This window comes from Sparus aurata, chromosome 23 (assembly GCF_900880675.1).
Source record: "Sparus aurata chromosome 23, fSpaAur1.1, whole genome shotgun sequence".
Classification (NCBI taxonomy): Eukaryota; Metazoa; Chordata; class Actinopteri; order Spariformes; family Sparidae; genus Sparus; species Sparus aurata.
The window spans coordinates 650,459-722,547 of NC_044209.1; the positions used below are offsets into that span (position 1 = coordinate 650,459).

General features: G+C 43.3%; 1 protein-coding gene across 3 annotated transcripts; it reads left to right on the top strand.

Moving 5' to 3' along the window:
* The first annotated feature begins 2,316 nt into the window (after window positions 1-2,316).
* Window positions 2,317-40,283, top strand: LOC115575585 (MAGUK p55 subfamily member 2-like). Of its 3 annotated transcripts, XM_030407780.1 has the most exons (15): window positions 2,375-2,446; window positions 2,579-2,611; window positions 14,628-14,676; window positions 15,459-15,559; window positions 24,658-24,813; window positions 25,049-25,219; window positions 25,462-25,569; window positions 32,782-32,901; window positions 33,103-33,234; window positions 33,387-33,489; window positions 36,879-36,947; window positions 37,111-37,272; window positions 37,485-37,687; window positions 38,654-38,782; window positions 38,869-40,283. In XM_030407780.1, exons 3-15 carry the CDS (start codon window positions 14,646-14,648, stop codon window positions 39,043-39,045), a joined length of 1,662 nt encoding a protein of 553 aa, XP_030263640.1. In that variant the 5' UTR covers window positions 2,375-2,446; window positions 2,579-2,611; window positions 14,628-14,645; the 3' UTR covers window positions 39,046-40,283. The 3 variants fall into 3 exon arrangements, with proteins under 3 accessions (XP_030263639.1, XP_030263641.1, XP_030263640.1); XM_030407779.1 differs by lacking the exon at window positions 2,579-2,611 and having other exon boundaries at window positions 2,317-2,446; XM_030407781.1 differs by lacking the exons at window positions 2,579-2,611; window positions 14,628-14,676; window positions 15,459-15,559 and having other exon boundaries at window positions 2,362-2,446.
* Window positions 40,284-72,089: the final 31,806 nt, after the last annotated feature.

Genomic DNA, 72,089 nt, shown 5'->3' on the forward strand with positions numbered 1-72,089 from the left:
TCCACTCTTCAACATTTGACTACACCGCCCACATTGAGGTCTGCGGGTCTGCAGTCAGGAGCCTCTTTTTGTTTTCACACTGCCGTTTGCATGTGGGGATCCTGCGCCAATTCTCCGCACGCTCGTCTGTGTGAAAGGTTCAGATGCAGAGAGGGGGGAAATTTCGCTCCGGCGCTGATCCACCTCTGGAGGTAGTATCAGGGCCTGTAACTAAAAACAGAGAAATGTCCCACAAAGCAACGTTACAGGACCGAACAAAAGTAACGTAGTAACTGTAACTGTCTTTGGCAACTTATATGAGTAAAACAAATACCACAGCTGTACGTGGAGAAGCGTCCGTCCTCCTGTCTGTCCTACTGACTCTTCCTCACATTTCTGCTCAAAAAACAGCGTCTGTCACCGGCAAAAAACTTTAACTCACCGAGTGTTTGTGATGAAAATAAATCACCGCGACCGTCAGCTCTCCTGACCGAGACTTCAGGGAACTTTCCCACAGAAAACAGCCTCCGTCCCCGCGAGTGAGTGAGTCAGACAGCATCCTGTTTACTGATGGTGATTATGTATAATTAAGTAATTTAGCGCGAAAAAACGTAACTTCGTCACTTTCCAGGATGTTTGGTGGGTCAGGATCTCAATCACTACACATTATAACAGCATCCATATGATTATAAACTGTCTGCGGGTTTAGATTAACAGGGGGAACACCTGGGAAACACCGACGTCATCAACATGACGTGTACCTTCATGCCTCTTTAGGAGCCGCAGCGCTGGCTTTCTGTGTGAATTACACATGTGAAGGCAGAGATGCTTCGCTCTGTGTGAATCACCATCGGCGAAGAATTGGCTAACCACCGCTCCGGAGATAATGCGGAGACGCTGTGTATAAAGGGCTACATGGGGGCCGCAGCCCGACCGTCGTCCAGCGACACACACAGAGAGAGAATCCGTTTAGTTGTAGTGTTGAGAATCAACTAACTCATTCAAAGCAGAGCTCCGTCAAAGAGCCTGCAATCATTGCGGGAGGTTAACTGATGTGTCGGCTGCAGCAGGCGACTCATTGAACCGGGGTAAAGTTAGTTTCAGGTTGGATATTCGGTGGATATCCACTCGGGTCCAGCCGTGACTTTACTGAGGTTCACCCAGTGTTAGCAGCAGGAGGACGGTCAGCTCACCTCCAGAGCCTCACGCTGAATCGCTGGAGACTGATTTAGGGACCTCATTAAATTACTTAGCATAAATATATTCATACAAAATAGTTGCCGTTTTTTTCAATATCTTCCATGTCATGTGACCCAGTGTCTCCAAACCAGCAGCAGATTATTTTAGTAAACTGGAGAAATGAGACACAGCCCTTTGTATTGTACTTTAGTGCTTCCTCTATTTTATATGAATATTAATATGCAGAAATTATGATTTTTTTTCTCAATATCTTCCATGTCATATGGCCCACTGACCTCTGAAACAGATTCTGTTTCCATAAAAAATATAAAATAATAAAGAAAATAATGATAAAAAAAGTTCTCTAATGCTTAAGAGGTTAACATATTTTCAACTTCTACACTATTTTGTCTCATGTCTTAGATTCTGATTCTGAAATTCTGAAAATGATTAATTTTTTTCAAAAATCTCACCAGTAGTCACCATTTAAAGGGTTATTTTTCAAATTTTTCTTCCTGGGGGGCATGCCCCCAGACCCCGCTAGTGTTGCTAGGTTACAGACTCAGAGCACAGCTGCTATAAAAAAAAATCTAGGGGAAACACTGTTCGAAGAATTGTTGTTAAAATGATTAAGTTATTTTTCAATAGACATTTTTTTGGTTGTTGTGAGAAAAAAGGGTGGGTGGTGGCAGTGGGGCTCATTGGGTGCTCAGCACCCCTAATGCTCTGACACTAGAATCGCCCCTGCTGCTCAATAGGATCTCAACTTGACACCTCACTGTTCTAACATTTCTTGGGGTTGCAGTAATCCCAATGCTTTCACTCCTTTCACTTCAATTTAGTTTCTGTGTTATAGTTGCCACAATTTCAGCTCCTGTTACTTAAATTGCCCGTTTCAAGAAAATGCAGAGGAAATACAACAATCCATTGCACTGGTCCTTTAATATGATACTGCGTACTGCATCGATAGGTGTCAAGGTCTCAGAAACTGGAAATATGCTGAATCTGCCTTCAAAGCTAACTTTACACGTTTGTACAACAACACCTGTTCAGCTCCTACTCCCTACTGACCGACTTCATAAGGCATATCGTATAGTAATGACAACAATTACAATTTGAAATTCGTTTTCATCGAAACGTAATACATATGTGGGGCTTTACTTTGAAAATATCCCGGAATTTATGTGCAGTTTCCTGTTGACTTGACGCTGTCGCAGACGCGTCAAAGAAGCCAGACGACAACAAGGAGCGCACGAGACATAGACACACAGACATCGTTGTGTTAAAGGTAGGCGAATGGCTTTTTATTTATCTTACAAGTGACACACTGGCTTTATTCGCATCTCTTACAGTTGAGCACAGGGACGTTCAATTATATCGGTTGAGCATCGTGTGCTTCTCCCTCCTCTTTCACATTCAGCTGAGGTTCGTTCGCCGACGGAATCGATCAAAGGTTGGGTACAGCGGCGCTGTGCTACTGAAGCTAGCCATAGTGTCTCTCTGTGTTAGCATGTCGGTTCTCCATCAGCCTTTGTGGGCCATATGCTTTGTTATATGTGACCCCCCGAGGCTAATGAAGACCCCTCTGCGTGTGTGTGTGTGTGTGCGCGCGCGCGCGTGTCAGATGAGGGGCACACCTGATTAACGTCAGTGGTACATATGAGAACATTAAAAAAGGGTTAATAAAGAGAAGAGACTGAACACACTCACAACACTGCTGGTGGAGTTTAGCTGACGTCAAACAAACCGACACCACGGACCTTCTACTCTCAGAAACGCGTGCGCGCGCGCACTAAGACACACACGCGCGCATGGATACGTTAACATCACTGGGCAATGGTATGAAAAGCTATATTTCATGGTATCCACTTTTTTTCTTTACATTTTGGTACAACTGAGCAGATGGATGGATGATGGGAGACAGAAGGAGGGGTATAGATGTAGAAGGGGGGTGGTAAATAAGGCAGTAATGGAAGGGAGGAGAGGAGGGAGGGAACAGCAAGGGGCATCTGAGCAAGGGAAAACAATAGGGTAGAGAGGGTGATAATGGGAGAGTGGGGGGAGCTGAGAGGAGGAGGAGGGAGGTGAGGTGGAGGAGGGAGGCAGTGGGTAGCAGATGGAGTTCACAGCAGTGTGAGATCAGTAATTGTTGGCTGTTCTTTGTATTTATTCTTTCTTTTGGTCCATTTCTGTCCAAAATATTCTGCACATCGTTTTCACAAGCAGTGAGTTGCTCATTTGTTTACTTACTTCGTCCTCGTCAGCTGTTAGTTGTTTGCTGCAACATTTCCAAAATGATCAGAAAATAGTAATAATAATAATAATATACAATAATAATATACATGCACACAAAACAAGTAATTTAATAGAATAAAACACTGCACAGTAGGCGACTACTCTGGAACATTAACAGCAGTACTGCAGCACGTACATCACAGCAAAGTCTGCAGTTAAGATATCAGAATCAGAATTAGAAATACTTTATTGATCCCCAAGGGGGAATTAACAGTTGCTCGCATTAAAAGTCCAGTTCCACTAATAGGCAATGAGGAACAGTTCACTTTCCTATTATATTTTTGTCATAGTTAAAAAACAAAACAAAACTGTCAAAAAACAAATTATTGTCTTTAACATATCATCCTGAAGTAAATACTGATGTGTAGTGGCTGAAACAAAATTGACGGCATCCATCCACTTATAGATTGGTCCCCTATTAACCATGCTTTTACTGTGCTATTCAGCCAAAGGAAGCACAGCGCAACCAAATCATGGAGAGGCATTTTTTCCCAGGACTTACTGGAATCACTGTGCAAAATTCAAAAGATAAAGAGCTCTGCTGATAGACAAGGGAAAAAAGACGAGGAAGGAGAGTGATTTTGAGGTATCCAGAGTAAACAGACATTCAGTTGTTGCAAAGTGTGCCAGTGTTCTGTGAGGGTATGTTTCTCCTCCAATACATGTTTTTCCCTATCGTTCTTTTTACTTGATCAGTAATATCCCTTTCACAGTGGACAAGAAATCAGCTAAATTGGGATTTGTTCTTAAATTCACTGCATTCACTTCACTCCACACTGCAGAGTCGCAGGTCAGCTCAAGCTTCAGTCGGCTGCAATAAAAACACAACAATTGCGGTGAAATGCACCTCTTCAGGGCGATGCTATGACTTTTGTTGGAGTTAAGGTTGTTGGCTTGTTAATTCTTGTCCATCTAGCTTTGTTCAAGTAGTACTTGAACACTGTTTTTTTTAAATAATATTTTTATTGATTCACAGTTGCAGTAGACAATACATTCCGAGAGTAGGGCTGGGCGATATGGACTAATAGTCATATCCCGATATATTTAGGCTGAATATCGATATGCGATATATATCCCGATATTTTTATGCAAAGTGAGAGCAAATGTTCAGTCAAAATCAAAGCCAAATATGACATGTGGGTGGGAATTTCGTCATTTTAGGGGCAAGTCCATTTGGCCTTCACTTTTTTTTTTTTGTCGGGGGCACAAAGGCCACTGAGTAAAATTTGTTGATTTACCTTTCAGACTGATACCATAACATCCTAATTTATAATAAGACATGGATTATGTATTAAAACATTTTTTAAATACCAATATCAAGTTAATGTTACATTACAAAACAGTTTTTTTAAGTAGGGTTAGAGTGAGGTGAGTTTTGTGACACTACACTGAATATTAGTGTTACTGAATATTTCTCCCAAATAGAAATTCCCCCAAATTATGGCAAAGCACATTTTTTCCAAAAAATTGTAGAATAACCAGCAGGAGACCATTGATGTGTGGAAGGATTTTGGTGGCACTACACTCTGAATAATAGTGAAGTTATTGAATATTTTTTGTAGTTTCTCTTTTCAGTGTTGCACTTTGTAGACGGTCCCTGCGCCCTCGTCTCACAGCTGGCTGACCATACAGACCAGAGTTAATGTCCAGACGCTCGTTTTGATTAACATACGGTTGTAGCCTGTTGTCTGCCGTACTACGGTAGGAAAGAGCCGTCAGTTGTGTTTTAACAAGGTTTCACTTATGAGTTATTGATCCGGGAAGTTCGAATCTGTGAATATATTTCCAACTTTACCGGACTAAATCCTACCACATACGTCAGTTACGTATCATGTCAAAACCGGCTGCGCTCGCTCGCTGTGCTGTAAGTTTTGTTCTTCTGTTTTGAGACGCTGCTGCTGTTTGAGAGGCTTTCACGTGAGATCATCGTGATGATGAGACTCCACCTGCGCGAACTGCGAACTCACTGAAGTTACTGTGAGTGACTACTGTGCACTCAGGTGGCTGTAATTCAGGGCAAGCCCGCTACGCTGACCGGTGGCCGTGCGATGATATTTTTTCACGGGGTATCAAGGCCAAAGTGTGGGGCAACGGCGGCCACCAAAGTGTTTGTTGAAGAGTGCCGGAGTGTCTGTTCCAGCCCCTCCTCTCTCTGTGCATGAAGGAGGAGGGGCGGGGGGAGCAGTGCAGAGAGCTCCGGGTCAGCAGCTTGCCCGGAGCAAGGATCACAGCGCAAATTTGAACTATATCGATGTATGTGATATGGTCTAATTCCATATCACATTTAAAAAATAAATCGATATAAGTTTTATATCGATATATCGCCCAGCCCTATCCGAGAGAGTCACATTTTCATTTTTCTGTATAACCCAACACCCACTCCACCCACCCTAGAGACACTTACATCATTACATCCTCAGGATAATGTATCCAGATCAGTTTAAGTGACGACGCGTACTTGCAGGAAGAAAAAAAATAAGTCAAAATAATAAGTAGAATAAAGTAAGAATGAAATTTAAATTAATGAAAATGAATAAATAATATCAAAAAAATAAATAAATAAATAAATAATAAAATAAAAAAAAAATAAAAAAAACAGGTGAAAAAATGAATAAAAAAGAAGACGAATAATGAATAATGAAATTTAAAATATATGTGTGTATGTATGTATGTATATATATATATATATATATATATATATATATATATATATATATATATATATATATATATATATATATATATATATATATATATATATATATATTAAACATATACACCCACATACATGCCCACACGCATGTTCACACACGCACATACATATGCACACATACACACACACACACACACATAAGAGGTGTACCATAGGTTGTTTGCTGCCTGCATCTCTACATATCCGACCAATCAGCCCCTTATTTTGGGCCTGTCTGATTCAAGGGGGTCATATCCAAGAGGACGGGGTCGGCAGATTCGGGCAAAGTGTGGGTGAAGGATCAGGGGGATGTTTCAGTAGCAGGAAGTTTATCAACATAGTCCAGCAATGGCTTCCAGTGCATGTAAAACTTCTCAGGACAGCCTCTAAGGCTAAATTTGACCTTCTCCAATTTCAACAGAAATAGTAAATCATGTAGCCAGGATTTAAAGGAAGGTGGCTGGGAGGATTTCCATAAAAGGAGAATTTTCCGGCGCGCCATCAAGGATGCAAAGGCAATAACATTTCTCTGTAAAGATGAGGTTGCTAGTTCATCAGGAGGCACCCCAAAAATGGCTATCTGTGGCGAGGGGTTAATAGGTATACCCAAAGTGTCAGAGATAGACTTAGAAAATAAATTCCAATAGTTAGACAATTTAGAGCATGTCCAGAACATGTGTGTCAGGTTGCAGGGCGTCTGAGAGCATCTGTCACAAGCTTCAGTAGTCCTGTCTGGATAGAGTTTAAAGAGTTTGTCTCTGCTATAGTGTAGTCTAAAGAGTACTTTAAATTGGATAAGAGACAGTCTGGCACAGCTAGAGGAAGAGTTGACGGCTTCCATCGCTTTTTTCCATAGAGCATCAGAAATGCTTATCTGGAGTTCGGCTTCCCAGTCGGCCCTGCTCTTATTTACAGCTGAATCATTTGTTGGTGATAAAAGATCATAAAGGAATGAGACATGACCCTTGGGCAAAGATTTAGCCTGGAGTACCAAATCTATATCATTGAGGGGTGGGACTTGGGGAAACTGAGGAGAGTGGGTTAGTGCAAAGTCATGAAGTTGGAAGAAGCGAAAAAAGTCTGTATTGCCTAGCCCAAAGGCTGAGCGTAATTGGTTGAAGCTGGCGAACAGACCGTCTATGTACAGATCACCCAGGCATCTCAGGCCCTTCCCTTCCAGAACTGCAAAGCGCGAGTCGATCCTAGGTGGCACAAATAAGTGGTTATTACAAAGAGGTGTAGTTTGCGGAGGGGAGAACCATCCAAACCGCTTCCTAATTTGGGTCCAAATTTTTAATGTATTAGTTACAATGGGGTTGGATGTGAAATTTACTAGAGAGAGAGGGAGGGTGCTACATACTAGCGCCTGGAGAGACGTGGTACATGAATTCGCCTCCAACTGGCACCAGGTATGTCGAGGAGAGGTGAACCAGAGTAAATTCTTTTGTGCGTTGGCCGCCCAATAGTACCCCGGAAGGTCAGGCAATCCCAGCCCACCCAATGATCTGTTCCTCTGGAGCAAGAATTTATTTGCTCTGGCCCTTTTACATGCCCAAATGAACGTGGATATAATGCCGTTAATAATCTTAAAAAATGAACGAGGGAGGTAGATTGGTAGGCATTGAAAGAGGTAAAGGTACCTTGGTAAGATATTCATTTTTACTGTTTGCACTCTACCCGCAAGAGACAGTGGTAACCGGTTCCATTTTTGAAGGTCCTGTTTGACTGCTGCCGTCAGTACCGAAAAGTTCTGTTCTTTCAGTGTGCGCATAGTTCGTGTGACCATTATACCCAGGTATTTTATGCCCACTACAGTGGTCTAGTATGGTATGAGGTGAGTTGGAATTTCTGTAGCCAATTGATTTATTGGGAAACATTCACTTTTGGAGACGTTCAATTCATATCCGGAGAATACGCTGAATGAATCCAGGGTTGAGAGAATAGGTGGGAGGCTTGACAGAGGATCGCTTATATACATTAGTAGGTCATCGACATATAACGAGACCTATGCTCCTCTCCATGTCTCCTTATTCCTTTGAATCCTCTTTCTGATTTCAATGCAATGGACAACGGCTCAATAGCGAGCGTGAACAGCAGAGGAGAGAGGGGGCACCCTTGGCGTGTGCCACGGAAGAGAGGGAAAGGATCGGAGCGCTGTGTATTCATATTCATGTATTCATGTTCATATAACGATCCGTATGATCGGAGAAGCAGTCGTTCAGCTTCTGTTGTGAGGAGTAAGTCAAGTTCCGTCTTAAGTCTGAGTCTCTCTTTATACAAGTCCGGAGTATTTGTAACAGCTAGCGATCTGTCCAGGTCTGCAATTAGCTTTTCTAATTCTTCCTTACACAGTCTGCATTGTTTATTAACATAGGATGTATATGAAATTATCTTGCCTCTGAGAAATGCCTTCAGGGTATCCCATAGCAATGATGGGGAGGTCTCTTTATTTTTGTTGGTGTCACAGAAGACTTTGACAGAGTCAACAACATATTTACAGAATTTTTCTTCTCTAAGTAAAAGAGGGTCGAGACGCCAAAACCTGAAATGTTTGGGCTTTAGGTCAAAACAAAGATCTAGAACTACGACTGAGTCATCTGAAACTGATATGGGTAAATATTGCACAGAAATAAGTGAGGAGATGAGATTTTTATCCACTAGGAAGTAATCAATACGAGAGAAAGAGCGATGGGCATGCGAGAAAAAAGAATATTGGCGGGAAGCTGGGTATGTAAATCTCCAGGGGTCGATATAGCCAAACTGGTCCATGAGGGTGGACAAGGTCTGTGATATCTTTGAGGACGGGATATTTCGTGGGCTCGATCTGTCAAGAACCGGGTCGATGACACAATTCAAATCCCCACCAAGAATCAGTGAATGGGAGTCCAGGTTTGGAATTAGAGATATTACTGAATTGAAAAAGCTGTGATCATCCCAATTAGGGGCGTAGATTGATGCCACATTACTGGGGGTGAACTGAACGTTTTTCCTGATTAATATGGCTGTGCCTCTTGTTTTACAATTGAATTGAGAGTGAAAAATTTGTCCTATCCATGGACAGCTCAACTTTGCATGTTCAGATCTTAGCAGGTGCGTCTCCTGAAGAAATATCACATCAGCATTCAGGTTTTTGATATAAGTCATAATCTTGGTTCGTTTTAATGTGGCATTCAAGCCCCCCGTGTTTAAAGAGGTGAACCTTACCATCTGCCCACCGGTGGACCCTCCATTTAGTAAGCCAGACATGTTGTAGCAGATGGTGAAAAAAGAATCAGGTCGAATCTGAGACGCAAGCAGCAGAAGATGGGTGAAATCATAAAAAAAGATATCAAAATCTTAAACCAAAAAACAGTGCAACGTGTCAGTACAAAGCAAAAAGGACAGGTCTCTTTACCACCCCATTCCCTAAACCCCCCACCCCATCTGTGAGGAGACCTGGTCTCCTGCTCACATCCCTTCCGATATCCCCCTAAGCTCTTAGCAATGCAACGAACTTGCTCAAACTTCCCTTCCTGAAGCATCTTACCTCAAAGTGTCATCTCTGAACCCATAACTCAACAACTCAACCCGGCCCAGCCTAGCCGGCTAAGCTAGCTAGGCCTCGGGCTCTGTTTGTAGCTTGAAGCGAACGCCGCGGCCTCTTCTGGGGAGGAGAACCTCTTCTTCGTACCGCGTACCGCCAGCGTCCTGTGCGCTCGGTCGAGCTCAGGAGGGGATTCCAAAATATCTTCCCCGAGTAGTTCAACTAGGAGCTTCGAGAAAAACATAGTGAGTAAAATATATTTTAAAGGACCCACCATTAGATGGTGTCATGCCTGGTTGGTACTAGGGGTGGGTAAAAATATCGATTCATCAATGCATTGCTATATATTTTTTCCCAATTCAATATCGATTCATAAAATCCTCTGAATCAAGTCAGACAAGCGACCACCTGCTGTCCCTCGCCGGACCTCTCGGTCCCCGCCTCCAGCAGCTGGAAGCGTTTTGCCCGCGACCTCGCTCGAGGGTCGGAGGGTGATGCGCCGCGGAAACACCGTCGGAGCTGCGGAGGCGGGTAGCCGATGTCTGACGCACCGCTCTTTCGGAGACTGTAAACTCCCAGCGCAGCCGGTCTGGCTGCTGCATTGTGCGCCCGCGGGATGCACTCTCTTCCGGGGAGAGAGGGGGGGTCAGTGTCAACGTTTTACCCCCTCGTGTCTCGCCGGAGGGCGGAGGGACGGCGGTCATGTCTATGTTTATGTCAGACAAAAATGTACCATGCAGTCCCAGAAACAATGGCACTTTCTCAGCTTAACTATGTTTGCACTATTTTATAACTAAACATATCGAGTACCTTTGTTTACATTTCAATTCGAACTAGAACTTCCTAGAGGAAAGATTTATGATTTAAGATGACTTTTTTTAATTAAATAAATTATCAACAGGTACTCTAATGAATTATTTGTTTATTACTACTTATTACTGAATCGATATCGAAGCATTTAAGTCAATATTGAATCGAATCGATACTGATTTGAATTGCGACCTAACGCAGGGCAAGGCTGTTTGCTGCAGGGGTGCTGAAAGCTGGGATACTGGAAGCACAGCCACTGGTAAAAACGGAAATTCAGCTGATCACCAGAGACAGACAAAAAGATTATGGACAACCGACAAGCCATATTCGTCTTCTTCTTGTTGTGTTCGGTTTCTCCTTCTACTGTCTGTTTGTTTACAGTGTGCAAATTTTATGCGCATGCTCCGTCTCTTCTTCTCCATTTTTGGTGAATTTAAGCACCACCTGGAATATGAACCTGGAATATGAACTACAGCGTGTTTAGTCGTTTACAATGGATCCGTTTTGGTACATGTGGACCTGGCCTGAGATTGGGGTTTAGGGTGATTATTTTCTGGTTTATTTCCACCTATATGACTGAGAATGTCATCTTGAGCTCTAGGGCACACTGACTTTTCACTATTTTCTTTCATTTTAATGACCAAAGAACTGATTGATGAATACAATAACTGACAGATGGGCAGTCAAAAGAAGTTGAAAAAGTTGCCACCCTACCCAGGAGTTTAGGTTCTGTACCCTGTTCTTAGGCCCTACCCTGAATTGTGCAACGCATTTTTTTCATAAGTGTATGCCTGGAACTCAAATATTCTCTAAATAACCTAGTTAGTAGGGGTGAGAAAAAATTCACATGCATCGCAATTCTCTCTAGAATGATTATGTCTCGATTCAGATAAGTTAATAATCGGAATTTAAAAACTGAAGTTAGTTCGCCTGCTGCAACATTCAGTTTGCCTGCTGCAGAGCGCTACAAAAAGCGCCTGCTGATTCTCTGCTGTACACGCATGCGCACCAAACACACATGTGCAAGTGTTTGAGCGGCGACAATAGTCCATGGGCCAGACCAGATTTTGGTACCACTCAAGGTGGCAAATCCTAGTAACATTTTTTTAAATGGTACATGTCCATAGATGATATTTTGGTATGATAACCCATCCTAAGTGGTAGCTTTGTGACAGTTATCAGCACATGAAGTTAAACACCCCGTACAATAAATAGGCCTCCAGGTGCGTGCATATCCTACTTTATGCTCATTTTTCAGAGCTTTACTCATCGTTTATGAGGGCATGTTTGGTAGCATTATAAAGGGTAGATTCATAGCTTTCATTTAAAACAGGTTTTGGGCCTGTCTAAAAAATACAAAGGTCACATGGGCTCTTCCAACTGTCAACAACAACTATTTTTCCACAATTTTCGCCTAAACTGTACTCTTTTTTTATAGCATTGTGACATGTAGGAACAACACTGACACAAATAACGAACACTGAAATACTCACAGGACTGTAACAATTCAGGAAATGTATAATCCTCCCATATTATACTACTATGAGGGGTGATTGTGGGCCTTAAAGTGGAACATGGGCCCAGGCGTGAATTGTCAATAATTGCTAATTGTTTGGTATTTTCAAAGAGTCTTTATTTAGCAGGCAGATCAGATCAGTAGATTTTTATCCTAATATTTAATATTTAAAGACTGCTCATCAGTTAAGCTAGGTGGGTGTCCAGTTGGGTTGTTTTTCAGCCTTTCAGGCATTCTTTTTTTTCTTTTTTCGGGGTAATCCTTGGCTAAAGGGATAAAGTTCCCTGGTGGAGGAAGGCAGTTCAGGGCCTTGGCTGCTGCTAGTTAGCCTCTCAAATTGCCTCGAGCCTGGCATGCTCCAGAAGATAAACAGGTATGGTTTATGATAGGAAGGATCTGATGAGTTTGTTTTTGTAAGGCTGGGAATTTTAACAATTGTGTGTGGCATCGGGCGTCAGTATTATCAAGTTTGCTGTTGATAGAGGTGGTGATTGTGATTTGTTTTCCTTACCAGTCAGGTGTCGGAAGTTGGAGCTTAAAGGTGGGAGGCAAAGGCTGCCATTAAGATGAGCCAGCCGGAACTTCAGAAGGCCACAGTCTGTTCTCTTGTCGATGTCCTGTCTTTTTCCTGATTCCTAAGTATTTCTTTGGTCCCTTTGTTCGTGAGTGTGAAGTTGACATTTACATTTACCTTTAGGGAATTTAGCAGATGCTTTTGTCCAAAGCGACTTACAATGAACATTATCCAGTAGGACATTTTTGACTGGTGTCATCAAATTACTCTAAATTAAAACACATAAAATACATTTTTTGAAAATGGTTCTATGAAGTCGAGGGAGAATTGACAAGACCTACACAGTTTATGAGGTGTGTGAAACTGAACTTAAATACTTTGGCAACACAACTAATTTGAGAAACCACCTTGCGCGATACCACCCAGAGTTGGGAAAGAAGCAGCGACCTGTTGCAGATGCCAGCCAGAAAACGATCAAGCAGGCAGTGGCACACCTTCAACCTAACTCTGAGACAGTGAAGCGGATTACCAAATCCATTGCAGGTTTTATTGCATTGGATTTAAGACGGTATTCAGTTGTGGAGAACGTGGGTTTTTTGGACAATGGTGTTCACTCTAGAGCCAAGATACAAAATACCATCTCGGCGTTACTTCACTGACACAGCCATACTGATGCGCTGCAGTGAAACTTAAACAGAATTTTTGGACACTTTGATGAAAGCGTGTAGGTAAGTAGCCATGTTTTAGTTTGAGAGCTGACATGTACATAATGTGTTGAAATGCGAGCTGCATTGATTATTACATTGAAAGCATTTTTTATTTTAAGTTATACTATTTGTGACAAAGAAAAGCCTTTTCTTTAATAAGATATTAGAAAAGGTAATTAATCTGTTGATTTTTTTAATGATCATCACCAAAGGTTGGAAGTGATTAGCAAACTCAGATTTAATCAATATCATTATTTTTTTAAATCATGCATGGAAATGTACACAAAAAAAATTGTTGTGTCGAGATGCGTCGAGACACATCGATAATCAGTTTAGAATCGAATCGTTGACCTCAGAATCGGAATCAAATTGTGAGGTGCCAAGAGATTCCCACCCCTACTAGTTAGCTTGGTTTTTAGATTTTTTTTGTCCTCTTTTGCTCTTCTCAAGCTTAGCTTTTAACATCATCCTCTCTTCCGCTCTTTTGCAGCTTGTGGTGATGTGTAATGCCTACTCTAGCATAAGCATCAGTGTGTGTGTGTGTGTGTGTGTGTGTGTGTGTGGGTGGGTGGGTGCGTGTGTGTGCGTGCATGTGATCCAGATGTAATTCTAAATATTGTATAGTCGTTTGCAGTGAGAAACATCTTTTCAGCGACTCTGCAAAAGATACACTTTTAGAGATAATGGATGGATTGTAGTTGGGCATATGGCAATGTCCACAGTGAACCACCACAATAAATTATATAAAAAAATGATAATTGACAATGTAAAACTTTTGGCTTCCATCACCAGTAAAAACTGCAGGCCAATCCACTCTCACATCCCTTCTAGGCAAGCGTCTTACATCATTTCTGTGCCAGGTTTAAAAGTGTCTTTGTCTCTGCAAGGATGTCCGCTTATGTCTTTAACTCTGTGTACAGCCTCTGAAGCTTTAAACTTAGCTAGCTAGCTATACTGCAGATGCTAGCTAAGAATAAAATATGTCTTAAAAGAAACACACTAACAGCGTCCTGCTGAAAAATAACACTGTGGCCACCAATATATCCAAGCATCTTGGATTGGCCCAGCTGTGAAGAAAAGAAAATGATGAATGAAACATTGAGACTTATTGTGCATCGCAGTGACAAGCGATGACTTCTTTCTTTTTATTATCTCTCTCAGATGTCAAAACAGTCAACAACTTTGGCCTTACAGCATCCTATGGTTCATCAGCCCAATCTTAATCTAGAACTGCATGTTAATGGAGGAGTGTTGATTCAACATGTTCAATATAGTTTGAAAACTGTGTATATCAAAATGTCACCTACAGTATTTAGCAGCTAAAACTAAAAACCTCACTTTCCACTCTCCTGTTTTTTGGATTCGCTCTAAAAGATGGACTATCTTCTTAACCCCCCCCTTCTCTCTCTCAGATTGACTGAAGCTCTACCATGCCTGTGGCCTCCACCAGGACAGAGCCTGGTGAGACCAGACACCATCCACCCCGCTTCTATCGCCATATAATTATTTACTATGCTTTTTGTTCCTCTTCATGATCGGCCTTCACACCATTTGTTTGGTTATGAGTTTTGGTGAGCTTTAAGTGAGATGATGTTACATTGAGTGACTAGGGACTAGGGCTAGGGATGTAACGATATACCAAATTCCATTTCTTTTCAGATATTGTGATAAATATATATTGTGGTAAACATACCATGGGCTATATAGTGTGACAATCACGTACCAAGTTTTTGGTATCATTGCATCTCTTACTTTTGACAAACTTCGACAGAATGAGTTGATCTAGTTAAAGTCCCTTTGTGTAGGCTTTTAAAAAAATCTCAGTGGCAGGGTAAAAAAAGACATAGTAGCAAATCGTACATGACATTGCACTCCACTTTTACCCATCTAATTTCACAGACACTCACGATTTTACACTGGGACCGTTTTGAAGATTGAAGTTTTCTATAAATAAAAAGGTCTGTGGAAGATGCTATATTTGCATACAATTTTAAACACAGAAACCTTAGCTTAAACTCATGACAGTATTTTTTTTACATGTAATACAGCCTTCATCAACATGAGAATTTCCCCCATTCTGAACAGAGGTCATCAAATAGTATAAACAAAGCCAAAAAGTTAAATGTATTAATTTGAAGCTGTCCTGTAGTTACAGCCATAAAGGTTGAATTCCTTGTTTCTCCTTCTTATCATCCCATTGTCCCTCTTCTGTGTGTGTGTCTGTATTGGTTTGTGTGTTATAGCACCCCAGGTGTTGGACGCGATGAGTGACAGCACCACCAGCTCCACCACGGCCAATGACCTGGACCTTATCTACCTAAAAGGCATCATGGAGAGCCCTGTGGTGTGTTACACACACACAAACACACACACACACACACACACTTGTGCCATAATATTTCCATCTCATTTAATTTTCATTTATTTTATTTTTTTAAGGGACAGTGCACATTAATCGACATTTCTGTAAATGTGCTAGTTTTAGCCAGCTGGCTAATTTTCAACTGTAGTCCTTTGGCAAAATGTTAAGCTAGGCGCAGGGTGGCAAAAAAAAGAAAATAAAAAAAAGACATATAAAAGAGTACACACAGCAACAGATAATAACATAACATGATGCCAAGAGACTGGCTCCATTAAAACATTAAAACATATAATGATTCATCCATTCATACAAACCACCATGGGTTACAGGACAGCTACAATAATACATAGCAACAAACATGCATTCAGATTAAATACTAGCAAAGATGTTCACAATTTTGATTGCTTAAAAGCCAGTCTTTAAGACGGTGGGTGAATGTATGATGGGAGGTGCAATTTCTAATCTCCACTGGCAATTGGTTCCATAATTTAGATGCTCTTACAGAGAAAAATAATTGACCAAAGGAGCTGGACCTAATAGGGACTACACATTCCCCTCTTAAAGCAGACCTTGTGGTTTTGTTGTTGCGTTGTTTCTGCTGTATAAAAGTGCAGAGTGTTGGGGGAGCCTTGCCATTGATAATCTTAAAAATTAGGCATGTGTAAGTGTTGGTAAAGCTTGGGTTTTCTGTCCAAAACGTTAAGCTGTTGTTTGTGAAGTGATAAGATAGGTCTTAGTGTTGTGCTATTCACCTGGGTCCAGCTCGTCATACAATATGTTAAGTTGGGAATGATCATAGCATTCATGTAGAGCTTTGCTACAGGGGTTGTCAAGCAGTTCCTTATATCTAAAGTTGGCTAGATTGTATTTGGTTATTTGCATTACCTTTCTCACTTGGTTTTTGAAGGATAGAGTAGAGTCAAGGATAATACCTAAATATTTAAAATGTGTAACTGTTTGAATGACCTCCCCAGACACATAGACCTTGGGTTCACAGTGAGCTACAGTGTTAGTCTTGCTAAAAAACATACAGACGGTCTTCTTTACATTGAGATACAACTGTGAGTAAGCAAGCCATTTATGTACACGTACCATTGTATCACTGAGTTTGGCAGCAGCTTGTGCTTTGATTTGTGCATGGACATAAATTACTGTATCATCAGCATACATTTGAACCTCACATCCAGTGCAGACTCATGGCAGGTCATGTAATAAAGGCTGAAAAGAATAGGGCCCAGGACAGATCCCTGGGGCACACCCAGTTCGTTCCTCAGGGGTGGAGATGTCTCACCACTAACCCTTACACACTGCACTCTATTTGACAGATATGATCTCATCCAGTCAATTACGCTGGTTGAGAAATTAAAATAAGGCATTTTGTGAATGAGTATAAAATGAATGACAGTGTTGAAAGCTTTTTTAAAATCTAAGAAAATTGCTCCAACTACGCCTCCTTTGTCCATTTTTGATTTGATGTTTTCCACAAAAAAGCAATTTGCTGTCTCAGTGGAGTGATGACTGGTAAAATATTAATTTATGATATTTATATCAGTTGTGTCCCCTGATTTATAGACTGGCACAACAATGGCTGACTTCCAGTCCTTTGGGAATTTTCCCTCCTTAAAGGATGTGTTAATATTTTATAGTAACTGGCCCTGTGAAAGAGGCAGCAAGTTTCTTTAAAAACATAGAATCCAGTCCTTGATCTCCATCTGCTTTGTTACTTTATTATGTCCTTTCCCTGTTAGTTGATGTAGACAGTCCCAGATTTGTTTATGATTTACCTTAGCGTCATGTATGAGATCAACAAAGAAGTTAGATTTAGCTGCTCTGATTTCCTTTATTACTTTGTTTCTTATGGACACAAATATATGCCTGTCAGTCGGTGACTTGGACTTCAGAGAGTGCTTCAGGGCATTATCTCTCTCCTTCATTAACTTCCTTATATCACTGGAAATCCAGGGGAGGGTGTATCTTTTATTCCCTTTAAATTTAAATTTAAAATTTAAATAAATATCTTGAGGAATCGTTTTGTAATGTTTTGGATTATGGACATGAGGACATTTGTGTCAGTATCCACATCTGCACCAGCTAGGATTTGGTTCCAGTTAATATTTTTAATTTCCCTGTCAAAATCATCAATATCACGCCTGGGTATTCTTAATTGGCTAGATTTGGTGTTGGGTTTCAAGTGGAAGCGAGATTTAGTGAGCTTTCTGGCTATAAGGGTAAGGTTATGGTCAGACAGACCAGTGACCATATTGAAGAATTTTGTCACCCTTTCAGGTTTGTTGGTGAATATCAAGTCAATTCGAGGTTATTTTTGTGGGCCCTTTAATTTGTTGTGTGAGATCAAATTTATTTGAGATCTATTGCATTGCCTTACTGGTACCTTTGTCCTCCAAATTAACATTGAAGTCCCCCATTATTAGTATTTCCTGCCCTGAGCTGCATTCCTTTAGCACAGTTTCAAGTTTTTCAAAAAGATAGTTTTTGCAGATGGAGGTCTATACACTCCAATGAGAGTGAAGGACATCTGTGGTGATAGACTAATGTTAAGACAAATATGCTCTAGCTCAGGGGTGTCAAACTCATCCTGGTCTGGGGGCCGCATACAACTTAATCGGATCTCAAGGGGGCCAGACCAGTACACTCATTCCAAAATTACATAGAACTAACAACAAGTCCACTTTTTTCTTTGTATGCAAGAAAAAAGTGCAAAGAAGAAGAAGTAAATTATAAAAATCTTTATATGCAATGAATTGTCCTTTTACTAAATATATTATGAACAACCTAAGAGTTTTTAAGAAAAGTATGTGCAATTTCAACAACACTTTCACCCAGTTTAACATTTATTTAAGTGCATTATGCATAGAAACTGATCACAGTGATTGTACAATGTTGCAAAACATTTATTGACAGTTTTGTGGAAGTTTAAACACTGTCCTGCATGTTAAAATACATCAAACACGTCAAAATTTATAAATGATTTAAAATCCATTTTCCACATCTGGGAAGCAATTCTGAACACATGAACTGACTCCACACACTTGAAATCTTAAGTGGCAGCTGTTTTAAACAGACATTTGATAAAGTAAATTTGTCCCCTTCCTTGTTAATGCATAACATGTATGCATGTAAAAAAACATACAACATACATTACATATATGGCATGCATAAGAAATAATTTTTTACTCAACAAAGCTCTTCTGTTGTAAATCTGTTACTGACTAGCACTGACTTTCACAGCAATTACAACAGCAAATATTCACAGCTGTTTATTTTTATAGTGCAATGTTGACAGGAGCATTCCATAAGATTTAGTCTTGCTCAGTATTTGCCCCTGAAACTTGGCATCTTTTAGCCTGCACAAGTGCATTAATATCAGGCATCATGTCCTGAGTAGCAGCCACTTTCAGAATCTCATTTAAGTGCTTATGTGTGAGCTTTGAGCGCAGCTTCGTTTTATTAATGTTCATTACTGAGAAAACCTGCTCACAAAGGTAGGTAGTCCCAAACATGGACATTTTTGCAGCCAGTGCTGTCAATTTAGGATAGCCTGGTTGGAGATACTTGTAAAATGTGTCCAAGCCCACAGAAGCAAATTTGTCCTTCAATTCTACATCACACTGCAAATCAATGATTTCAAGTTGCATGTCAACGGGCACATCAGAAGCTCTGACTGTGAATGGTGAGCGAAAAACTGCGAATTCTGTCTCGAGTTCGCGAAAGACCTGAAATCATTTCTCAAACTCCCTCAGCAACCCTGAAATCTTGTCTTTGTACTGTTTCACGTCAGGATTAACGCTTGCTGCGCACACATCTCTGAGACAGGGAAAATGAGCAGGGTCACCGCTTGCCATCTGCGTCTCCCATAACGCGAGCTTTAACTTGAATGCACGTATGCTGTCATAATACTGTGTTACAATTTTTTTGCGTCCTTGCAACATTTTGTTCAGATTATTCAAGTGCTCTGTAATATCAACCATAAATGCAAGGTCCTGCAGCCAAAGTGGGCACTGTAATTCCTTAACAGGTTTTCCTTTTTTCTCCATGAATTGTCCGATTTCCACACGGAGATCAAAGAAGCGCTTCAGCACAGCACATCTGCTTAACCCTTTAGGCGCCGGGTTTTATTTTAAAAAATACTAGATTTTGACATCTAAATTTCAGAAGGCTCTGGCTTGAATGTAGTTTGAGATAGAGACAAAGTGTAAATGAGACAAATATTGAGAATGACCTAAAGTTTATGAAGGGAGTAATTTTTCCCATCTAATTTGCATATTATGACGTCATATGGTGGCGGCCATATTGGATTATGTAATTTCCATGAAATAACTGGTATTTTGAAAGAGAGTTGAACTTATTTCATCAGATTCATCCCCTCCATCCATTTGTTATGTTGTCCACACATCAAATGAACAGGGAAAAAGTAAATTGTAAGCCAACAGTCGTAAACTAGAACTATTAGTACACCACAAAACTCATGTAAACAGTATGCGGTTTTTTTTACCCACCATCCCCCCCATTGGAGGACACTTTTTTTCTTCCCTTTTTCTTGTTTTCTCTTCTCTTCTTTATTATTATTATTATTATTATTATTATATGATAATAATAACAGTAGGCGTCTTTTAGCTGCAGAGGCCTTATCTGTGCCTATCTATCCAGATAAAAGTTTGTGATATTTGTAGAGTGTGGAGCCTCTCATTGCAAGGCATAGAGACAATAAGAACTAATTATATATATATATATATATATATATATATATATATATATATATATATATATATATTTACATTTACATCATACCATTCATGAAACCGTGAACTTGGAATTAGTTCATGTCAGCCTAAATACTGATGAGGATTGTCTCCATTGTTATAAGATACCAGAAATCATCAGTCAGAAAGAGGGACAAAAAAACTATAGACCTTGAATCATTGCTTAGCTTTCTGTCACCACGATATCCAATTTGCTCATCAAAGGGCTTTATCCATATACTTCATCTCTCAAGTAAGCCCAGCCACCATTACCATTATCATCATCATCATTTCCAGCCCTGTTCTGCCTTCCCCTGTTGCCCCTACGACACCCATCAGCCTTTCTACGAACACTTCGCCCACGACTCCCCCTGCTATCTCCTCTAGTGTTGTGAGAAGATCTGGACTCGTGTGTGCTTTGTGAACACTGCTGCGTCGCATAGCTGCACCGCTGCCGCGGATGGAGGCTACGTGACCGTCGCGGTGGAAAGAGTGAACACTAACGCTGACACCCAGCGCTATTCTCACCACCACCGCTACTTCTACCACATCCATTCGCTTCCCTACTGATACTACGAGTTCGTGTATCATTTCCATTCCCACCTATTGGGCAAAGGATCGTGTGTTAGTGCTTGTGCGTTTTCCTCGCTCTGCGCGGCACCACCATTGCTATGCAAAGACGCACCGCGACTAGCAAGCTCACTAATCAACCGACTGTCATCTCCCAAAGCTAGATTTTCCACTTCAGAATCAGAATCACCGAATAGGAGCTCAATCACTTCAACTTTTTGCATGCCATTGTCGTTTATTTCGTCTCAATAACTTCTGAATCCAGCAGTACCCCTTCAGCAAAATGGCTTCCTGGCGCACTGTCTCCGCTCTCTCACCCCACAGTTTGCATGGGACTTCCTCGAACATTTTGCATTGAAGCAAGACGTTTTTATGAGCTAAGGTCTAAGTATAGGATGTCTGCCAACTAGTGGTGGGGAGTATGAACGACATGTAACACTCTATTGGGAGAAAACAGCTGTTTAGTTCAGTACCGCGGTGTGTCGCAAATTTGCGACTCTGGCGCCTAAAGGGTTAACCATCTTACTTCAGTGTGGTATGGCAGACCATGGGTAATGTTAAGGCCCCCACACACCGCCCAGACGTCCAACTGCCTTATCCGACCACTCTCCGACCACTCCGTTGCCTCTTGTCTGACCTGTTCGGCAGAAAAGTTGCATTGAACACACCGCTTCGACGTGCTGCCTACTCCACAGTAGCGTGTACGTTCTGCGCTTGCGCGAGATGCAATAAGCGGGTGGCGCTTGTGTTGTGAGTTGTAAACGAGAACTTTATGCACGCAACTCTCTTTACTTTCGATCAAAACGAAACTTAACTATTTCCGATAAAAACAGCTGCATACTAAACATGCAGCGAGGCATTACCAGACGAACAAGAATTAATTCGTCCTGAACGGACAGAACAACTAGTCTGTGCCAGTACTGCAAAACATGAAAACGGGGAATGACGGAACGGAGTGCATAGAAAAACAAAGCGGCTATTCAGCTGGCACACAACCAATCAGAGAATCCAATGGCTCAGACGTCCGACAGCCCTCCTCCTCAGACTTCGCATGCTCAGTCGGATCCGACAACGTCCGCGCGGCTCCGAAAGCTTCCGACGCAGCTGAACACACCAAACATATTTGCTCCCGACCTCGTCCGAGCCTCTCCAAACGCTTCAGACGTCCAACGGTTGGGCCGGTGTGTTCCTGCCTTTACAGTCACTGAGAAGGCTGTCAAACTGACGATGATTGAGACCTCTGGCTTGGATGAAATTAACAGTTCGGACAACCACCTCCATGACGTGATCCATTTTTTACGCCTTGCAACATAATGCCTCCTGATGCAAAATGCAATGAAATGTCCAAAAATCATCCCCTCCATTTGCGGCTTGTACTTTCTCTCTGAACTTTGTCACAACACCTGCCTTTTTCCCGATCATTGACGGTGCACCATCAGTAGCCAGGCTTACGGCGCGGGACCAGTCCGCCCCGACTCTGTCCAGCGCTCCAACGACGGAGCGGAAATTGACCTCAGCTGTTGTGGTGTCGGTCATAGGCACCAACTCGAGAAACTCCTCTGTGACAGTCAAAGTTTCGTCAACTCCACGAATGAATATGGCCAGTTGAGCGACGTCCGTAATATCAGTACTCTCATCAATTGCAACAGAAAATGCCAGAAATGACTCCGTTTTACGTTTTAGTTGGCTGTCCAAATCTGCCGATAGTTCCGAAATCCTGTCTGCCACGGTATTTCTCGTCAAGCTAATATTGGCAAAAGCTTGTCGCTTCTCAGGACACACAATTTCGGCAGCCTTCAGCATACAGTTTTTGACGAAATCCCCCTCACAGTATGGCTTTGAGGCTAATGCTATTTGGCTTGCAATTACGTAGCTGGCTTTCACCGCAGCATCACTGACCTCTCGGCTCCGGGTGAAAACAGATTGCTGTTTCCTCAGACCCGCCAACAATTCATTTACCTTCTGTTTTCTCAGTTCTCCGTGCAAGCTGTTGTATTTTTCACCATGCTGAGTTTCATAGTGGCGCCAAATATTGTATTCCTTAAGCACCGAAACTTGCTGCATGCACACCAGGCACACGGGTTTCCCATTCACCTCCGTGAACATATAGGAAGAGGTCCATTTTTCTTGAAAAATCCGACACTCTGTGTCCACTTTTCTCTTTTTTGACAAAGACATTTCACTGAAGAGGGTGCCAGGGTCAACAGAAAAAGCGGGTAAAGCAATAGAACTGACTAAAACACAGCGCCACTAGCGGACAATATAGGAACTGCAGATTTTAAAGAAAATGAAGTTTATTCTTATTTTTTTCAATAATGCAGATTTATCCCATGGGCTGGACTGAACCCCCTGGCGGGCCGGTTCCGGCCCGCGGGCCGTACATTTGACACCCCTGCTCTAGCTCATTCTCAACTGAGAATTGAACCTCTTTGAATGATATATGCTCTTTGATGTATAACAGTAACCCCCCACCTCTGCCAACAGCTCTATCTTTCCTAAAAGCAATATAGCCAGGAATATGTAGAGTCCGCTAGAATGTGTTTTATCTCATCACTTTCTAGAAACAAAACTCAGGATATTCAAGTGACCCCCCAGGAGACCGCTGGGTTTTGCTTGATGGTCCCACAGCACTTTGGCATTGTGCATTTGGATTCTTAATTGGTCCACGCTTACCTGGACCATTGTAGAGAGTGTTGACAGGAAGAATGGAGTTTGTTGGTTTGAGGGCCTGGGGAGGATGAAGGCGAGATAGTAGCTTCCCGCCGTGATTACCTCTGTGGGCCGTGGTCCACAGCTCCATCTGGCTGGGTGTGGAGCTAGCCGGAGCCTTGGGCTTAGCTCCTAGTTTGAACCAGTGGTTAGGGGGCTGTGCGGCAGAGAGATCCAGGCAGGGGACAGTGGAGTCCATTTCACTGGCAGTTGAGGAGGTGACAGTGGGGCCTATGGTGACCAGTGAGTCGAGGAGGTGTTCATCATCCTTGATTTGGTACAGGACGGATATTCTTCCTTCCAGCTCCAAGATTTTCTGGGTCAGGTGGAGAAAGCTGTCGCATCCGGATGGTGAGGTGAGTGGAGGCATTTCTTTACATGGACCAGTAGGGTTCGCTGATAAAAGAAACAACTGTGGCCAGTAAAAGGAATCGCAACAGGGGTAAAAGTAGTTGTCTTATTGAAGTAAGCAGGCAGCAGGCAGAGAGCATGGGGCGAGACTTACTCGCAAGGGCTCCAAAACGGGAGCCCACAGCGGAGAAGCAGAGTTGTTATGATGCATACAGTGGGTCCAACAGGGAAATGGGACTTACTGACACAAGCCCAAATACTGGGCCTGTTGAGGTGGGTCAGCCTTCGGCAAGCGGGGTTGGTTACTTCCCGGATTGTAGTGGTGGTAGCGCAGGTGGAGACAGCGTAAGGTTGCGGCGATGTTAGCGTCTATTACTGGTTGGCTAGTTAGCTATCAGGCTAAAAACAAGACAATTACTCAGCTTCTCACTGCTGATTTTAAGATCCAGATGTCCGATGGCTGTCCGATGACTAAACTCATTTTTCCTGCTGCGGATGTGGAACCAATGTTGAGTATCTCTGAATAAACCGTTTGTGATAGCTGTTCTGTCAGGAGCAGTGTCTGCTGAACGCAGCTTGTGCCATAACGCAGCTTATAAAGCACACACTTTATAATATGCATCTCTATCATGTTGTTGTGTCTGTGCATCTCCTTTTGTAATGTGTCTATGTATGTGTCTTGTGTGTTAGGAGCAGGAGGAGAGCCTGAAGGAGCCAAGGCTGTCACCAGTGAGGGAGAACAACGTGGAGCTCCTGCAGGAAATCCTCAGAGACCTGGACCCCTTTACACACCACTCCAACACTGCAGCTGAGCTCTCCCGAATACTCACACAGCCTCATTTCCAGGTGTAGAACCGAGCTTTTACCTGTAAAGCAGTGAAAAATACAGATGTTTCAAAAATACTTTTAACTTAGTTCAATTTTAAATTGCAAAAACCTTTGCAAACAGGTAAAATCAGACAATTTAAACTTCAGACATTAGTTAAAACATGGAATTAGAATTTGATAAAAGGGGGAAATAGTGTTACACATTTTGACATTTTATGGTTAACACTGACTTTTTACCTTTTTGACTTGTCAGTCTCTGCTGGAGACTCACGATTCAGTGGCATCCCAGGCGTGTGATAGCGGTACCCCCAGCCCATGTGAGTTTGTGAATACTGAGCAAGAGGATGGTCACAAACCCAACCTGTACCCACCACCTGACGCAATCCGCATGGTGGGCATACGCAAAGGGGCGGGAGAGCATCTGGTAGGTAACAGCTGAGTGTTGATTTGAACTTTTTCTGCTTCAAGCTTAATGTTTGTTATAAAGACACTCAGTTACAGCTAAATGATTCAAAATATAGTGAAAATTGACATTGGAATAAAAACCAGAGAACCAGTTCCTTGTATCTGAATGCTGTGCTTCTCATAAAACAGTACATGACAGAAGGTTATATTATAAGGTGATGATATAAGGCCATATACACATATATTTGAATTGTGTTAAAGGGTGTGACATTCAAGGTGGAGGGTGGTGAGCTGACTGTAGCCCGCATACTCCATGGAGGGATGATAGACCAGCAAGGACTGCTGCACATTGGAGATATCATCAAAGAGGTAAGGTAGACCATTAAGTATCAGGTACAAGGGGCGCGCATTAGCTCAGTTGGTACGAAGGCCTTGACCGCGCTGCAGCAGCCCCAGGTATGACTCCCAGCCTGGAGCCTTTTGCTGCTTGTCACCCCCTCTTTCTCTTACATTTAGAGGTCATGTCATGGTCTGTAACCGCTTAATCCCTTTTTCAAGGGGTCGCGGGGTTTGTTGCTGGAGCCAATCCCAGCTGTCTCCGGGCGAAGGCAGGGTACACCCTGGACAAGTCACCAGCTCAGGGCCCTCAAGAGCAATTTGGGGTTCAGTATCTTGCTCAAGGACACTATGACATGCAGCTCAGGTCAGAGAAGCAGGGATTTAAACCAGCAACCTTTCGATCACTAGTCGACCTGCTCTACCCGCTGAGCTTGGCCGCCCCCCTCCATTTAGAGGTGCAGCAATAAATTGATTAATTGTAACAACATTGCCACAACATACCACACCGTCAATGGAGCAAATACGAAATATAGAAACAATTGTCAAGGCCTCATCTGAGGATGGTAACTGCTATTTGTCAAAGAAGTGCATAAGTGCTATGATAGAAGTGCTAACGATACGAAAATACAAGTGCATACAATGGGGGAGGGTCCGGAGGAAGTCATGCTATGCAGGGTCGAGGTGAAGTCTGAAGAAATGAGTCTTGAGTCTTGAGTCTTTTGCGGAAGATGGAGAGTGACTCTGCTCTCCTGACATTGGTCGGGAGTTTGGTCCACCACTGAGGTCACAAAACAGAGAAGAGTCGCGACTTCGCTGAGCGGGCTTGTTAGCTCTCAGCGATGGCGGTACCAGTCGGCCAACTGATGTAGATGAGCAAAGTGCTCTCGCTGGGGCATGTGGTGTGACCAGTGTTTGGAGGTAGACGGGTGCAGTTCTACTGATGGTCTTGAAGGCCAGCACCATCGTCTTGAATCGGCTGCGGGCCACAACAGGAAGCCAGTGGATGTCATGGAGGAGGGGGGTCGCATGGCAGAATTTGGTAAGATCGTAAACGAGGCGCACTGCAGCGTCCTGGATACCTGTGAGTCCAGCCATGGAGTTGCAGTAGTCCAGTCGGGAGAGGACCAGCGCTTGGACCAGGAGTTGCGCTGTGTCTTTTCTGAGGCAAGACCAGATCCTGCGGATGCTGTAGAGGGCAAATCTGCAGGATCAGGCCACAGCAGTGATGTTTGGGCGCAGGACAGTCCATCATCGAGGTTTACGCCCAGGTTCCTCGCCGCCGATGAAGGCGATACTGTGTCATCCTCGACAGTGACTGACAGGTCCATGCAGGGGTAGTCTTTCCCCAGGATGAAGAGGAATTTAGTTTTACTAAGGTTGAGTTTGAGGTGATGCGCAGCTGTCCAGGCGGTTATGTCTGCTAAAAATTCTGCGATGCGCGTCACAACATGGGTGTTGGAGGAGGATGGGAGAATAGGGCGAAACAGTTGGGTGTCGTCAGCATAACAGTTGCAGGAGCATCCATGGGATGTAATTGCAGAGCCTATTGATCTAGTGTATAGTGAAAACAGAAGCAGTCCTAATATTGAGCCTTGAGGGACACCAATTTCCAGAAGGTAACGTTTGGAATAGGAGCCATTCAGTGTGACCTGAAATGTGCGATTTGTCAGGTATGATGTGAACCAGGTTAGAGCAGAGTCAGCAATGCCAATTTCAGCCAATCAAACTGTGTTCATTAAATGCATTAGTTCAGAAAGTCTTTTGTCCAATGTGCTGGCAGGTGAATGGACAAGAGGTTAAGGAAGGCAGAAGTTAAAATTCTTTGGGTTTGGGTCATCATACTGTAATATTTATACTTATGTCATAGGCTACTTAGGGAATTTCATTTATTTTCTCTGGTTATAATGCTCTCACACAGCCATCATGAACTCCCCTGCATGGGCTTGGAATGAAGATTCATCTACTATTTTAAAGAAATACTATTTTTATTATTTGTTTCAAGAGAGGAGTTATCTAAGTCAGAGTCCTGCACAGGTGAAAATTAATGTACTGTGTCGGACACAGATGGGGATCGGGTCGGACGCCTGGAGTGGCGGGTTGGGTTTTACGATTGCCATTTTCAAGGCATCACTTATCATCAGTCATTATTAGCGACACAAATGATAAGCATTTATATTTCATATGAGCTCATTCATGCATGCTTGCGCACCCCCCAGAACTCCCATTCCCCACGCTGTCTTACTTTCACTTTTAAAAATTGCGTCCGTCCAATTTTCCTTCGGGCGTCGGTATCAATTTATAGCGGGTCGGCTCGTGTACGGAATGTAATATGTGCTACTGTCGGAAAACGGGTCAGATGCGGTTTTAAATATGGGCGGGTACAGGCGGGTTTGCAAAATAAGACCCGTGCAGGACTCTGCTCTAAGTGACCATTTTAATCCTCTAGCTAATTATCAAGCTAAATATCCAACATGCTAGTTAACGTCAAAGACTGTGGTGGAAGACCACGGTAAAATATTGTATTATTATTAACACTGGATTTATTTATGCCTGAATTTTTAAGGTGTGGCGCCACAATCAATTACATGTAGGGGAAACCCTGCGATGACGTAGGGCGGAAGCCCCAGTATAAAACCCCCACGTCATCACGCAATCAGTTCCTACAGAATCTTCTCGCCCAGATTCCGAGTGACAGACAGCTCTGGTGGTAATCCAGAATTTATAGAACCGTAGTTACATTCGTAACTCTCGTTCTATTTCATTCTTCGTGACCGCCAGAGGGCAGTGCTTCAGCACTGGATGACTAATGCCGACAAGGTCACGAGGAATGCTCACCATATTAAGGCATAGAGGCTGTTGACAGGACAGCTGTCCCCACAGCAGGTTGGGCAGCCACACTGACGCGATAATAGCACGCAAAGGTACATGAGGATTCCCAGGTCGCTGCAGCACAGATGTCCTGCAGAGAGACCCCCTTCAAGGCTGCCCATGATGTGGACACACTCCGAGTAGAGTGGCACCGCACGTTACTAGGCGCTGGTAGGCCCTGTGACCTATAAGCATGTAAAATCACCTCGACAACCCACTTAGAAAGCCTCTGTTTTGACAGAGGTTGACATTTCCCACAACCCCCATAACAAACAAACAGTTCGTCGGATTTACGAAGAGGGGCTGTAGCAGCCACATACGCCTTGAGTCCAAACAGGGCAAAGCTGCTCTGACAGCTCTGTTACTTCCTGCGATGAGCTTGGTGGACTGAATGCTGCCAACTCAATTGCCTGGTTTACATGTGAGGAAGGCCCCCTCTTTGGCAGGAAGGAGGGATTGGGTAGGAGAGTAACCCCTAGAACCATCCGGATACCAACACATACACATCTGGCTCACTGACAGAGCTTGGAGTTCACCCACTCGCTTTGCAGATGTGATTGCCAGCAGAAATGCAGTCTTTGCAGACAGCCACCTGAGTTCTGCCTCCCCTATGGGTTCGAACCGGGGGCCGACACACTGACCTCAAAACCAATGTCAAGTCCCATGATGGCACTACAGTGACACTCAATGGCCTACGCCTCTGTGCACCCTTCAAAAACTTACTAACCAGATAGTGTGACCCCACTGTCTGGTTGTTCACTCTGGCATGCCCTGCCGAAATGGCCGCTGCATACACCTTTAGGGTTGATGCACATCTGCCTGCGTCCAATAACGACTGCAGGAAACGCAGAATGATGGCCACTGAGTAGGTCTCCGGCACTTCACCCTGTGTCTGGCACCACTGGGAGATAAGCTTCCACCGATTAGCATAGAGCGACCTAGTGGAGGGAGCCCTAGAACTTAACACCGTATCGATTACTGACTGGTCACAGGGTGCCAGGAGTGGTTCCTGGCTCCCAATGGCCAGATCCAAAGCTGAAGGCGATCCGTATTCGGATGCCATACGCGTCCCTCAAGCTGAGGGAGAAGGTCCGGTCTCCTTGGGAGGCGCCATGGCTCCCCCTGGAGTAGTTTCAGCAGCACCGGAAACCATTTCCACCCTGGCCAGTTGGGGGCCACCAGTAGCAGTCTGTGGCTGTTCCGTTGCACTCATTCCAGCGAATGAGCAGAATTGGAGGAAAGGCATATAGAAGGCAGGCTGGCTAAGCATGAGCCAAGGCATCCTGTCCCAGAGGGCTGGTCCCCTCCATCAGTGAGTACCAGCGGGGACAATTTGTGGATGTTTCTGAGGCAAAAACGTCCACCTCTGCTCTGCCATATCGGCTCCAAATCATTTCTCCTGGGAGGTGTACTGCCCTGAGGCTTAGGAAGTAGGGAAATGCCCACGTAAGGAGCTGCTCTGACACCCACAGACCCAGCTTGGACCTGGTCCCACCCTGATGATTTATGCGGTATACTGCCGAGGTGCTGTCTTTGCGAGAACATGCCACCCCTGCAATACTGGGAGAAAATGCTACAGTGCGAGAAAAATTGCTCTTAGCTCAAGTACATTTATATGTTCCCACCTGTGCTGTGCGCTCCATCTGCCCTTGATGGTCCTGTGCTGCCAGACTGCACCCCAACCTAGTAGAGAGGCATCCGTCTCCACAACCTCTCGGCGGGCAGGGATCACTCGTAAGGGAACCCCCCCGACCAGGTACCCCCTCCTCCTCCAAGGCTTCAGGGCTTGACAGCAAGGGCTGGATACCCTGACGTTCCTGCGTCTGTGCCACTTGGGATCCAAGTGAAGTGAGTTGACCCAGATTTGAAGGGGCCGTAAGGAAAGGAGACCCATGGGGATCACCATGGATGCTGCCGTCAGCATACCCAGCAGTTTGAGAAAGAGGCCGTATCTCAATACTCTGTCTTTCTCGGAGCAACCTATGAGTTGCAGAATGTTCTCCACCCTTTTCCGAGAAAGGAAGGCTCTCATTAACAGCGAGTCGAGAGTCATGCCCAGGTAATTTACCTTCTGACCAGGTGTAAGAATGCTCTTTGAGTAATTGACTGTGAGGCCCAGCTGGTTCACATGCCCAAGGAGCACAGCAGTGTCTCTGACTGCCTGCTCCGCCGTTGGGGAGACAATTAGCCAATCGTCCAGATATGGCAAGACCGTCAAACCCCTGGCTTGTATGGGGGCAAGTGCCGCTGCCACACACCTCGAAAATATGCGAGGGGCCAGTGAGAGACCGAAGGGCATCACCTTGAATTGATAGGCCCGGCCCTGAAATGCGAATCGCAGGAACTGCCTGTGATGTGGAGCAAAATGCACATGAAAATAGGCATCTTTGAGGTCTATTGACACAAACTAGGCCCCCTGTGCCACTGACTGGAGAACGTCTGCCATCCGCAACATGCGGAATGGCAGGACCTTTAAAAACCTGTTCAGCCCCTGCTGATCCAGGATCAGGCGGAAGCCGACGTCCTTCTTCGGAATTAAAAGATACACTGAATAAAACCCATTGAGCCGTATATGCCCTTCGACAGGCTCGATGGCGTCCTTGTCCAAGAGGGATGCCAGCTCCCTGCTGAGGGCGAGGGATTTTGCGGGATCTCTGACCACAGACATTTTGACCCCACAGAAAGTCGGTGGCCGGCGTCGGAACTGCAGTGTGTATCCCTTGGACAGCGTGGATACCACCCAAGGGTCTGTGGTATCCCCTCTCCCAGAAGCAGATGTGCTGCTGAGTGAAGTGCCCGACACCGGCCCTTTGAGCCTCAGGTCCGACCCCCCCGCCCCCTGGAGCCTTTGGGGGGGCGACCACTGGGGGCTGGTCCTCTTGGCACTTGAAAAAACGGCCGGGAGGAAATCCACCGGCGCTGATCATAATGCCCCGAATGGTGAGAGGACCTTGGCTGTGCACCTGGGTGAGCAGGTGGATGAGAGCGGTTGGGACCAGCTGGCAAGAGACCCATCTGCCTTGGGGCCTGAGCCGAGCCTCGACGCAGGTCGGCAAACCGCTGCCTGGCCTGGTCCACTTGGGCACTGCGCTCTAGCGCCTGCTGAGCAGCTGGCCCAAACATGTGACCTGGAACCACAGGAAGAGAACAGAGAGTACAGCGACACCCTTCTGATAGAGAGGACTGTGCCAGCCAGACTTGGTGGCATGCCAGTGTCACTTTTGACATCAATCTTCTGAGCTCCCTAGACATGAATGCAAAGGTCTGAAGGGATGCATCACTGAGGGTCTTGGCAGAGGAGTCCACACCAGATTCCTGCAGGACCTGAGACAGGCCCAGGAGAAGGTGGAAAAGGGAGTTACCAATCCGGCCCATGCATGCTGCTATATTATAAGCCCTAACCAGGAGATCATCGGTCAGCCGGCACTGAGGACAGGGACAGCGTGCATCAGGTCTGAGAGCCTCATTGGGTGAGACTATCAAAGAGGCAATGGTAGGATCGACTGGAGCCATACGATCCAACCCATAGCTGCCTGCCTCCTGCATGGCCGCCAAATTCCTTCCATCACTGGTGTGATGAGACAACAGTTTCGGATCTGCCCAGCAGCGCTGGAGCTCCTCAATATAGGGTTTCGAAGGCGGGACTATAAAAGGCTGCAGGCTGTGGCGCCTGCCTAAAAAAAGCACTTGATGGAGCTGCTGTGACGGGAGCGTCATCCAGCCCAAGGCGTGCCAAAGCCATCCGAATTGCTGGTTTCAGTGTGGCATGGACAGATAAATAAAAAAAATAAATATATATATTTCAACGAGTCAGTGCACTCAGCACTGCCCGACAACTTAAAGTAAGATTCCTGACTGTCCAGCCTAATGGTATGCTTACTGCTTCTACAACCCACCGAAAACAGAGAGTCAAGCAATGTAGCGTGCAACATAACATGCGGCGAAAACACCACTGTTCAAAACAAATATGAGCCCAGCGAGCCGCCGGCTCTTAGCATTGGCTAACGGCTAACAACTAAAGCAACTTAGCTCACTTACCTGTCTGCAGTAATTCAGTACGAATTGTAACGGCGAGATCACCGCTGTTCGTCCGAAGAAACAGACAATTCTTGAAAGAACAAGCGACTTGCCGCAGTCTCTGGTGGACAAAATAACCGAAGCACCCACCCTCAGATTACGAGACTACCAGTGGCGAGCCAACTGACCTGCTATCAGATTTTTCCTAAATCGCGAGAAGATAGAAGGAACAGATTGCGTGATGACGTGGGGGGTTTGGTATCTTGGTAACCTGTCATCTTCCATTCGGCAAGAAGCTGCAGAATGTGATCATTAAATGCATTAGTTCAGAAACTCTTTTGTCCAATGTGCTGGCAGGTGAATGGACGAGAGGTGGGCCAGGACCCTAGGGTGCTGCAGGAGGAGCTGCAGGCTACCAGTGGAAGTGTAGTTCTGAAGATACTGCCCAGCTACCATGAAGCCATACCTCCAAGACAGGTAAAGGACACAAACACATAACACAGAGTAGATACACATGGTAATACTACCTTTCTGGATTTCTGGTTGCTGGTGATTACGAAATGGCCAGACATGATATTCAGTAATAGCATACATTGTCAAATACATCATCGCGGACACTAAAACCAGAAAGAGTCCACATTGAGATTAAGGGCTGTGTCGACGTCTTTGTTTCTGCAGGTTTTCTTCAAGTGTCACTATGACTATGATCCAGCTAATGACAACTTGATTCCCTGTAAGGAGGCGGGCTTAAGGTTTGAGACAGGAGACATCCTGCAGATAGTCAACCAGGATGACGTCAATTGGTGGCAGGTACAGTTCAGCACAAAAACAGCATGTGTACATCGATTTCAGTCATTTGTGAAGCTCCAGAAGGTTGTTCAAATGCAGATTTTTTTAGATCAACATTTAATTAAACCATGAGTTTGATATCGATGTAGACATTCCGTGTGTGTGTTATACAGGCCCGCCATGTGGAGGGTGGTAGCGCGGGGCTGATCCCCAGCCAGATGCTGGAGGAGAAAAGGAAAGCGTTTGTCAAGAAAGATGTTGAACTGGCTCCTGCAGGTAACTGGAAAGACATAACAATGACAACAAAGAAAAGATGATGATGATCAATGAAAAATTATTAATTAAGGAAAATGAAAGGATAAAAGTGAATCAGCACATAATGATGATGATGATTATTATTTGTATTTGTTATTTCATGCATGATTGATGAAAAAGCATTTTACAGGTCCAAAATGCAAATTTGAGCACAAATATTGGTCGCAGTTTAGCACCATCAATTCAGACGAAAACTAACTGCCGCGTTTATTTATTTGTTAGTTAGTTAGTTAGTTATGTAGGTAGGTAGGTAGGTAGGTAGGTAGTTATTTCTGTAAAGCATATTTGCCCTCCATTACCCTTGGCTACAGGAGATCAAAGACACATTGTATTTGGGATAATTATGGATTTTTCCTAGTTACAAAAAGGTGAGTCTAAGGATATCACACAGCATTTCCGCAACCTTTATAAAAGATGTGTGCCGGTTACTGTGTGACATGGAGATCATGAATAATCATCTTTTGTGGGCATAATAGTTTAGGTGTAAGCTTTCTGCATGTGATACAGTTAAGGTTACATGATTAAACATTAATTATAAAGTGGGACCAATTTATTTTAAAAAGGGTTAGGGTTTCTTAAACATTAAACAATCTTTTTAATGGCTCCATTCAAACAACGCCTCCATTTTAAAACTCTGTCTGTGCTTAGTGCAACAATATCACAGCATCTTGTTTTTAAGCTATATCATCTTTAATATCACAATACAAATCATATCCATATGTTAACTATATTTATGGAGCAAGAACATAGATTTGGTGAACAGGCATGAGTGGTTGAGACTGGAGATCAATGATCTAAGATCCAAGGTTTTGCAATTAAAGCTCTAAGGATTTATTTTGCCAGTACCAGTTTGCGGTTGTTTTTTAGGGATGTCCCGATCCGATCAAGTGATCGTAAATCGGGGCCGATCACATGAGTCCTTTTTACACAGCGTCTCCGCATTTTCTCCGGAGCGGTCGTTCGCCAATTCTCCGCCGATGGTGATTCACACAGAGCGAAGCATCTCCGCCTTACCGCCAGTAATTCACACAGAAAGCCGGCGCTGAGGCTCCTAAAGAGGCATGACGGTACACGTCATGTTGATGACCTCGGTGTTTCCCCTGTCCGGACAGTTTATAATCATGTGGATGTTGTTATAATGTGTAGTGATTGAGATACTGACCCACCAAACATCCTGGAAAGTGACGAAGTTACGTTTTTTGCGCAAAATTACATAATTACATAATCACCATCAGTAAACAGGACGCTGTCTGACTCCTTCACTCGCGGGAGGCTGTTTTCTGGAGGACAGTTCACTGAAGTCTCGGTCAGGAGGGCTGACGGTCGCGGTAATTTATTTTCGTCACAAACACTCCGTGAGTTAAAGTTTTTTGCCGATGACAAACGCTGTTTTTCGGGCAGAAATGTGAGGAAGAGTCGGTAGGACAGGCGGGAGGACAACACTTCTCCACGTACAGCTGTGTTTTTTTTCCTCATATAAGTTGCCAAAGACAGTTACAGTTACTACGTTACTGTTGTTTGGTCCTGTAACGTTGCTTTGTGGTACATTTCTCTGTATTTAGTTGAGTGAAGGACCTGTGCAGTTATCATACTAGTCAGACTGACACACCCCTGCTCAGCGCCTCCGGATTATTCGTTCACACTGGGACGGCTCACCAATAATGCGGAGGATGCGCAGGATCCCCGCATGCAAACGGCAGTGTGAATAGGGCTATGGTTTCAGACTCGATCGGAATCAGACGTTACATCCTGATCAAGGATGTCACGTATATATATATATATATATATATATATATATATATATATATATATATATATATATATATGTATATATATAAATATATATATATATATATATATATATATATATATATATATATATGTATATATATATATATGTATATGTATATGTATATATAATATACTATATATATATATATATATATATATATATATATATATATATATATAATATATATCAGAGTTATCTGATGTGTCAGTGTTTCTCCTATATGCATTCTGCTGCTGGATTTTCAGCGCTGCCGCAAAAAAAAGACCTGATTTTTGTGGGTTATATATCACGGGCGAATGACGAATTTAAGTTGCGCACAGTGAAAGCACTACACCCTAAGTTATCTTGAAATCGATTATTATTGTCATTATTGCTATTTGTATAATTTCTACAAGTCACCGTTTAAGTTGAGGGACTGAAATTCACTCGGGTCCAGCCGCGACTTTACTGAGGTTCGCACAGTGTTGGCAGCAGGAGGATGGTTAGCTCACCTCCCAGAGCCTCGTGCTGAATTGCTGAAAACTGATGTAGGGACCGTTATTAAATTACTTGGCATAAATATATTAATTCAAAATAATTGCAGTGTTTTCGATATCTTCCATGTCATGTAGCCCAGTGATTCCAATCCAGCATCAGATTGTATTAGTAAATTGGAGAAATTAGACACATATCTTTTTATTGTTTTTTAGTGCTTCCTCTATTTTATATGAATATTGATATGTAGAAATTATTATTTTTTTCTCAATAGCTTCCATGTCAAGTGGCCCACTGACTTCTAAAACAGATTCTGTTTCCATAAAAAATCTATAATAATATAGAAAATAATGGTACATAAGTTCTCTAATGCTCAAGAGGTTGGACGTGTGGGGCGAACTATTTCTTTCTTCGCTGAAGCCAACAACGGGAGCCGTATATTTTCCTGCTTTTTTGTCCTTTGCCAAACACACCTATGATAACTGTTAAATGATAAAATAAGGTGATAAAATAAAAAAAAAAATAAGGGACATCCTGGATCTGTTTCTTTGCTCTTCTTCATGTATTATAGAAGCATCGGATTCTGATGCTTCGGACTCTGACTCGGGGTCAAAAAAACGTGATCGGGACATCCCTATTGTTTTTGTAACTATATCTTTCACTTCGCCTACTGTAGTCGTACATGTTAACCTAGCCATATGACATGAACATGAAAAGTTTAACAGGTGTGCTAGGTCTGAAAACTCAAGACAAAACCCCACTCAATGCAAAAATGAAAGATAATGAAAATATGTGCGGCATGTATCTTTGTTTCAGTAAGAGACGTGTATATCAAGTCAATGATCATTTACAGCAAATGGTTATACCATTAAAGCTAGCATAAAATGCTTTACTCTTTAAGGGGGTTCCTGAAATATTGATGCAGAAAAGACAATCATGCCTGTAGAACTACTTCTCGCAGATAACATTACATTTTAGTATGATGCTAGTCAGCTGCTAATTAAATAGCTGATTTGAGCTATTTTTAGCTACTGCAAGTCTGAATTCAGTGCCTGAATAATGCTGTGCATCATTTATGTGGCAGGAAATCTTTGTACTGGTGTCGGTGTGAAGAAGAAAAAGAAAATGATGTATGTGACCACCAAAAATGCAGGTAAGAATGCCTGTGCTAAAAAATGTGCTAATTGTTTAGGTTGTTAAGTGATACCCTTACAGTGCTCATTCCTTTTTTTCTTACTCTTCTTTATTTTCTTCATTCATCTGTTTCTGTCTTTGACTTTTTGTACTTTAATCCTTTCTCTCTTTCTTCCTCTCAGAGTTTGACAGACATGAAATATTGCTCTATGAGGAGGTGGCAAAGGTCCCACCTTTCAAGAGAAAAACTCTGATTTTGATTGGTGCCCAGGGTGTGGGGCGAAGGAGACTGAAGAACAAGCTTTTACTGAGGGATCCACTTCTCTTTGGCACCACCATTCCATGTACGAAGTCTGATATATTAAAGAAGTCCATTAAAGCTGTTATTGTTACGGTTTTTGTGTCAACCTCATGTAGGTTTTATTAAAAGAAGGAACAAGCTGATACAGATGATACTTGAGATTCTGACAGAAATAATTTTAACTAACTAAACGTTTCTTGACAATAAACAAAATGGAGGGGGAATTAATGAATGTCTATTTTTGTGTCTGTTCAGACACCTCCAGAAAGCCCAAAAAGGGCGATCGTGAGAGCCGAATGTATGCCTTCACTAGCCGCAGCAAGATGGAGACTGACATCAAGAATGGGCGCTATCTTGAACATGGAGAGTATGACGGCAACCTGTACGGAATCAAGATCGGCTCCATACATGAGGTGGTAGAGGCTGGACGCGTCTGCATACTGGACGCCAACCCTCGGGTGCGTACCTGAGGGTACTTTGCAGTACCAGCTTACAGCAGCTTACGTACCAACACAAATTAATTAAGAAGCAATTTTTACATCCTGTTGTAGCATGAACATGCCCGTAAACAATGCATTCTGTAAACACAACATTGGACATTTCGTCAACAAAAACGGACACAGAGTGATATTAATATGAATTTTCTGTTCACCTTATAAAATTAAGGCTACTCCAGTCCAACTCTCTTTTAGCTCTCTTTTAGCTTTTTCGCTGAAAAGAGCCGTGAGAGTGAAGCAATACAGTAGAATACAGTAGTAGAAGTGACCCCATTCAATTTATAGATTGTCATTTGATTTGTTAGGAAAATAAAGATATTGATTAGGCAGCTTAAAGGAACCTAAATGACATTTTTTTTTTTAGTGGTTCCCACTCACACTTGCAATTTCATAAATTTCAAATTAACATATACTGACTGCCCAGAAAATTTGAAAACCATATTCACTGTAATGCAACCCAACAGTTTTATATACAGCATCTTTGAAAATTATCATTTTCAATCATTGCAAATACAGGGTCAGAGAGATGCATTCATATACAGCATGACACATCGTGCTTCCTCAGAAGGTGGTCACGCTCGGCAGGTAACTTACTAACAGATAACCATTGACATCCCTAATTGTTTTGCTTTCTGTGGGAACACACAGTCCAGTATAATACAGCCTCAAGATTCTGCAGCTATGCAGTGCGTGTGGGTGAAGGTCAGTGGGTGAAGGTCACAGAGGAGCCCACTTCAGTCAGTTGCATGTCATGTGCTTTGCTCAAGGGCATCTTACATCAAGTGACATTGAAGGAGTATAGTAGGAGTATAAAGTCAGTCATTCATTTTGACCAACAGGAATCTCCAGCCAGTTGGTGGATCTATACCAAAGACACTCTTCCTAATCAAACATGTGTGTATGTGTGTTTATATTGTATGATTCTAGTCTCTCAAAGTGCTGAGGACCTCTGAGTTCCTGCCCTATGTGGTGTTCCTTCAGTCTCCAGACTTCGAGGTGCTCAAGGCAATGAACCACTCTGCTGTAGAGGCGGGGGTGGTTGATAAGACACTGATGGTAAGAAACACTTAAGGTGTGTTCATGCACATGTAGACAAAACATAATAATTTTTGGAAGCAGCAAAATCACATTTTCTGTGTCAGGATGAAGAGCTGCAGAGGACGTGCGATGAGAGCGCTAAAATCCAGGCGGCCTACGGTCACTACTTCGACCTGTGCATCATCAACGACAACCTGGATGAGACCTACAGCACTGTCAAGGCTGCGCTTGAAACAGTTTCTAAAAATCCCCAGTGGGTTCCTGTCACATGGGTTTTCTAGAAAGAGGCTATGGATGTAACACAAGTAAAAAGAAAGAGAGCAAAGACACAGAAAATATACCACTGTATAAATGATGGACGTCATTATTTAGAGTCCTGCAAGAGATTAAATCTGACACTAGCAGTAGCTTAAAATCATAAAGCTATTTTAAATAGGTAAATGCTTTGTTCAAAGTTTGAATAAGAAATCTGTTCTTTAAACAGGATCATAGTTTTCTGTGCAACAAGTCAGGAAAGAGAAAATAGAAAGAAACAAGAAAGGGAAGAGAAAGGAAGGTGGAAAAGATTTAAGTCCTCAATATGAGAAATTCAAAGATTTTACCTGGGCACATCAAGAGTGTGTGTGTGTGTGTGTGTGTGTGTGTGTGTTTGAGTTTGATATAGATCTTTTCTGGCAAAAAAGACAGACCATGTCAGGACCAGTATTCCTCCCCCAGAGCTTGAGCTTGCAGCTCATTTGCCCCCCCAGTGTGCCAAGCGGTTAATTTTGTGTCATCTGGCAGACTTTTACTGGCCCTACAGCTAACAAATTATGGACTGTACTACCTTATTTTGTATACCTGCCTGGTCAGAAAGTACAGAAGTTGGATAAAGAGACAGAGCCACCACTCTTTCTTCTATCTGATTAAATACGGAAGAGCCGAAGCCAAGCACTGCCTAACTTGCAGTAGGTCACTCAAAGACAGCAAAGGGCATTGTAATTGGTTTTCTACCTTTTGAGCTGAAGGGAATACAACAGCCCTTTGTCTCTGTTCTCTCTGGTCACAAACAACCAATTTCAAACATGTTTGCATCTCTTTACTGCACAGCACATCTCTGAAATACTTCTACAGAGGTTAGGTAAGGTTACAGTTTGTTTAAACTGAGGGACAGGATTAGGTTAGGCATTTAGTTGTGATGGTTAATGTTAGGTCCAGGGGCTGGGGAATGAGTAATGTCAATGAGGCAACGGCAGAAGAGTTATAAAAGTGTGTGTGTGTGTGTGTGCCTGTGTGTGTGCAAGTATTTGTGTCATTGTCTGTGCATGGATTTTTAGAGCTTTTTAGACTTTTGTATATTTTTAAATAATTGTGCCATTACTGATGATCATCAGCAGACTGTCATTGTTTACATGTTCATGATCAGTGGCCAGTACTGATGGTTACACTATATCTGTAAACTAAACTGTAAACTTGCTTCAATTTCCTTGAGGGAACCTCCCAAAAGGATGAATAAAGTTGTCTAAGTCTAAGTCTAAAAGCAAAAGCCCATCATAACTTTAAATACAACCGCACAGATATCCTAAAACTTCCTATTTATTTGTCGTGCAGTTCAAAAACCAAAAGTCTTTTATTTACAGTAACATAACATGAGAAAGGCAACCAGTTATTGACATTAATTAATTTTCTTATAATGGATTATTTGACTAAAACATTGAAAAGCACAATAATGCAGATACAACAGATGTTCTCATGCCAACTTATTTTTAGTGGAGAATGTTTGACAAATTGCATGAGATCGAGTGCCAACAACAACAAGCAGACCTCAAGCCAACCACACTGGTCTTCTTTTAAAGGGATAGTTCGGGTTTTTCGAAGTGGGGTCATATAGAGTAGCATATCTATAGTCGGTCTGTTCCCTACCGTAATTGCCGATCAGCGCAGCCTCAGTTTGAAGGAGCAGAGAGCTGCTCCAGCCCAGAGGCTCAGCTCAGTCCAGACGCAAAGCAAATTTTAACCACCTAAAACAAGGCTCACCTAAAAAAACAATATCAGTTCAAGTGTACGTTATATAGAGAAAATTCACACCGCTTTACATCGCCGTCAGACCGCCCTTTCTTTTGGCACTACATTTTCTCAACCGTAGAACCTCCATATCCTTATTTATTAGCGTAACGCATTAACAGGTGATCTGCGAGCAGCGAAATACAGTGCGAGGCCCAGTTGCGCTAATGCGTAGGGATATGGAGGTTCTACGGTTGAGAAAATGTAGTGCCAAAAGAAAGGGCGGTCTGACAGCGATGTAAAGCGGTGTTTATTTTCTCTATATAAAGTACACTTGAACTGATATTGAGTTTTTTAGGTGAGCCTTGTTTTAGGTGGTTAAAATTCGCTTTGCATCTGGACTCCGTTCACTGCAGTACAAAACTGAATGTCTGGGCTGGAGCAGCTCTCTACTTCTCCAAACTGAGGCTGCACTGATCGGCAACAACAACAGGGAATAGACCGACTATAGATATGTACTTTATATGACCCCACTCCAAAAAACCTGAACTATCAGTTAATGTACTTTCACACACACTCACAGGCACTCCAAGAACACAAGGAATTATGCAGCTATTGAGAAAGAAAGCCGTACAATATGCACATATATATTAACGATACTCATATATTAAATATAACCTTGCATCTTAGTAGTAAGACAAAGAAAAAGCCACCTCTAGAACCACCTTTGGAGTCCATTGCAGAATTGGTTGTATGTATGTACTGTCATCAAATCTAACAACCAGGCCACAAAATCAGCAATATCATTTCTTAAGTCAGTATGAAACTTTCCACATTTGTTTTATCACATAATACTGGACTGTCTTAAGACTAGTGTCTATATCGATAATGTTAATAACTGATGATTTACAATAACAACATCTGTCTTTAGATAAATGTTTCAACTAATGTGCAAGTGAAGTCAGCTTGATGATGAGTTGAGTCAGTAATTGCCAACCTATTCCACAAGCTAGTGGTTCTACGTGAAACACATGGAAAACAAACTTGGGGGATCACGGGATGGTTAACAGGATGGGAAGCCAGAAAACTCACATTTCTCCTATCAGGGTTAGGTGGAGAGCTGGAGAGAACAAAATTTAGGAAGCTATTGTTGCTATTGTAGCTATTGCAATTTAGCAAATCAGCAACTAGCTGGTAAACATACTTGAGCATTAAGCAGCAGCAAAAGAGCCACACATTTTTCACAAATGAATACCAATGTTGCTCTGTTTCAGCTGGGTATGTAAAATGGACGATAGATAATGATTTGTGTGGGTATAGTAATGATATTAATGATAATAATACATTTAATTTGTATAGTGCCTTTCAGGGTACCCAAGGACACTTAACAAAGTGGACCAAACAAAACAAATAATACATGCATAAACAAAAAATACATATAAGATAAAGAAATAGAAAAGTTGATTGATGTGGCTGGATCTAGAGCTGATAGGCCTTATTAAAAAGATGGGTTTTTAAGTCTCTTTTGAAAAGCCTCCAGAGAAGTCAGTTTGCGGATTTCAGCTGGGAGAGTGTTCCAGAGAGTGGGGGCTGTCACACAGAAGGCTCTGTCGCCGAGGGTTTGTAGTTTGGTGTGAGGGATGGAGAGCTGGTGTGTGCCTGATGAGCGCAGCGTCCGAGACTGGGTATAGGGATGGAGGAGGTCAGACAGATATTGGGGGGCGAGGGAATGGAGAGATTTTTAGGTCAGGAGGAGGATTTTTTAAGTGATGCATGATTTAACTGGGAGCCAGTGAAGGCGGATGAGAGTAGGGGTGATGTGTTGCCAGGGCTTGGTGCAGGTGAGGACCCTGGCAGCAGAGTTCTGCACATACTGGCGCCTGTCCAGGGTTTTGGAAGGGAGCCCAGACAGGACCCCATTACAGTAGTCCAGGCGTGAGGTGATGAAGGCATGGATGAGGGTCTCAGCCACAGTTTCGGAGAGGGAGGGCCGGAGTCTGGAGATGTTTTTGAGATGGTAAAAAGCTGATTTTGTGATGGATTCTATGTGTAATTGGAAAGATAGCGTGGAATCAAGATGATACCCAGGTTGTCGACTTCCGTTGATGGGGAGCAGCCGTCCACATCCAGGAGAAGATCTCCAACCTTCTGGAGCAGTGCCTTGGAGGCCACAACCACGAGCTCTGTTTTATTGGTGTTTAGTTTGGGTAGATTTGATGTCATCCAGAGTTTTATATCATGCAAGCAGTTGAGGAGTGACTGTGGGGGTAGCTGGGTGGATGGTTTGGTGCAGAGATATAATTGAGTATCATCAGCATAAGAATGGAAGTTGAGACCATGTTTGCGAATTATCTGACCAAGGGGGAGCATTTAGATGGTGAAGAGGAGGGGTCCAAGCACAGAGCCTTGAGGCACGCCCTGGTTGACTGGAGCTGGGATGGAACTGGAGTCTCCAATGGTGACAAACTGTTTCTTGTTTGTTAAATAGGACTGGAACCAGGAGAGTGCTGTACCGGTGAGACCGAGGTAGTCAGATAGGCGAGTAAGGAGAATGGTGTCGGAGATTGTGTCAAAGGCTGCAGAGAGGTCCAGGAGGAGCGGAATACTGATGTGGCCAGAATCTGCAGCTATGAGGAGGTCGTTGGTGATCTTGATGAGGGCAGTTTCTGTGCTATGGCATGCCCTGAAACCAGACTGAAGGGGTTCATAGAGCTCATGGTTGGACATGTGCTGCTGGAGTTGGGCGGCAACTGCTCTTTCCAGGATTTTGCTTAGGAGAGGAAGGTTGGAGATCGGCCCGTAGTTATGTAAGTCATCTGGGTCCAGACCTGGCTTCTTGAGGATGGGGGTCACTGAAGCTGTTTTGAAGGTGGACGGTACCATGCCAGATTCTAGGGATGAGTTGATAATGTCCATCATGAGGGGGCATAGGGCAGGCAGGGAAGACTTCAGCAGAGTTGTTGGCATGGGGTCCAGAGAGCAGGTGGAGGTTTTTGCCTGGGAGACCAACTTAGCTACAGAAATAGAGTCCACAGAAGAGAAGGAGGAGAGAGAGCACTGGGGCAGGCGAAAAAGAAAAGTGGGAGGATCAGCTGTCCGTGTCAGAGGTGCATGTGGTGGGGTGGCGGCAGATGCCAGGAGTTGCTGGTGAATGGTAGCCACCTTTTCCTGGAAGAAGTCTAGGAACTTGAAGCAGAGAAAGCTGGGGGACAGAGAGAGGGTTAAGGAGCTGGTTAATAGTGGAGAATAACATTCTGGGGTTATTTCTGCTGGTCTCCAATGAGGGCGGTGTAGTAGTTTGTTTTGGCCTTTGAGAGAGCTGCTTTATAAGACCTAACGTGGTCTTTGTAGGCTTCATGATGGACGGTGAGGCCAGATCTTTTATAGAGCCTCTCCAGGCGGCGACCAGTAGTCTTTAGGGTGCGGAGTTCAATGGTGAACCAGGGGGCAGTCTGGGTTTAAAGAGGGGCAAGGGAGTCAAGACCCCAGGAGACAGCAGCATTATAGTGGGCCACCAGCCCATCCAGTAAGGTGTCGAGGGGATCAGAGGCCAGGTGGGTTTCCAGGATATTGGTCAGGGCCAGAGTGTTCACTGTCTTGATGTACCTGTATGTGATGTTTCCACTTATGCGCTGCTTTGGCACAGGGACAGGAACAGTGAAGAGGACAGCATAGTGGTCAGAAACAGCGAGGTCCAGGCAATGTAGATGGGAGGGAGCTGCGCCAGTGGAGCACACTAGATCAAGTGTGTCGCCTTTGACATGGGTGGGACCTTTAACATGCTGTGTGATGTTGAAGCAATCTAGGAGTGACAGGAATTCAGAGGCAAAGGGGCAGCTTGTGGAGTCCACATGGATGTTGAAATCACCAAGAAGTAGTGTAGATGTAGACATCGAGCAGATGGAGGTGAGTAGCTCAGACAGCTCAGACAGGAAGGTGGAGGAGGCTTTTGGAGGGCGGTAGATGAGGACAACCTGTAGCTGTGTATGCCCAGTCAGAGAAAAGGCAGCACACTCAAATGGGGTGACATCCAGCACTGGAAGTTGTTTAACCAGGATTTCGGCTCGATGTATGACTGCCAGCCCACCACCCAGGGCCTTAGAGTGGGGCTTCTGGATATAAACATAGCCTGGGGGAGTGGCTTGATTCAGAGTTAAGAAGTCCTGTTGATGCTGCCATGTCTCAGTAAGGCAAAGAAAGTCAATTTTCCTGTCTGTGATGATGTCATGGATGAGTAGTCCTTTGTCGTTAAGTGAACATGGATTTAGCAGCATGAAACTGATAACTTTCAAAATGTCATCAGTATCAGTATATACGAGTGAACAACACAACAAAAACAAAAAGACAGAAACTAGACAACATTTGACTTCAAATTAAAGTGTAAAGAAAATTTACATTTCAAAATATTACTTTTTTCCTTTTGATTCTCAAACGTTGTGTTGTGTGCACTCTCTGGCCTCTGTACATGAAACACTGTCCATGGTGGCAACTGTAGAAAGCTCACTGAGCCTCTCGTGTGTACAATTGCAATCAAAATTATTTTTCACGTGTTTCAAATAAACAAATCACACAAAAAGTTAAAGTTAAATAGTTACATAAAACTAATATTACAAGGATTTTATCCAAATTAAACACTAAATCCTACTCTCAATGATTACTGCAGTCTCAAAAATATTCAACTCCCTGAATAGAATTTCTCATAAGAGCGTACTGATGCAACTAATAAAGAGCTTCATTAGTTGCATCAGGTGTGCTTTGAGATAGAACAACTCAAATTCTCAACTCAAACTTAAAGTGACGTTTCAAGTAAAGACAACTGTCCAAAAAGTTCAGAGAAGAGATCATGTCCTTGCACAAACAAGGACAAAAGGATTCAAAAAGATAGCAAGAGCACTGAATGTTCCTAGAGATACAGTTGGAAGCATAGTTCGCAAGTTTGAAGTTAAAGGAACATTGGCTACACTACCTGAACGTGGCAGAAAGAGGAAGCTATCAACGGCTATCACCAGAGTCCTGAGGAGGCAGGTGGTCAAAAACCCTTCACTGACTGCAAAACACCTGCAGCAAGACTTGGTGGCAGCAGGTACTGAGGTTTCAGTTTCCACAGTAAGGCGCATTCTAAATGTTGAAGGTCTCAATGCCCGAACTCCAAGATGTACACCACTACTGACTCGAAAGCACAAGAAAAGTCAGCTCAAATTTGCTAAGAACTATATCAATGAGCCAAAAAAGGTTTTGGGAATCTGTTCTGTGGAGCAATGAAACAAACTGGAATTTTTTGGGCTTATGGATCAGCAGTATATCTATAGGAGGAAGAATGAAGCATACGCTGAAAAGAGCAGCCTGCTTATAGTGAAGCATGGCGGTGGCTCAGTGATGCTCTGTGGCTGCTTCGCATCCTCTGGCACTGGAAACCTGCGGCATGTGGAAGGCAAGATGGATTCAATCAAGAGAGCATGTCATGCCCTCTGTGAGGAAGCTGAAGCTTGGGTGTCATTGGACTTTCCAAGCAAGACAATGATTCCAAGCATACCTCAAAGTCCACCAAGGCTTGGTTTCAGAAGAAGTCCTGGAAGATACTAGAGTGGTCATCACTCTGGCCTGACTTGAACCCCATTGAAAATCTCTGGTGGGATCTGAAAAAGGCGGTTGCAGCATGCAAACACAAGAATATTAGTGAACTGAAGGCCTTTGCCCATGAGGAAAGGGTCAAGATTCCTCAGGAACACTGACAGAAGCTGGTGTTCTGCTATGCATCACATTTGCAGCAGGTCATAACAGCAAAATGGTGCTCTACTCAGTACTAAAGATGCTTGTCATGAAGGGGTTGAATTTTGAGAATGCAGTATTCATTAAAAGTGAAATTTTGTGTTGAATCTGGAGAAACCACTTGTAATATTAGTTGTGTTCTGTTATTTAAATAGTTCTTGTTTGATTTGTTTGTTGGAAACAGCTGCTAGTTTGTACATTTTGCCAATAAACTTAATTTGCCGTGGGGGTTGAATAATTTTGATTGCAACTGTATTCACATCCTTCATTGTGGCAGCTGTGGTTAAGCGATAAGTGAGAAACATTGGTGCATTAGGGTAGACATTTTGAGTTGCTCATTCTTTCTAAAATTACATTTATATTTATGCTCTAGTTGTCGTTTGTCTGGCAGCTATATTGAGATCTCTGGAGTGATTGGTTTAAGATACAAACTCTCTCAAGGACATTCCAAAACCTCACTGTGTCCTTTTTTCTATGAAATCTCATGAATGCAATAAAACATGTTTTGTCACTGTATCTGTGATTACAGATGTCAATTTAGTACAGTCATTCCTCTAAGGTAATTATCCTTTAACAGTTTTTATTCTGAAAAAAATTTTCACTGACAGTTCTGTAATATACGTTTACTGTACATATTTTAACTGTATTGGTACTACAAATGTTAAATGCTACATAATGAGCGTTCAATTTTAGATTACATAATGATAACCTAAAGGGGTGCTCCAGGGATCAATATGACAACTGTTCTACTAGTTTGCGTTTTAAATAAAATCCTTAAAATCTTTACAGTCACACATGGTTTGAAATGGACAGTGAATCAAGCTTGAGCCTTGTAATTTTGTTATTGTATAGTCAGACATAGTTCTTGCTTCTGTCTATACTGAATAAATTGATTTAATTGAAATCATTTGAGATTTTCCGTGGGTTTTTTTCTCTGTACACAAAATGTATTTCCTCATTGTGGTTATAGACACCATCAGCAATTTAGTAATGTTGTTTTATACATAAAAAACAACAACAGACAGCGGGGCTGGATCCTTCACTGAAGCATTGAAGCCTTGAGGTTCGCTTGTCTAATATGAAAAAAAAATGCAACTAAAAAAAATTTGATGGAAAAAAAGGAGATTTTAATAGGGTTTGCTTGGTAGTTCTTTTTCATTCTTTTCACATGTACATTCCACATTCTCTAGAATTGATTTCTTCTGGTTGATAACAGTCTCCTACACTGTGTGAAGCCATGTGATTACCACCCCTTAACCACCTCCACCAATGCTCCTACTTTGGTTGACATCAGTTTCCCATGTAGTATGACCCTACCTGCATGATGGAGGGTTGGATCTCACTTGCTGTCGGGCAGTGAGTTTAGAGTTTTTCTCACTACACAAATCTGCTCTTACATTGAGTTCAATGATACTCCCAACGTCAGTAGTGGCACTTTGCGTGAAGCACTTAAAGCTACTGTCCGAGGACAGGTGATATCTTCAACTGATTGATTCTTATGTATGTTTCGCAAGTGAGAAATGCTGAAAGGGCTGGGCTGGTGGAAATCGCAGACAAACTTCTCAAACTTGATGGAAGCTACTCAGCCTCTCCACTACAACAATGAAACTGTGTGTCTTTGAACAGGGAGATAAGGCTGGAAGACTCCTGGCACAACAGGCCTGCCAAGCTAGTAACTCTAGATTAATTCCTAAAATCAAATTATCTGTTGGTAGCTATACTTCTGATCCAACTGGTATCAGTAAATATTTTTCAGAATCCTGCACCAAACTGTACATCTCCAAATGCCCCCCAATCACTGCAATTATGCCCAACCCCCTAGATTTGTTTCCCCAGTGTTGAGGTTTCTTTTGTCTCTTTTCAATAAGGAGACGCTGTAGAATAGGCTGTACCTGACACACTGCTTTGTATTACCTCCATGAAATGAATAGAATGATTTTAAAATTAAGCTTAGCATTAGTTCATGCAGGAAAGAGAAGTCATATGCCCAAGCTGTAGCCAGCTGATAGCCTCCAATAGGATCATTGTTATCTATCGGTCATACACCAACCACAGCTATTCTTGCCACAGGGCAGTCCTTTTAAATACGGCTCCCCTCTCATTCACATCCATGCTACTCAAAAGCGGAGATGGCCTGTGGGTCCAGGGAGCTGGGTGAAGCCTCGGCGGCGGAATCGGAAGAGCAGGCGGGTCCAGGAATGCAGGTGGAAAACGGGAAACTAGAAACAGAGACAGGACTCAAAAATGGCTTCTTGCAGGGGACAATGCTGGAGCTGAGCAACATCAAGGAACTAACTGTTAGTTATGTTATGGTCCGGCATTGGGTTGCGGAGAGCATCTGGTCTGTATGGTGGCAGGTAAATGAGTGAGGTCACTACCCTCCACGGCGCACTGATCAATCAGTTGATTGCTGAGTGGCTGCACCTGTCTGCTCTGCACCGGCATCATGCTCCAGCCTGCCAGAGAGAGAGGAAGAAGAGAGAGAGGAAAAAAGGGAGATAGAGCCCCCCGTACAGCGGTAGAGGTCACTGATCAATGTGTTGTCCGACGGGGAACCCAGCTGTGCTCCTCCGGTCCATACTCCTCCCAGTCGACCAGGAACTGGACCCTTTGACCTCGTGGACGGAAATCCTGCAGGCGATGCACAGTGTAGGCGGGTACATCGTCCACCATCCTGGGTGGTGGAGGGGGATGGACTCAGGGTGCCAAAGGACTCTCCCGTACCGACTTCAGCTGCGAGACGTGGAATGTGGGATGAATCTTCATCGAAGGGGCAGCTTGAGCCAGACGGAGACAGAGTTAATGACCTCCTCCACCTCGAACAGGCCGACGAAGCGAGGGGCCAACTTCTTCGACTCCACCCGGAGTGGAAGATCCTTGGCCCAGAGCCACACCCTTTGGCCCAGGGCGTAGTCAGGAGCAGGGGAATGGCGACGGTCGGCCTGCTGTTCCATCCTCACCGAACCCCAGCCGAGGGCAACCCAAAACTTCCTCCAAGTCCATTCACTCCTCTTGACAAAGCTCTAAACTGAGGGAATGGCGATTTCCTCCTCAGAGGCTGGAAACAGGGGTGGCTGGTATCCAAGGGCACACTGGAAGGGGGACAGTCCAGAGGAAGAGTTTGACAGTGAATTATATGCATACTCAACCCAGGGAAGTTGGCTGCTCCAGGTCGTGGGGTGTTCTGAGGATACACAACATAGGAAGGTGTTAACCAGATGAGAGACTGACCATGGCACCCAGAGCTTTGCAAAAAAAGGCCCTCCACACCTCAGATGTAAACTGGGACCACGGTCGGAGACTATGTCAGATGGAATGCCGTGAATCCTGAAAACATGAGAGACCAGAAGATTAGCAGGGTAATTTAGGCAAGGGGATGAAATGGGCAGATTTCGAAAACCGGTCGACGATGGTTAGGATAGTAGTGTTTCCTTGGGATGGGGGAAGACCTGTGACAAAGTCCACAGCAATGTGGGACCAGGGTCTCGTGGGAATGGGAGGCGGGCACAGGAATCCAGCACTGGGCTGATTGGATGTCTTGTTGCGGGCGCAGAAGGAAATGGCCAGGGTGAACCCTCAGGTGTCGGTCTTCATGGTGGGCCACCAGAACCGTTGATGGAGGATCTCCAGGGTGTGGGCAGATCCAGGATGGCAGGTGAACTTGGACGAATGCCCCCACTGAAGAACCTGCGAGCGGGCTGATTCGGTGACAAACAGTCGGTTAAGTGGGCCTCCTCCTGGGTCGGGTTGCTGTTCTTTGGCCCGATGTACTCGGGCTTCAACCTCCCAGGAGGCCACAATGCAGGTCTGAGGTAAGATGGGTTCCGGGTCCGAAGGGGTCAGGATAGGCGAACAGGCGAGAAAGGGCATCCGGTTCGATGTTCCTGGATCTGGACGGTGAAGTTGAAACGACAAAAGAAGAGAGACCAGCAGGCCTGACGGGTATTTAACCTTCTGGCGAATCCGATGTATTCTAGGTTTTTGAGGTCAGTCCACACAATGAAAGGCTGCTGGGAGCCTTCTAACAAAGGTCGCCATTCTTCCAGAGCGAGCTTGACGGCCAACAGCTCGCGATCTCCCACATCATAATTCCTTTCGGCACAGGGGTGTAATTTTTGGTCCGACGCGGCCCGCTGGGACCAGACAGCCCCTATTCCAGTATCTGAGGCATCTACCTCCAGGACAAACTGTCTCTTTGGGTCCGGCTGGGTCAGGATAGGCGGCAAAACAAAACGTTGCTTCAGCTCAGTGAAGGCTTGGTCCGCATCAGGGGTCCAACAGTAGGTGGTGGAGGTGAGGGCAGTCAAGGGGGCTGCCCCTGTGCTGTAGTTTTGGATGAAACGGCGGTAGAAATTAGCAAACCCAAGGAAGCGCTGAAGCTGTTTCCGGTCTTCGGGACGGGGCCACTCCATCACTGCCTCTACTTTCAGCTGGTCCATTTTGACCACCCCAGATGAGATGATGTATCCCAGGAATCAGAATCAGAATCAGAAATCTTTTAATGTCCCGCAGACGGGGAAATTTGTTTGTCGCAGCAGCAGAATATTACAAGAACAGAGCAATAGCAAATAGACAATATAAAATAGACACTATAATTAAAAAGGAAAGAAAATAGAATCGAATTGACGTATATACATATTTACATGATATAGTTCATGAATGGACAGTCATTTTTATATACAGATTTTGAATATGTATAATAAATATGGGTGATGAAATGAGTTTGTACAGAGTTATTGCACAGTGCAGGTGGAGAGATGGAACTCATATTTGTCAGCTTTGACAAAGAGGCGGTTGTGGAGGAGACGTTCGAGGACTTCGCAGACATGGCTGATGTGTTCCTCAAGGGTTCGGGAGTAGATTAGAATGTTGTCCAGGTAAACAAAGACACTCCTTGTCCCTTGGGAGATGGCCATGAGACGGTGGCCGGCGTTGTTGCCACTGACTGGATGGTCAAAGACCTTCATCCCCGCTACGAATGCAGCATAGGACTCACAGGTGCTGTCCTGGAGCCCCCAAACAGCCGTGCCCCACTCTCTCGCCTGTCCTGACAATACCCAATGGTATAGGCTATTTTAGAACGATCGGTAGCATAGGAGAGAGGCTGCCTCTGAAAAACTAGTGAGACCTGTGTCAAAAAGGCTTAGCAGGATCCTAACTCCCCTCGGTAGCGTTCAGGGACCGAAACAACAGGTTCACGAAAAGGCTGTGGGGCGGTATCAGGAAGCAGCTTAATTAAAAACGAGTTAAACAAAAACGCTGTCTACAAAAGGTACTAGACAGGAACGGGATGTAAATACTACCAGACAGAAGAGAGAGAGAGCGGGCTTGGCTGTGTCAGTATGCGGGGCTGGAAGGGGGGGGTAGGCAGAGATGATGCGGTGCAGTCGGGTGGAGATGATGGCGGACAGGTGCGGGGTAGCGGGTGCTTGGGTCCAGGGAGCTGGGTGAAGCCTCGGCGGAGGAATCGTAAGAGCAGGCGGGTCCAGGAATGCAGGCGGAAAACGGGAAACTGGAAAACGAGCTCATGCTCCAGCTTGCCAGAAAGAGAGGAAAAAAGGGAGAGAAAGGCTGCCACTATCTGGCCCTAGACGTGGAGGGTGTGACATTATTTTTAAAAATGAACATTACAACTTGCATGACTATGTGCGTCTTTTGATTATTGAATGAGCAAAGCCCGCTGGCATAAATTACATATTGCATTTAATGAGAACATTTAAAGATATGCTTTATTTATGAAAACAATGGAAATACAATAGAAAAAATAAAAAATGAAGTTGTAAGTATGAAAGTACTTTACCAGTATTACACTAGATATCAGTTCGGTGTTGCACATGAAAACCTTAAGTTAAATAGTGTAATGATACACAACATATGGCTCATATTAAATGCACTAATGATGAAATATTTTTTTCTTGGAAAAATGAAATATATAGCTTAGCAAAAGGCAGAGAACTTCTTAATCCAACCGATTATTTCCATTTTTTATTTTACTATATTTTGCAGATTATGATGTACATTTCTCTCACTTGAAGGATATTTCTTCAATTACTGACGTGATAATTGGCTGTGGTGTTTTGAGATGTGGTTCCCATTTTTAAATGCTTGCTACAACCTGTGATTTTTGCATATAATGTGTGTGTCTGGGAACTCAACACTTTGTTCACATATTCACATTTTCAAACCAATTTTAGATTTCACACTTCATATTTGTTTAACACTTGTTTAACACTGCAGCATGCACACTAATAACTTTAATAAATTCCAGAAGAACAATAGTGTGAATGCTTGCAGCATTCACACTATTGTTCTTCTAGACAATTCCCCGCCGGGAAATCGCGAGAGTGGGCTGTGCGCTTTGCCCCGTGACGAAAAAGCAAACATGGCATCATGTAGTCAATAGTTTCAGAAATTTGGAAATGGCAGAGAATGGCGAGTTAAAAAAGGGTGCAGTTTTGAAAATTCTCCCGATTTACATTGGAGTGCATAGGGCAGTTGGGACCTACTCTTGTCGGTTAGAGGCAGATAAATCCAAAACCATAAATCCTACCGATAAAGTAGACACATTGGGAGAAAGAAGACACGCGTGGCTGCAACTCTGGAAAATATCACTGTTTTTGAGCCAAATTTGTGGCTGGGATCGTCACGGAAAGAGAACATTTCTGAGAGATTTTTTGAGTGTCTCACCGTTCAAAAACTACACATCATAGGAAAAAAGTTCAAATACAACTCAAATACACAGAACTTGTGCCTACTTTATAAAGTTTGAATGGTGTTTCTAGGTGAATGTATGCCAGAGCAGGACATGTTTGAAAAACGTAGCAGATTTGTGACTTTTTTGACCTAGTTCCATTCATTCCTTATGGGAAATTTTTCACAGTAGTTCAGTAGAAACATTAATATTCTGGAAAACTGAATAATAGCATACTGAGTCAGATCAAGCCGCACATTGAATGAGCGAAAAAATGATCATTAAATATAGTTTAAATGTTGGGAAATATACTGTGTGTGTGCGTCTGTGTGCATGTAAGTGCACGCTTAAGCATGGCTGGGTGTGTGTGTGTACATTTCTCTCTGTCTGTCTGTCTGTCTGTCTGTCTGATGTGTGTCTCCTGTCTGTCTGTCTGTCTGTCTGATGTGTGCCTACTGTCTGTCTGTCTGTCACTCTCTCTCTTGGCCCAGCTGATTTTGGTTGCTAGGCGACAGTTGGCAAGCGCCCGTAGCAACGGACTGTGAGGGAGCTCATTGAGAGCAATTTCTGCCTCACATCTAGGACATCAAACTAGTGCTATTTGGTCAAAATCATACATGATATCGGCAATTTTTTTTAACGATCGAGCCAGAAAGGCCTTAAAGAACACACTCATTAAGTTTTGTGGTCCTAGCTTCAGAAATGTGGAAATGGCAGCAAGTTAAAAAAGGGTGCAGCTTTGAAAATCCTCCTCCCGATTTACATTGGAGTGCATGGGACAGTTGGGACCTACTCTTGTCGGTTAGCGGTCGATAATTCAAAAACCGTAAATCCTACCGATAAAGTGGACACATTGGGAGAAAGAAGACAAGTGTGGCTACAACTCTAGAAAGTATCACTGTTTTGAGCCTAATTTGTGGCCAGGATCGTCACGGAAAGAGAAAATTTCTGAGCGAATGGAGCAGTTGAGAGCTACTCTTGTTGGTTAGAGGCAGGTAAATCCAAAACCATCAATCCTACTGATAAAGTAGACACATTGGGATAAAGAAAACACGTGTGGCTACAACTCTAGAAAATATCACTGTTTTTGAGTCAAGTTTGTGGCTCGGAGCGTCACTGAAAGAGAAACATTTCTGAGAGTTTTTTAAAGTCTCTCACCTTTCAAAAATGATACATCTTAGGAAAAAAGTTCAAATGCAGCTCAAATACACAGGACTTGTGCCTACATTTTAAAGTTTGAATGGTGTTTCTAGGTGAATGCATGCCAGAGCAGGAGATGTTTGAAAAACATTGCAGATTTGTGAGTTTTTTGACCTCATCCCATTCATTCCTTATGGGAAGTGTCTCGCAGCTGTTCGCGTCTTACGACGCGAAAGATTAATATTCTAGAAAACTGAATTATAGCATACAGAGTCCGATCAAGCCGCACATTGAATGAGTGAAAAAATAATCGTTCAATGTAGTTTAAATGTTGGGAAATATACTGTGTGTGTGCGTCTGTGTGCATGTGAGTGCACGCTTAAGCATGGCTGTGTGTGTGTGTCTACATGTCTCTGTCTGTCTGTCCGTCTGTCTGTCTGATGTGTGTCTCCTGTCTGTCTGTCTGTCTGTCTGATGTGTGTCTCCTGTGTGTCTCCTGTCTGTCTGTCTGTCTGTCTGATGTGTGTCTCCTGTGTGTCTGTCTGTCTGTCTGATGCGTGCCTACTGTCTGTCTGTCTGTCACTCTCTCTCTTGGCCCAGCTGTTTTTGGTTGCTAGGTGACCATTGGCAAGGGCCGTAGCAACGGACTGTGAGGGAGCTGATTTGAGAGCAATTTCTGCCTCACATCTAGTGCTATTTGGTCAAAATCATACATGATATCGACACATTTTTTTCACGATTGAGCCAGAAAGGCCTTAAAGAACACACTCATTAAGTTTTGTGGTCCTAGCTTCAGAAATGTGGAAATGGCAGCGAGTTAAAAAAGGGTGCAGTTTTGGAAATCCTTCTCCCGATTTACATTGGAGTAAATGGAGCATTTGAGAGCTACTCTTGTCGGTTAGCGGTTGATAATTCAAAAACCGTAAATCCTACCGATAAAGTAGACACATTGGGAGAAAGAATACAAGTGCGGCTACAACTCTGGAAAGTATCACTGTTTTTGAGCCTAATTTGTGGCCAGGATCGTCACGGAAAGAGAACATTTCTGAGAAAAATTTTGAGTCTCGCTCACTCTGTCAGTTGGCCCTCTCCACTCTGCTGCACAAACAGTCCGCCATACACAATCATTGAAAACCCTGAATTTTTCCAAAATCACTCACCGTCATTCAAGGATCACAGTTCAAAAACTACACATCACAGGAAAAAAGTTCAAATACAACTTAAATACTCAGAACTTGTGCCTACATTTTAAAGCTGGAATGGTGTTTCTACGTGAACGTATGTCAGAGCAGGAGTTGTTTGAAAAACGCCGCAGATTTGCGACTTTTTTGACCTCGTCCCATTCATTCCTTATGGGAAATTTGTCGCAAAATTAATATTTTGGTGAGAAAAATAATAGCATACCGAGTCAGATCGGGCCGCACGTTTTGATATATTTTTTGTTTGTGTGTGCTCAACGGTGTGGGACGAGTTAGCGCCACAAATTTTGACGAGGATGGGCTTCGCACAGCCCACTATGGACACCTATAGCTCTGCTATAGAGGTGTCCATAGTGGGCTGCCGAGCACAACCCACTAATAAATTCCGGAAGAACAATAGTGTGAAAGCATTCACACTAACTAGAAAAATTTGCATTTCCTACGAAAATACAGTGTGAATGCTGAAGACTGAAGCGAAATCTGCTGAACGTATTGCCGGAAATGCATAAAACTATAGGCTGAATGGTCGGGATTTTGCAGAAAAAGCAGAATTTTCCAAAAGCTGGTAAGGCAGAAAGGCTTAAAAGCAAAAGGTTTAATGGGCTAACAAAGTTGAACATTTTGATAGGTGAACAGTTTCTCTAGCTGAACATGAAGTTGTATGTTTGAAGGAGTTGAAAAGGCAGAAACATGAATATCTTAAAAGGCTAAAAAGCTGTAGAGTAACAGGGCTAAAAGAGCTTAAAAAGGTGAAAAAGGTGAAAAGTTAAAGGCTGACGAGGACCAAAAACGTTTAAAAATATGAAAAAGGATGAAAAGCTGTAGAGTAAGAGGGCTGGAAGAGGTTAAAAAGGTGATAACATATGAAAAGCTATAGAGTAAGAGGGCTGGAAGAGGTTAAAAAGATGAAAAAATCTGAACAGTTGTAGAGTAAGAGGGCTGGAAGAGGTTAAAATGGTGATAACATATGAAAAGCTGTAGAGTAAGAGGGCTGGAAGAGGTTAAAAATGTGAATAAAGGATGAAAAGCTGTAGAGTAAGAGGGCTGGAAGAGGTTAAAAAGGTGAAAAAAGGATGACAAGCAGTGGAGTAAGAGGCTTGGAAGAGGTTAAAAAGGTGAAAAAAGGATGAAAAGGTAAAAAGATGTAGAGTAAGAGGGTTGGACGAGGTTAAAACGGTGAAAAGAATATGAAAATCTGTAGATTAAGACGGCTGGAGGAGGTTAAAAAGGTGAAAAAAGGATGAAAATCTGTAGAGTAAGAGGGCTCGAAGAGGTTAAAAGGGTGAAAAAAGGATGAAAATGTAAAAAAGTCAAAGGGCGAAAGAGCTTAAAAAGGTGTAAAATGAATGAAAGCGATGAAAAGCTGTTGGGTAAGAGGGCTGGAGGACGTTAAAAAGGTGAAAAAATATGAAAAGCTGCAGAGTTAGAGGGCTGGAAGAGGTTAAAAAGGTGAAAACATATGAAAAGCTTTATAGTCAGAGGGCTGGAAGAGGTTAAAAAGGTGAAAACGTGAAAAGCTGTATAGTCAGAGGGCTGAAAGAGGTTAAAATGGTAATAAAATATGAAAAGCTGTAGAGTAAGAGGGCTGGAAGAGGGTAAAAAGGTGAAAACATATGAAAAGCTTTATAGTCAGAGGACTGGAAGAGGTTAAAAAGGTGAAAACATATGAAAAGCTGTATAGTCAGAGGGCTGAAAGAGGTTAAAATGGTAATAAAAAATGAAAAGCTGTAGAGTAAGAGGGCTGGAAGAGGGTAAAGGTGAAAACATATGAAAAGCTGTATAGTCAGAGGGCTGGAAGAGGTTAAAAAGGTGAAAACATGAAAAGCTGTAGAGTAAGAGAGTTGGAAGAGGTTAAAAAGGTGAAAAGAATATAAAAATCTGTAGATTAAGAGGGCTGGAAGAGGTTAAAAAGTTGAATAAAGGATGACAAGCAGTAGAGTAAGAGGCCTGGAAGAGGTTAAAAGGTGAAAACATATGAACAGCTGTAGAGTAAGAGGGCGGAATGAGCTTAAAAAGGTGAAAAAAAGACTGAAAAGGCCAAAAAGTTGTAGAGTAAGAGGGCAGAAAGAGGTTAAACAGGTGAAAAAAGGCTGACAGGTGAGAAGGTTAAGGCATAAAGAGGTTAAAATGGCTGCAGACATGCTGCAGCAGGAGCAGAAACACAGACGAAAAAGGTCCCCATAAGGAATGAATGGGAGAATGCCTCCCAAACTCCTGCGATTCTTGAGAAAACTGTTATAGTTATCGGCAAAACATGTTACATGTTGAGTAACAGGAGACATTGCTGAACGCACCCATGTTATTTTTATTTCTGTAGAGTGCATAATGAGGGCACAGGAGCGAGAGACAAAACATGTACCGCCTGCGATCCTCCAGAAATTTTGGCTCAAAATTAACATTGCGGCTTATGGGGAACATTCAGGAGTGCTTCGTCGCTCTCGGGCTTCTAAATCCAAAACCGTAAGTCCTACAGCTGAAATGAGACCATCAGCTGAAACCCAACAAGATTTCCTACATTTATATGCCTATATTGTCTATGTCAAGTACAAGATGTGGGATCCAAATCAAGCTGAAGCAAAAAAAAATCCAGTTTTCGGAGCTGCTCTTCACTCTGGGGTGCGGCAGTTGATGAGGTCACGCACTCTAGCTCACGCATTACACACCCATTATAAACTCAGAAGACGGGCTTAAAATCCTTAAAACTAAAACTGCGACCATTTCAAAACCGTACAAGATTTTCAAAAACTGAATACAAGGTCAATAGTTCAAGGTTTTGTGATTCAAGTAAAGTTTGAATGGTGTCTCTCGCTCAACGTATGAGGAACAAGAAGAGGTTGAAAGTCGATGAGTTTTGAAGAAGATTTGAAGCTTTTCCCATCTGCTGCAATGTTAAAATTTTTTGGGAAAAAGCTGAATAGCTGAAAAAGTTGAAAAGTTGAAAAGCAGAAGGTTGAAAGAGTTGAAAAAGCTGAACATTTGAATGTTTGAATGGTTTGAATAGGTGAACGTATGCTGAAGTTATAGCAGAATGAAATTTGAAAAAATCCCCATAAGGATGAATGGGCAAAATTTTGCAGAAAAAGCTTAATATTTCCAAAAGTATAAAAGGTAGAAACGAGAAAAATAGACGCCATCATGTCCTTAAAAAGCTGAACATTTTGATGTTTGAATGGTTTCAATAGCTCAAGATTTGAAGGAGGAGAAGCGAGCCAAAAAACGAATCAGGAATAATAAAGACTAGAAACATTTGCATTTCCTACGAAAATACAGTGTGAATGCTGAAGACTGAAGCGAAATCTGCTTGCAGCATTCACACTATGCTTGCAGCATTCACACTAATAACTTTAATAAATTCCAGAAGAACAAGCATTCACACTAATAATAACTTTAATAAACCCCAGAAGAACAGTAGTGTGAATGCTGAAAGAAGAACAATAGTGTTGAATGCTGCAAGCATTCACACTAATTAAAGCAAATTGGGGTTGCACAGTTGTTATTCTAGGCTACATCAGGCAATTAGTATGACATGACAGATGTATATGAGCAGACATACATGACATGCCATACAAAGCAAAATAGAAGTAAAGGGGAGATTAATTGAGAGTCGCTTCAGATCCTGGAGTTAGAATTTGGACATGCCTGATCTAGAACACACAGCAATCGTGACGGATGTTATATTCATGATATATAGTATCTGATTTTTGTTTGCAAAGATAGTGGTTGGTTTTCTCTTCTCAGGATAACAGCGGAGAGATTAACCTGTCCAGGGGCAGGACGGGACTGAGAGAGAGAGTGCATCGATTCAGAGTGTCATTGACAACATGCGCATTTGATGGAAATGCTGCTGAAGAGCGAGAATTCAGTTGATTTGTTAGGTTATGTAGAATTAGATAGATTTCTATGTTCTCTTATCAATGCATATCCATACATCATGATGTGAAAAGTGGTTGTGTTCTGTTGTAATCCTGTCATAATCTGTCATCCTGTTTAATCTTTATACCATCGCACAGCGATGTATACTTTATATTAATAGTTGAAAATAGGAGGTGAAAGGTTTGGAGTTCAATGGCCGATTGGCATATGCTCATTCAATTAGAAGATAAATGGTAATTGGTAATTGTAAAAGGAGTTTCCCCGCCTGGATTGGCTTGAAAGCGTGGATTCTCCATAGGTGATTAGTAAGGTTTCCTATTTCTTTTTAATACTCCTTAGGAGGGGTAGAGTTTTGGAATAGGATGCAACAGCTGATTTGTGGGATTCCCTTACAACTACACTTGAGAAGCCATAAGCAAAGATTTCGAGAATAAGAAGTACCTTTCAGAGTTTACTGAAAAGGAGTGTACCTGAGGGGAGTCCTGCAAGAGGCTAAGGGTAGATGAATTTCGACCTAATTAGGATAAATAATTAGTTATCTAAACATAAAATAACTTAAAATAAGGTGCTATAGGACCTAACAAGAAATTAATTAATTAGCTTTCCCTAAATTCCAGTACAAAATAGAACTCTGAACTTAGTAATAGGATTGGATGAAGAGCCCTTTATTAAAAACAGACAAGCACAGCGACAGGAGTTAGGCAAGGTAAATCATAGTAAATGTGTTGTTGTGCCTTTTTTCAAGACCTAATAGGTCTCGAAGGGGGGAATATGAGGTGTCTGGAGGACAACACATTCTGACTTACTTAAGTTAGATTCAATCATGACTGACCTACTTAATTTGAATTCAATCATGATCAATTGATTTTCATTGTGTGAATAAAAGTCCAGGAGGTAACTTCCAACTGTAAGGGGCCAAAGGTAACGGACGATTAGGTGCTTAGCTAAGCTTGACCTGCATGCCAAATAATGAGAGATGCCTAAACACAGGTCAAACTCCTTTTTGTCTGTTAGATAATTTGGCAAGGGAACCAATCAGAAGAAGTGGGTGTCCTTGAGACAAGACTCTTAACAAAAGGCCCTGACAGAAGGAATAGAGGGGTGGCATTTGGAAAAACCTCGTAAGAGCAAAGGCTGAGGTTTGATGGAGCAGAGGACAAGCATTTTGGCATTGTTTTGCAGGGTTTTCCCTGCCATTATACGGCTTAGGCGCGGCGCCCAAGCATTTTTGCCTCCCGCCTAAGCAGGGTTCTCCCCAGACGGTGGAACAGCGGCGCTACGCTGCTATACCCCGCGCCGGACGTTGACGAGCGTTCGCGCCCCCCCCCCCCCCCCCCGGACAGACGGTGCGCCGCAACACTAAAAACTTTTGGGGAGAACCCTGGTTTTGTCCAGAGATTTGATAATATCAGAACGCGGCTGCTTCTGACCCGGACTCAAGGCATTAGATTTTGTCTTAATAAAGATCGCTCTATTTCCACCCGCACTTGCCTCCGCAGTATCCTTTATTATCTAACTACACGCCGACACCTTTAAAGAGGGAAGCCCAGAAACATCAGGCACAATGTCGCTCAGTGAGAAAGATTACAGTCAGTGCTCTCAGGTAGAGTTTGATCATTGTAGAAAGTGAGTTGGAAGAAGAAAATCGATTAAGAAATGAAATGCTGTATTCATGAGACGACAATTACTTAAAAGGTTATACTTTTTGTAGCCTACAGACTGTTGTCATATAGCCTTTGTAAGTGACCAGAGAACAATGTCAGAGCTGATTTGTTTTCCACAAAACACTCTCAGAAACACAGCCATGATACCCTTCACATAATGTCACTCAGAGAACATCCTGTCTCCAAATATGTGATCTTTTTTTTCTTTGCCTTTTCAGCACAGGCTTGATGAGGAAATACTTCTAACAATTTGTGGAGACACGAATTGTTCCCCATCTACAGTTGAAGATATTGCAGAGGTATCTGTTCATAAGAGCTAGATTTGTATTAATATCTTGTATACATTGTCTATATCTTGCAAAACTATCTTTTTATCAATGGTAGTGTTACGTAAAATAGAAAGGAATGAAGCGGACACGATGTTGCTGGCTTCAAGTCCAAAGTGTAATGAACAAATATACCTCTATAGACATTACATGTTCACTAAATTACACAACTGAATGTATACATTACACTTTTCAATGCACAACGGAATGTATACGCCCTGCTCCTTTACAGCAAACATTATAGAGAATGCATATATTTTCTCTGTAACTCAACTAGCTCAAACAAGTGTGTTTTTTCTCAAGTGTGTTTATCTCCTTAAGAAACTACACAATTACAAATACCTGGAAGACACTTTTAGCAGAGAGCATACAAGGCGTGCGTCGTCAAACACGATTCATGCTACCATGGTTAATGTTAACCCTGCATAAACTTCACTCTTATTTTAGCTTCACACACAGAGTTGTTGTCAGGGTGTCCGCGGGGTTGTAAAAGGTATTAAAAGGTAGTAAATGAAATTAGCAAAAATTAAGGCCATTAAAAAGTATTAAAAAGTAATAAACAACATCTGACGAGGTATTACATTTTTGAACCACTATCCAACTATTAGTTTTTTTTTCATATGTGGTAAGTGCAGGCCTATCTCCCAAAAATCGGATAAATTCATTTATATAAATTATATGTGCGAGTAGGACCTGAGAGGTATCGATGATATGACGTCAGACAGTGTGATGCAGTAAAACTATTTGCGTCTCCAGGGCTCTAGGCTGCGACCAATTGTTGTCATTTTGGGACCAAAGCGAATCAAGGAATCTGTAATCTGGACTGACAGGTGAAAGTGCCAATGTGTGTTAGATGGGCAGGGAATGGCACTGTAAGTGGCTACTGTGTGGAGGGGAGGGTCTGAAAAAATTTTCCCAGCACAGAAGGAGAAGGCTTCACTTTTAGCGAACAATGGCGAAACGAACTCCGCGATTCCACCAGATATGTGTCGCTGCGTGGCGGAGCTGAGCTTGTTTTTCACTTTAGATAATGTCTTAACTTCCACCAGCTCCGCTGCGCTGCGTATCTACTCCGGAGGGCTCCGGCAGTCCGGTGCAGAGAGGACTTCTATTTCTGTGGATGCCGGAGCAGGACGCAACAATTCAGCTAAATTTAGCACCGAGCAGACAGGAAGTCACTCACTGAAACAACAATATAACATCCGGTTACTTTTCAAAATAAAACACTTTGTGTTGACACCAGCACACAAATCTCAAAAAAGAGACAAACACAAGCTCTTCTAGTAATCCTTCAGTCAGGAACACTTCGTGTTGTTGTTTTTACAACACATACTGCGGCACTGCAAAACCGGATCGGAGCAGTAGGCTAACGCACCGGACACGTATCTGGTGGAATCTCTGGGTTATTTTCTCCCCGATAAGCCTAGAAATGTGCCAGAGTCATATCCTAACTCAGAGGATGAGTCCAAGTCTGAAGACAGGAGTGTGGCGAAAAAGGGGAGAAAATAATGTTTTCACGAAGAATGAGTGCGCAAATTTGACTGGTTAAGGTCTCAGAGAGACGAAATCCATGAACCGCAGATTTTGCAATCGATACCCGCAACAAGCGGGAACATGAAATCTGCAGGTCATGCTGGCACTACAGTTAAAACATAACACACTGGTCAAACACAGTGCTAGTCTAAGGGATAAAATATGCCGTGACCTGTACACCAATGAAAATGCAACTCCACTGTTAGTTGCATTTAGAAGGTGCGAGGCTGTCAATCAGTGCACTGAGGAAGCCAAATTAATATTGTGTTGGTATTAAAAAATATTGTGAATGTATTAAAAAGGTATTAAAAGGTGTTAAATTCAACGTAAGAATTGCTGTATATACCCTGGTTGTGCACTCACACATTTAGCAAACACGATATTAGTTGAACTGCAGCACATGAGCATTACCTCTTCAACCATACAACATGAATTGAACACACACAAAACCCACCCTCGTACTGAACAGCACCAGCCATGTCGCTACTGCGCTCTCTGGCTGCATGTTTCAAGCTAGCAAGCGTGCTCCTGCCGGATTAACACTTTGATATTTAAGCGGACTAAATTTTCTCATTAACATTACTTTTGACACAGATATTTCACTATCAGCATGTTCCTTATCACTTAAACAACATCTACATTCATTTAACCACATTACAACCATTGTTCTTACCTGTAAGGGGCGAAATAGAAAGGAATGAAGCGGACACGATGTTGCTGGCTTCAAGTCCAAAGTGTAATGAACGAGCCGCGAGCAACATCATCCCCCTACAGGAACGCAAAAGACCAGAGCAATGGATTTCAGATATCAACTGAGACGTCCAGAGCAATAGATTACTCGAAAGGCCAGAGCAATGGATTACAGATAACTGAGAATTAAACTGAGGGAAATACAGAAACATGAACTGTGATTTTAAATGTGTTCACTTACAAGCAGTTATCAAGCACATATTATTCCATTCCATTCTCAATCTTACAATAGTTCTCACATGTGGTTTATATACCTGTGAGCACTCGGCTTGTTCAAGAGTCCATGAGTATGTAGAGTGTATGTGTGTGCGTGTGAGCACTCGGCTTGTTCAAGAGTCCATGAATGTATAGAATTTGTGTGTGTGCATGTGAGCACTCAGCTTGTTCAAAAGTCCATGAGTGTATAGAGTGTGTGTGTTCGAATGAGCACTCGGCTTGTTCAAAAGTCCATGAGTGTATAGAGTGTGTGTGTGTGTGCATGTGAGCACTCGGCTTGTTCAAAAGTCCATCCATCCATCCATCCATTGTCAACCGCTTATCCAAAGTTGGGTCGCGGGGGCAGCAGCTTCAGCAACGAGCCCCAGACATCCCCTTCCCCGGCCACATCGGCTAACTCTGACTGGGGAATCCCCAGGCGCTCCCAGGCCAGAGAAGAGATATAATCCCTCCACCTGGTCCTGGGTCTACCCCTAGGTCTCCTCCCAGTTGGACATGCCAGGAACACCTCCCTAGGAAGGCGCCCTGGTGGCATCCTCATCAGATGCCTGAACCACCTCAACTGGCTCCTTTCCACGCAGAGGAGCAGCGGCTCTACTCTGAGTCCCTCCCGGATGGCTGAGCTTCTTACCCTATCTCTAAGGGAGACCCCAGCCACCCTGCGAAGAAAACCCATTTCGGCCGCTATTACCCGCGATCTCATACCCGGGATTGGATGGCCCTGAGAAGGGACCCCCTCACCCCATACTCCCGCAGCACCTCCCACAGAACATCCCGGGGGACCCGGTCGTACGCCTTCTCCAGATCCACAAAACACATGTGGACTGGGAGATTGTACTCCCAGGCCCCCTCCAAGACCCCTGCCAGAGTAAAGAGCTGGTCCGTTGTTCCACGACCAGGAGGAAATCCGCATTGTTCCTCTTCAATCTGAGGTTCGACAATCGGCCGGACCCTCCTTTCCAGCACCTTGGAGTAGACTTTCCCAGGCAGGCTGAGTAGTGTGATACCTCTGTAATTGGCACACACCCTCTGGTCCCCTTTCTTAAAGAGAGGGACCACCACACCTGTTTGCCACTCCTTCGGCACCGACCCCGACCCCCACGCAATGTTGAAGAGGCGTGTCAACCAAGACAGCCCCTCAACACCAAGAGCCATCAGCATTTCTGGTGGTATCTCATCGATCCATGGGGCTTTGCCACTGTGGAGTTGTTTGACTACCACAGTGACTTCACCCAGGGAAACCAGCGATGATACCCCATCATCCTCCAGCTCTGTCTCCATTACAGAGGGTGGCTGGGTGGGATCTCGTCATCACTATCATCATCATCGTCGTCTTTTCGGTTTGGTTCTTCCCTGTCTCTACTGAGCTGGGCTGTGATTGTCTCTTTGGCTTGGCAGGTTTTAGCTGTATCTCTAGGGGCAAGTGGTCGCATGGTAACAGGAGATTACGATGAAGAATTCTACTTCCTCTTCCTTTACCTTGCTCCGGCAGTACTTGCTATATTGGCATATCTTTTCCCAGCTGGCGAATGACCTTGTGGATGCAATCTTCCCAGTGGTTGCACAGCTTCCCTGTTCCTCCTCTGGGTGTCATATTCCTCACAAGAACATGGCCACCCTCGTGCAGCACAGAACTCCTTACTTTACTGTCATAGTTCTTCCTGCTCCTCTCAGCACATTTCTTTGCATTTGCTCTTGTGATCTCTTGCATCTGCTGTTTCCATTTTCTCATTTATTCTTTGTGATCATTATTTCCTGCCTCAGGAGTCAAACCGAACAGCAAGTCAACAGGTAGTCTTGGTGACCTTCCAAATAGCAGATAGAATGGAGAGAAGCCTGTAACTTCACATCGAGTGCTGTTGTATGCATAAACAAGCTTATGCAATGACTCTTTCCAATTTGTCTTCTGTCTCTCAGTGAGCGTTTTCAGCATCTGCAGCAGTGTTCTGTTAAGCCGTTCAACTTGTCCGTTACCTGCTGGATGGTACTGTGTTGTTCTTGAGCCCATCACTCCACAGTTTTTCTTCAGCTGTGCAAGTAGCTGATTTTCAAATTCCCCCCCCTTGGTCATGGTGGATCCGCAAGGGGAAACCAAACTTCAGTGCAAAATTATTGAAAATCTTGTCGGCAACTGTCTTGGCAGATTCTGATGTCGTTGCATACGCTTGGGCAAAGCGTGTGTAATGATCAGCTATCACCAGTATGTATTCTTATCCACCTCTACATTTGTCTAAATGTAGAAAGTCGATAGATATCAATTCGAATGGCTGGGTTGTGACAGTGGAGGTGAGAGGAGCTCTTGTTTCTCTGGTATCACAAGTTGTGTTCTGGTGGCAGTTTTTCGGTGGAGTACACCATCTCCATCGAAGCTGAGTTTTTCCCACTCACGAAGTAAACACTTGCTCTGAGCACTGAATGATTTCAGCTGCTGTCCCACAGGCTTTTTTTCTGACAGTTTACAGTCTATGACAGGGCCAATGTTCTGATCATCTTTTTGAGCTTGACATATAGCTGCTCTTGAAAAGGATGTAGACGCTCCCTCACCTGTTTCAGTACACTCTTTAGCCATCACGCTCCATGCTGAATTCTAATTTCCCTGAATGAAGATGGTAGTTTTTCTCAGCTTTGGTCAGAGTACGAGATGCATAAGCTATTACACGTAGCTTTCCGTCCTGTTCCTGATACAACACTGCACCCAGGCCTTGGTTAGAAGTGTCTGTGTGCAGGATGAATGATTTGTTGAAGTCTGGGAAACCGAGTATGGGTGGCTCAACCAGGCAGTCAGTCAGTTCTTCCAGTATCTGTTGATGCTGGTCAGTCCATGTTATCGGCTTTTGTGAAGGGTCGCCTCTGTTCTTCCCCTTTGTTTTCCTCGTCCTTGGGTCAATGTCCTTTTGTTCAACTGCTCCTGGGTCTGCTTCGAACAAAGCATATAGAGGTCCAGCCACACGGGAGAAATTTCTGATGTACTGTCGGTAGTAGCTAAGTAATCCCATGACTGCTCTCAGCTCTCCCACAGTTCTAGGCCTCTTCTCCTTTTAAAGCATGAGTATCAGCAGGGTCCATTTTACTGCCCTCAGCGGACACGACCCACTCTAGGTAGTGGACCTCACACCTGAACACTTCACACTTACTGGGCTTTAGCTTTATTCCATGCTGCCGTAGTCGCTGTAGTACTGTCCTCACATTCTCCACGTGGTCCTTGAATGTTCTACTGAAGACCAAGGTGTCATCCAAATGTGGAATGCAGATCTCATCCCTCAGTCCTTCTAAACAATCCTCCATGCAGCGCTGAAAGGCAGCTGGAGCGTTCTTCAGGCCAAACGGGATCCTGTTTCATTCACACAAAAGCAGTCACAGGTCTACACTCTTTGCCATGAAGCCCTGGTGACATGCTTTTCCTTGATCTAAGAGCGAGAACCAGGAGTTTCCTCCAAGGCCATCCATAATGTCCTGCACTCTGGGGATAGGCTGGCGATCAGGAAGAGTTTTTCTGTTCACTTCACGGAAATCAATACACAGTCGTAGAGTCCCATCTTTTTTCTGAACACAGACGACTGGTGATGCGTATGGGGAATGAGACTTCTTCACCCAGCCCTGGGCAATGAGGTCATGCAAATACTCTTTCATTTCACGGTACAATGGCTTAGGCACAGAAAGGTACATTTTCACAACAGGTTCTGGGTCTTTCAGCGATATGCTGAGTCGCAGTTTCTCTATGCAGCCGATATCATCATCTGTTCGTGAAAAGGAGGCTGACTCTTCTCTCAACATTTTGTGAACGATCTCTCTCTTGCTGACTAAGGTGGCTCAGATTCACTGGTGGGTCCCATACATTGTCAGTAGCTTGATCCTTTTCAACTGTGATGTGGTTCATCGTCGCTGGAGGTGGAAAGCGGGATCCGTCCAGCACAGAGGCTGGATAAACTGCCTGAATATGCTGAAGATTCCCGATCACAGTTCCCCCTGCCAATACAATGTCATGGTCTGTTGGGTTCTGCACACTTACAGTAATAGTTGGTTTGATCCCCTTAGTCACTTTTATGAGCGTTTCGCAGAATTCAAGTCCCTCGGCCCCATGTACATCGGGCTCAAAGATGAGTGTGGCATCTAGATGTGGATGATACATATGTGCATGGCACTCAATTTGGACAGACATGTGTTTAGGTATGTTAACTCTCTCCTTCCTTGTCTTAACAACATACTCACTCATTTGCTCAGCGCTGACTTGTTCTATGAAGGCTTGTACTTGATCCGCTGCGAGGTCGGGGAATACTGCCCTTACTGTACGACCAAGCTGTTCCCTGTCCATAGCACTGGGCTGTTCCACTTCACCACCTATGAGCAGCTCAATGACATTAGAGCCAATAATCGGTTGAACAAGCTTATTACCCTTCATTACAAGACAATGACCTCTGTGTTGGGTGCTTCCCTTGAAGCTAGACTGAATGTTGTCTCAACCCACCCACCATATGGCTTGTTCTCTCCATTTGCTGCCACTATGTCAAGGGTGTCCGCAGTATCCAGAATTTCAGTAATGTCTCTTAATCTTGCATTGGGTAAGTGCACATCTTTCCACAGCTCATCCATTATCGTCACCTGGGAGCCTGAGTCCCACAAAGCTTGACCCCTTTCACCTTGGATGTAACAATCAATCAGGTATTTTTTTCCTACCAGTGGAGCCACTTTAGCCTGGTTCTCATTCCTTGAGGTAGTGTTCACAAACAGGCGTAAGGGTGGTGTACATTGTTCTCGATGCACAATCCAATTATCAACTTGACATGGCTTTGAACAGTAGAGCACTTTTTTGCATGGTGTACATTGCTTCAGTCTTACCCCTTTGTCCTTTTGTCCACAGTGTGCACAATGCTGGTTCGTTTAAAGGATCCCCTCCAAACTGTCTCTGTCCTCTTGCTCGACAACCAGCCAGGAAATGGTGTGTATTTGGGCTATTGCATAGACTCTCTAATTTGGGATACTTCAGCTTTGAGATCTTTCAGTAGGGCCATTTCAAATTTCATTTCTTCAAGCTGGAAGAGTACTTTAGGAGACATTTTATCCAAATTTTGTTGAACTGACAGTTTTTCTTTCTTTTCAACAGTGTCACTGGACTGAGCTGATTGGATAGTGACAGGTCGCTGTTTTCCTAGCAATTTTCTCTCATTTTCTCTCTGCCTCATAGGCACATGCTGTGTTCATCTGCTCCAACAACAATTCATCAGAGATGTCAGTTTGCTCCAGATATGGCTGAAGGTCGCCCTGCAACTTCACTCTTATTTTAGCTTCACACACAGAGTTTTTGTGCACTCACACATTTAGCAAACACGATATTAGTTGAACTGCAGCACATTAGCATTACCTCTTCAACCATAGAACATGAATTGAACCCACACAAAACCCACCCTCGTACTGAACAGCATCAGCAATGTCGCTACTGCGCTCTCTGGCTGCATGTTTCAAGCTAGCAAGCGTGCTCCCGTCGGATTGACACTTTGATATTTAAGCGGACTAAATTCACTTATTAACATTACATTTGACACAGATATGTACTTTGTAAATGTAAATGTACTTTATTTATACAGCCCTTTACAACAATCCTTTCGGTGTACCAAAGTGCTTTACAGCAGGTAATAAGTAAAAAGAATAAATGAAAAACAATTAAAACAATAAAAACAGTGAAAGCAATAAAATACAGCAAAATCAAATAAGATAAAATAAGATAAAAAATGTCATCACGCTACTGGGTATTAAAAGCCATCCTAAAAAAATTGGTTTTTAGCCTAGATTTGAAGAGGCCCAGGTCAGAAATACCACGCATCTCTGCGGGGAGCTTATTCCAGAGCCTGGGAGCAGCAACAGAAAATGCTCGGTCACCCCAGTGTTTATATTTTGACCTGGGTAATTCCAGCAATGGTTGGTTAGTTGACCTCAGAGCTCTACCAGGATTACGGACAGTTAAAAGCTCAGATAAATACGATGGGGCGAGGCCGTTAAGAGCTTTAAAAACAAACATTCAAAGTTTAAAATCAATTCTATAAAGGACGGGAAGCCAGTGAAGGGAGTTAAGAACACTAGTGATGTGCACACGTCTGTTAGTGTTGGTTAAAAGACGGGCAGCAGCGTTTTGCACAAGTTGAAGGCGATTAAGCGAAGACTGGGAGACGCCAACATAAAGTGAATTGCAGTAGTCTAGCCTTGAACTTATTAGAGCACGGATGGCTTTCTCGAGGTCGTGATGGCTTAAAAACATTTTAACTTTGGCCAGAAGACGTAACTGGAAGAAACCAGTCCTGACAACACTGCCGATTTGTTTGTCAAACCTCAGATGACTGTCAAAGGTCACTCCCAGATTTCTGATGGTTGAACTGAGTTTTGAAGACAAAGTGCCAAAGCCAGCCATCACAGTATCCCCAAACACAATACATTCAGTCTTATCATCATTTAAATGAAGAAAATTTTGGGCCAACCACTGCTTAACATCAGAAATACAATCAAACAAAGAACACTGTGCACTATTACTATTTGGCTTCACTGGCAGATAGATTTGTAGGTCATCTGCATAACAGTGCAGATGTTGTGCCTGGCTATAATTGACCCAAGTGGTAACATGTACAATGAAAAGAGGATAGGGCCAAGAATAGATCCTTGTGGGACTCCACAGGAGAGAGGAGCACTGGACGAGGACAGGTCACCAACCATGACGGAGAAGGTTCTACTGGACAAGTAGGATGTAAACCACTTCAATTCAGTGCCGTGGATGCCAACATAATTATTTAGACGTGACAGGAGGACTGAATGGTCCACCGTGTCAAAGGCTGCTGTGAGATCAAGCAGCACTAAGACAACGGGGCACTTGGCATCCACAGACAGAGCAATATCGTTGTGAACCTTTAACAGTGCAGACTCGGTGCTGTGACGAGACCTAAACCCAGATTGGAATTTTTCAAGAACAGAGTTGTCTTCCAGAAAGGACTGTAATTGTATAAAAACAACCTTTTCTAAAACCTTAGAAAGAAAGGGCAGATTGGAAACAGGTCTAAAATTTGATAACACTGAGGGGTCAAGATTAGGCTTTTTAAGAAGGGGCCTGACCACAGCATGTTTAAAGGCAGCTGGGACAGTTCCTGATCTCAGGCAGGATTTAATAAAAACCAGGAGACTGGGCCCCACAGTATTAAAAACCATTTTCAGCACCTTAGCAGGGAGGATATCCAATGGGCAATTTGTAGGTTTCAGAGATTTCACTACATCACCGAGAGAATTGAGGGAGACCAACTCAAACTGGTCAAACACAGCAGAATGAGCTGGGGCAGCAAGCAGATCCTTATTAGTATTCGTAATGACACTCTTACTGGTGTCTTTTCTGACAGAATCCACTTTGTCAACAAAATGATGAAGAAAGTTCTCACAAGTGGCTATTGAAACATCAGTCACGGCAGAAGTGCATGGGTTAACAACAGCATTAATTGTATCAAATAACACCTTGGGACAATGACTGCTGCTAGAAATAATATTAGAGAGGTACTGAGATTTTGCTTCATGTACAGCTCTCTGATAATCAGTGAGGCAGTCCCTTAACATTTCCAGAGACACATGCAGTTTGTCTTTCTTCCATCTGCGTTCCGCCTGCCTGCAACGATGCCTGATGACACGGGTCGTGTCGTTCAACCAGGGGTCCATTCTTGGTTTGGCAGATTTTTGCCTAAAAGGGGCAATGGTGTCCAGGATCCCAGCACTCCCAGTGGAGTGGAAGGAGGAGAGAAAATGATCAGGACAGATATTTCACTATCAGCATGTTCCTTATCACTTAAACAATATCTACATTCATTTTACCGCATTACAACCATTGTTCTTACCTGTAAGGGGCAAATAGAAAGGAATGAAGCGGACATGATGTTGCTGGCTTCAAGTCCAAAGTGTAATGGACGAGCCGCGAGCAACATCATCCCCCTACAGGAACACGAAAGACCAGAGCAATGGATTTCAGATATCAACTGAGACGTCCAGAGCAATAGATTACTCGAAAGGCCAGAGCCATGGATTACAGATAACTGAGAATTAAACTGAGGGAAATACAGAAACATGAACTGTGATTTTAAATGTGTTCACTTAAAATAAGAACTATAAAGTGAAATGAAGTTAAATGCATTTTCAACACAATTTCTCTTTTACATGCAATTC

Coding starts and splice junctions, on each gene's coding strand:
- LOC115575585 (XM_030407779.1), top strand. CDS start 14,646: ATGCCTGTGGCCTCCACCAGGACAGAGCCTG. Junction 25,570..32,781: donor TTGGAGATATCATCAAAGAG/GTAAGGTAGACC, acceptor ATGTGCTGGCAG/GTGAATGGACGAGAGGTGGG. Junction 38,783..38,868: donor TGGTTGATAAGACACTGATG/GTAAGAAACACT, acceptor TTTCTGTGTCAG/GATGAAGAGCTGCAGAGGAC.